Below are 72089 nucleotides of genomic sequence, written 5' to 3' on the forward strand. Positions count from 1 at the left end.
TTGCGCACGCGTGACATTCATGATGACGTGCGTTCATCCTGGGCGGAGAACGCACGCCATCATGAACAGCAGCGTCGTGACGTGGCACTGTTGGGAGGGGCCCTGGTTGGTGGGTTCCTACATGTGATGCGCACTCTGGTGGACCTCTCCTCCTCTGTGGAGACTATGCGCCAGTCGTTCTCCCTGCCGTCTTCCGGCCCAGATTCCACCAGGGCCCCCTGTGGACCTGGCCTGACCAAGACAGCCAGCTTGGTGGAGATCCCATCCCTGACACAGTCGGGAGTCAGCGGTCCAGCAGGGGGGGACACCACAACTGGAGACCAGCTGATGGAGGATGTGCAGGCATCATCGGACAGGGCACATGGACAGCAGCAGCAGCAGGAGCAGGCTCTAGGTGGGAGCAATGATGGCTCGGGGTCATCGACATCAGGGGGGCAGGCATCGGCCAGAGGGCAGGAGAACCCTGGAATGGATGTGTCTTCCGTGTGGCTGCGGTTGGGCCAGCGTATAGGTGCGGAGCGGCGGCGGGCAGAAGAGGCGCGGCTCACCATGGTCTGGGCGGAGTTCTCCATGCGTCGGGCGTTGAGGCGGGCAGAGTGGCTCGAGGCGACTCGCAGGGAGTTGGAACAGGCCATGAGTGCCTCCCTGCGAGACCTCGGGGCCAGGACAGACCCCCCCTCCAGCAAATAGACATGGAGTTCGATGATGCCCTGGCCAAAACAAAAAATCACTGAGTGAGCCGCAGGACTTGCCCATCGCCATTGTAAATAGTTTATGGTGTTAGGTTTCCTTTTTTTCTTTATTTTGGGGCTTTTGGACTATGCCCCACACTTTTGGAAATAGTTTTTTTGTTAGGTAGGTTATTAGATAGGTATTAGTTGTTTCGTTGGGCTCATGGACCCTTGGAAATTTGATTGTACATAGTTGGACGTTGGATTGATTTTGATTTTGTACATCGATTAATTGATTTTTCTTTTGGACAATGGATTGTACATAGTTGGACAATGGATTATTTTGAACTTTTTCTTTTGATTTCACCATGGATCAATGGTTTTTTTTTTACGTTTCCTTTGGATTTGCGTTGGTGGAGGGAGAGTTTGGACTATTTTTCTTTTGGATTTCTTTGTATTGATTATACTTTTCATTTACTCTTCTTTTGCACATGCTTTTCATTTCATGTTTGCTATTTTGTTATGCATTCATTTTATTGATTTATTTTTGTACATAATACATTTTCATATTTTAGTTCCATGTGTGGGATTTGCTCATTGGGTTAATGCATGTGAAAATGTGGGATTACACAATCAATGCCAATGTGTGTGTGTGTGTGTGTGTGTGTGTGACGGACATGTGTTGATGTACATAGTTGACTTTTGGTTTGTGTCTTGAGATGGGCATGTCAGTGTGGGTTTGATTGGGAAATCATTGCATCTCATGAATGGGGTGGCGTGCTGTGGTATTTTGGTGTAGAAGTGGGCCATGATTGTGCATCTTTATTACATGTGGGGGGGGCATGAATGGGGGCGTGCTGGCAAGTGCCCCTCACTGCTGGGGGGTGGGGGTGCTGGGGGACATGAGTGGGAGCCTGCTGGCAGGTGCCCCTCACTGCTGGGGGGTGGGGGTGCTGGGGGACATGAGTGGGACATGAGTCAGGCCTGTTGGCAGGTGACCCTCACTGCTGGGGGGTGGGGATGCTGGGGGATATGAGTGGGGGCTTGCTGGCAGGTGCCTCTCACTGCTGGTGGGTGTGTGTCCTGGGGGACATGAGTGGGGGCCTGCTGGCAGGTGCCCCTCAATGCTGGGGGGTGGGGGTGCTGGGGGACATGAGTGGGACATGAGGGGGGCCTGCTGGCAGGTGACCCTCACTGCTGGGGGGTGGGGGTGCTGGGGGACATGAGTGGGGGCCTGCTGGCAGGTGCCCCTCACTACTGGGGGGTGGAGGTGCTGGGGGACATGAGTGGGACATGAGTGGGGGCCTGCTGGCAGGTAACCCTCACTGCTGGGGGGTGGGGGTGCTGGGGGACATGAGTGGGGGCCTGCTGGCAGGTGCCCCTCACTGCTGGGGGTGGGGGTTCTGGGGGACATGAGTGGGGGCCTGCTGGCAGGTGACCCTCTCTGCTGGGGGGTGGGGGTACTGGGGGACTTGAGTGGGGGCCTGCTGGCAGGTGCCCCTCACTGCTGGTGGTGGGGGTTCTGGGGGACATGAGTGGGGGCCTGCTGGCAGGTGACCCTCTCTGCTGGGGGGTGGGGGTACTGGGGGACTTGAGTGGGGGCCTGCTGGCAGGTGACCCTCACTTCTGGGGGGACATGAGTGGGGGCCTGCTGGCAGGTTATCCTCACTGCTGGGGAGTGGGGGTGCTGGGGGACATGAGTTGGTGATCACTAGTGCAACGTGACACATGGCCTGGCTGGGGGGCATGGCCATGGTGGACGAGCTGCCTGCGGGACATGTCCAGGGGTGCAGGGTAGTCGCCAGTGGTGTGTGCTGCCTGCAGGGGCCGTGGAGGGGGTAGAGGGGACACCTAGGAGGACCCACACTGCCAATTCACATGTAGGACTCCCAGCGCACCACACTGGATACACGTAACCCGCTCTGACAGCAAATTTGCGTGTGAAAGTTCCTGCCCCACCCAGTAACAAACGTACCCCGCTCGCACAGGGCCAATTGCGTGTGAAAGTACCCGCGTACGCCAGTAGCACACGTACCGCGTTCGCACAGGGCCAATCACGTGTGAAAGTTCCCGCACACCCCAGTAACACACGTACCCAGCTTGCACAGGGCCAATCATGTGTGAAAGTTCCTGCGCACCCCAGTAACACACGTATCCCACTCGCACAGGGCCAATCGCATGTGAAAGTACCCATGCACCCCAGTAACACACGTACCCTGCTCGCACAGGGCCAATCGCGTGTGAAAGTTCCTGTGCACCCCAGTAACACACGTACCCGGCTCGCACAGGGCCAATCGTGTGTGAAAGTACCCGCGCACCCCAGTAACACACGTACCCTGCTCACACAGGGCCAATCGCGTGTGAAAGTTCCCATGCAACCCAGTAACACACGTACCCCGCTCGCACAGGGACAATCACGTGTGAAAGTTCGCGAGCATCCCAGTAGCACACGTACCCTACTCGCACAGGGACAATCGCGTGTGAAAGTTCCCGAGCACCCCAGTAACACACGTACCCCGCTCGCACAGGGACAATCGCATGTGACAGTTCCCGCGCACCCCAGTAACACAGGTACCCTGGTCGCACAGGGCCAATCGCATGTGAAAGTTCCTGCACACCCCAGTAACACACGTACCCCGCTCGCACAGGGCCAATCACGTGTGAAAGTACCTGCGCACCCCAGTAACACACGTACCCTGCTCGCACAAGGCCAATCGCGTGTGAAAGTTCCTGTGCACCCCATTAACACACGTACCCCACTCGCACAGGGCCAATCGCATGTGAAAGTACCCGTGCACCCCAGTAACACACGTACCCCGCTCGCACAGGGCCAATCATGTGTGAAAGTTCCCGCGCACCCCAGTAACACACGTACCCCGCTCGCACAGGGCCAATTGCGTGTGAAAGTACCCACGCACCTCAGTAACACACGTACCCTGCAAAAACAGGGCCAATTGTGTGTGAAAGTTCCCGCGCACCCCAGTAACACACGTACCCCACTCACATCGGGCCAATCGCGTGTGAAAGTACCTGCGCACTCCAGTAACACAGGTACCCAGCTCGCACAGAGCCAATCGCGTGTGAAAGTTCCCGTGCACCCCAGTAACACATGTACCCCACTCGCACAGGGACAATCACGTGTGAAAGTTTGCGAGCAGCCCAGTAACACACATACCCCGCTTGCACAGGAACAATCACGTGTGAAAGTTCCCACGCACCCCAGTAACACACGTACCCCGCTCGCAAAGGGACAATCACGTGTGAAAGTTCCCGCGCACCCCAGTAACACACGTACTCCGCTTGCACAGGGACAATCGCATGTGAAAGTTACCCCGCACCCCAGTAACACACGTACCACCCTCGCACAGGGTCAATAGCGTGTGAAAGTTCCCGCACACCGCAGTAACACATGTACCCCGCTCACACAGGGCCAATCACGTGTGAAAGTGCCCGCGCACCCCATTAACACACGTACCCTGCTCTCACAGGGCCAATCGCGTGTGAAAGTTCCTGCGCACCCCAGTAACACACGTACCCCACTCGCACAGTGCCAATCACGTGTGAAAGTACCCACGCACCCCAGTAACACACGTACCCCGCTCGCACAGGGGGAATCGCGTGTGAAAGTTCCTGCACACCCAAGTAACACATGTACCCCGCTCGCACAGGGCCAATCACGTGTGAAAGTGCCCGCGCACCCCATTAACACACGTACCCTGCTCTCACAGGGCCAATCGCGTGTGAAAGTTCCTGCGCACCCCAGTAACACACGTACCCCACTCGCACAGGGCCAATCACGTGTGAAAGTACCCCCGCATCCCAGTAACACACGTACCCCGCTCGCACAGGGCCAATCGGGTGTGAAAGTTCCTGGGCACCCCAGTAACACACGTACCCTGCGCGCACAGGGCCAATCGCGTGTGAAAGTACCCGCGCACCCCAGTAACACACGTACCCTGCTCACACAGGGCGAATCGCGTGTGAAAGTTTCCGTGCACCCCAGTAACACACGTACCCCGCTCGCACAGGGACAATCACGTGTGGAAGTTTGCGAGCACCCCAGTAACACACGTACCCCGCTCGCACAGGTACAATCACGTGTGAAAGTTCCCGCGTACCCCAGTAACACACGTACCCTGCTCGCACAGGGACAATCGCGTGTGAAAGTTCCCGAGCACCCAAGTAACACACGTACCCCGCTCGCACAGGGACAATCGCGTGTGACAGTTCCCATGCATCCCAGTAACACACGTACCCTGGTCGCACAGGGCCAATCGCATGTGAAAGTTCCTGCACACCCCAGTAACACACATACCCCGCTCGCACAGGGCCAATCACTTGTGAAAGTACCCGCGCACCCCAGTAACACACATACCCCGCTCGCACAGGGCAAACCGCGTGTGAAAGTTCCTGTGCACCCCAGTAACACACGTACCCCACTCGCACAGGGCCAATCGCATGTGAAAGTACCCGTGCACCGCAGTAAAACACGTACACCGCTCGTACAGGGCCATTCATGTGTGAAAGTTCCCGCGCACCCCAGTAACACACGCACCCCGCTCGCACAGGGCCAATTGCATGTGAAAGTACCCACGCACCTCAGTAACACACGTACCCCGCTCGCAAAAGGCCAATCGCGTGTGAAAGTTCCGCGCACCCCAGTAATACACATACCCCGCTCACACAGGGCCAATCGTGTGTGAAAGTACCCGCGCACCCCAGTAACACAGGTATCCCGCTCGCACAGGGCCAATCGCGTGTGAAAGTTCCCGAGCACCCCAGTAACACACGTACCCCGCTCGCTCAGGGACAATCGCATGTGACAGTTCCCGCGCACTCCAGTAACACACGTACCCTGGTCGCACAGGGCCAATCGCGTGTGAAAGTTCCTGCACACCCCAGTAACACACGTACCCCGCTCGCACAGGGCCAATCACGTGTGAAAGTACCTGCGCACCCCAGTAACACACGTACCCTGCTCGCCCAAGGCCAATCGCGTGTGAAAGTTCCTGTGCACCCCATTAACACACGTACCCCACTCGCACAGGGCCAATCGCATGTGAAAGTACCCGTGCACCCCAGTAACACACGTACCCCTCTCGCACAGGGCCAATCATGTGTGAAAGTTCCCGCGCACCCCAGTAACACACGTACCCCGCTCGCACAGGGCCAATTGCGTGTGAAAGTACCCACGCACCTCAGTAACACAGGTACCCCGCAAAAACAGGGCCAATTGTGTGTGAAAGTTCCCGCGCACCCCAGTAACACACGTACCCCACTCACATCGGGCCAATCGCGTGTGAAAGTACCTGCGCACTCCAGTAACACAGGTACCCAGCTCGCACAGAGCCAATCGCGTGTGAAAGTTCCTGTGCACCCCAGTAACACATGTACCCCACTCCCACAGGGACAATCACGTGTGAAAGTTCGCGAGCACCCCAGTAACACACATACCCCGCTTGCACAGGAACAATCACGTGTGAAAGTTCCCACGCACCCCAGTAACACACGCACCCCGCTCGCAAAGGGACAATCACGTGTGAAAGTTCCCGCGCACCCCAGTAACACACGTACTCCGCTCGCATAGGGACAATCGCATGTGAAAGTTCCCCCGCACCCCAGTAACACACGTACCACCCTCGCACAGGGCCAATAGCGTGTGAAAGTTCCCGCACACCGCAGTAACACATGTACCCCGCTCACACAGGGCCAATCACGTGTGAAAGTGCCCGCGCACCCCATTAACACACGTACCCTGCTCTCACAGGGCCAATCGCGTGTGAAAGTTCCTGCGCACCCCAGTAACACACGCACCCCACTCGCACAGGGCCAATCACGTGTGAAAGTACCCCCGCATCCCAGTAACACACGTACCCCGCTCGCACAGGGCCAATCGGGTGTGAAAGTTCCTGGGCACCCCAGTAACACACGTACCCTGCTCGCACAGGGCCAATCGAGTGTGAAAGTACCCGCGCACCCCAGTAACATACGTACCCTGCTCACACAGGGACAATCGCGTGTGAAAGTTTCCGTGCACCCCAGTAACACACGTACCCCGCTCGCACAGGGACAATCACGTGTGGAAGTTTGCGAGCACCCCAGTAACACACGTACCCCGCTCGCACAGGGACAATCACGTGTGAAAGTTCCCACGTACCCCAGTAACACACGTACCCTGCTCACACAGGGCCAATCGCGTGTGAAAGTACATGCACACCCCAGTAACACACGTACCCGCTCGCACAGGGACAATCGCGTGTGAAAGTTCCCGAGCACCCAAGTAACACACGTACCCCGGTCGCACAGGGACAATCGCGTGTGACAGTTCCCATGCATCCCAGTAACACACGTACCCTGGTCGCACAGGGCCAATCGCATGTGAAAGTTCCTGCACACCCCAGTAACACACATACCCCGCTCGCACAGGGCCAATCACGTGTGAAAGTACCCGCGCACCCCAGTAACACACATACCCCTCTCGCACAGGGCAAATCGCGCGTGAAAGTTCCTGTGCACCCCAGTAACACACGTACCCCACTCGCACAGGGCCAATCGCATGTGAAAGTACCCGTGCACCGCAGTAACACACGTACACCGCTCGTACAGGGCCATTCATGTGTGAAAGTTCCCGCGCACCCCAGTAACACACGTACCCAGCTCGCACAGGGCCAATTGCATGTGAAAGTACCCACGCACCTCAGTAACACACGTACCCCGCTCGCACAGGGCCAATCGCGTGTGAAAGTTCCGCGCACCCCAGTAATACACATACCCCGCTCACACAGGGCCAATCGTGTGTGAAAGTACCCGCGCACCCCAGTAACACAGGTATCCCGCTCGCACAGGGCCAATCGCGTGTGAAAGTTCCCGTGCACCCCAGTAACACACGTACCCCGCTCGCACAGGGCCAATCGCGTGTGAAAGTTCCTGCGTACCCCAGTAACACACGTACCCCACTCGCACAGGGCCAATCGCGTGTGAAAGTACCCGCGCACCCCAGTAACACACGTACCCCGCTCGCACAGGGCCAATCATGTGTGAAAGTTCCTGCGCACCCCAGTAACACACGTATCCCACTCGCACAGGGCCAATCGCGTGTGAAAGTACCCATGCACCCCAGTAACACACGTACCCCGCTCGCACAGGGCCAATCGCGTGTGAAAGTTCCTGCGCACCCCAGTAACACACGTACCCCGCTCGCACAGGGCCAATTGCGTGTGAAAGTACCCGCGCACCTCAGTAACACACGTACCCCGCTCGCACAGGGCCAATCGCGTGTGAAAGTTCCTGCGCACCCCAGTAACACACGTACCCCACTCGCACAGGGCCAATCGCATGTGAAAGTACCCGCGCACCCCAGTAACACACGTACCCCGCTCGCACAGGGCCAATCATGTGTGAAAGTTCCTGCGCACCCCAGTAACACACGTATCCCACTCGCACAGGGCCAATCGCATGTGAAAGTACCCATGCACCCCAGTAACACACGTACCCCGCTTGCACAGGGCCAATCGCATGTGAAAGTTCCTGCGCACCCCAGTAACACACGTACCCCGCTCGCACAGGGCCAATTGCGTGTGAAAGTACCCGCGCACCTCAGTAACACACGTACCCTGCTCACACAGGGCCAATCACGTGTGAAAGTACTCGCGCACCCCATTAACACAGGTACACCGCTCGCACAGGGCCAATCGCATGTGAAAGTTCCCGTGCACCCCAGTAACACACGTACCCCGCTTGCACAGGGACAATCATGTGTGAAAGTTTGCGAGCACCCCAGTAAGACACATACCCCGCTCGCACAGGGACAATCGCGTGTGAAAGTTCCAGCGCACCCCATTAACACACGTACCCCGCTCGCACAGGGACAATCATGTGTGCAAGTTCCTGCGCACCCCAGTAACACACTTACTCCGCTCGCACAGGGACAATCGCATGTGAAAGTTCCCGCGCACCCCAGTAACACACGTACCACGCTCGCACAGGGCCAATAGCGTGTGAAAGTTCCCGCGCACCGCAGAAACACACATACCCCACTTGCACAGGGCCAATCGCATGTGAAAGTACCCACGCACCCCAGTAACACACGTACCCCACTCGCACAGGGCCAATCGCGTGTGAAAGTTCCTGGGCACCCCAGTAACACACGTACCCTCCTCGCACAGGGCCAATCGCGTGTGAAAGTACCCGCGCACCCCAGTAACACACGTACCCTGCTCAGACAGGGCCAATCGCGTGTGAAAGTTCCCGTGCACCCCAGTAACACACGTACCCCGCTCGCACAGGGACAATCACGTGTGGAAGTTCGCGAGCATCCCAGTAACACACGTACCCCGCTCGCACAGGGACAATCACGTGTGAAAGTTCCCGCGTACCCCAGTAACACACGTACCCCGCTCGCACAGGGCCAATCGCGTGTGAAAGTACCTGCACACCCCAGTAACACACGTACCCGCTCGTACCGGGACAATCGCGTGTGACAGTTCCCATGCATCCCAGTAACACACGTACCCTGGTCGCACAGGGCCAATCGCATGTGAAAGTTCCTGCACACCCCAGTAACACACATACCCCGCTCGCACAGGGCCAATCGCATGTGAAAGTACCCGTGCACCCCAGTAACACATGTACCCCGCTCGCACAGGGCCATTCATGTGTGAAAGTTCCCGCGCACCCCAGTAACACACATACCCCGCTCACACAGGGCCAATCGTGTGTGAAAGTACCCGCGCACCCCAGTAACACAGGTATCCCGCTCGCACAGGGCCAATCGCGTGTGAAAGTTCCTGCGCACCCCAGTAACACACGTACCCCACTCGCACAGGGCCAATCGCGTGTGAAAGTACCCGCGCACCCCAGTAACACACGTACCCCGCTTGCACAGGGACAATCATGTGTGAAAGTTCCTGCGCACCCCAGTAACACACGTATCCCACTCGCACAGGGCCAATCACATGTGAAAGTACCCATGCACCCCAGTAACACACGTACCCCGCTCGCACAGGGCCAATCGCGTGTGAAAGTTCCTGCGCACCCCAGTAACACACGTACCCCGCTCGCACAGGGCCAATTGCGTGTAAAAGTACCCGCGCACCTCAGTAACACACGTACCCCGCTCGCACAGGGCCAATCGTGTGTGAAAGTTCCTGCGCACCCCAGTAACACACGTACCCTGCTCACACAGGGCCAATCACGTGTGAAAGTACCCGCGCACGCCATTAACACAGGTACCCTGCTCGCACAGGGCCAATCGCATGTGAAAGTTCCCGTGCACCCCAGTAACACACGTACCCCGCTCGCACAGGGACAATCATGTGTGAAAGTTTGCGAGCACCCCAGCAACACACATACCCCGCTCGCACAGGGACAATCACGTGTGAAAGTTCCAGCGCACCCCATTAACACACGTACCCCGCTCGCACAGGGACAATCATGTGTGCAAGTTCCTGCGCACCCCAGTAACACACTTACTCCGCTCGCACAGGGACAATCGCATGTGAAAGTTCCCGCGCACCCCAGTAACACACATACCACGCTCGCACAGAGCCAATAGCGTGTGAAAGTTCCCGTGCACCGCAGAAACACACATACCCCGCTCGCACAGGGCCAATCGCATGTGAAAGTACCTACGCACCCCAGTAACACACGTACCCCACTCTCACAGGGCCAATCGCGTGTGAAAGTTCCTGGGCACCCCAGTAACACACGTACCCTGCTCGCACAGGGCCAATCGCGTGTGAAAGTACCCGCGCACCCCAGTAACACACGTACCCTGCTCACACAGGGCCAATCGCGTGTGAAAGTTCCCGTGCACCCCAGTAACACACGTACCCCGCTCGCACAGGGACAATCACGTGTGGAAATTCGCGAGCACCCCAGTAACACACGTACCCCGCTTGCACAGGGACAATCACGTGTGAAAGTTCCCGCGTACCCCAGTAACACACGACCCCGCTAGGACAGGGCCAATCGCATGTGAAAGTACCTGCACACCACAGTAACACACGTACCCGCTCGCACAGGGACAATCACGTGTGAAAGTTCCCGAGCACCCCAGTAACACACGTACCCCGCTCGCACAGGGACAATCGCGTGTGACAGTTCCCATGCATCCCAGTAACACACGTACCCTGGTCGCACAGGGCCAATCGCATGTGAAAGTTCCTGCACACCCCAGTAACACACATACCCCGCTCGCACAGGGCCAATCACGTGTGAAAGTACCCGCGCACCCCAGTAACACACATACCCCGCTCGCACAGGGCCAATCGCGTGTGAAAGTTCCTGGGCACCCCAGTAACACACGTACCCCACTCGCACAGGGCCAATCGCATGTGAAAGTACCGTTGCACCCCAGTAACACACGTACCCCGCTCGCACAGGGCCATTCATGTGTGAAAGTTCCCGCGCACCCCAGTAACACACGTACCCCACTCGCACAGGGCCAATTGCATGTGAAAGTACCCACGCACCTCAGTAACACACGTACCCCGCTCGCACAGGGCCAATCGCGTGTGAAAGTTTCCGCGCATCCCAGTAATACACATACCCCGCTCACACAGGGCCAATCGTGTGTGAAAGTACCCGCGCACCCCAGTAACACAGGTAGCCCGCTCGCACAGGGCCAATCGTGTTTGAAAGTTTCCGTGCACCCCAGTAACACACGTACCCCGCTCGCACAGGGCCATTCATGTGTGAAAGTTCCCGCGCACCGCAGAAACACAATACCCCGCTCGCACAGGGCCAATCGCATGTGAAAGTACCCACGCACCCCAGTAACACACGTACCCCACTCGCATAGGGCCAATCGCGTGCGAAAGTTCCCGCGCACCCCAGTAACACACGTACCCCGCTCGCACAGGGACAATTGTGTTTGAAAGTTCCCGCGCACCCCAGTAACACACGTACCCCGCTCGCACAGGGGCAATCGCATGTGAAAGTTCCTGCACACCCCAGTAACACATGTACCCGGCTCGCACAGGGCCAATCACGTGTGAAAGTGCCCGCGCACCCCAGTAACACACGTACCCTGCTCGCACAGGGCCAATCGCGTGTGAAAGTTCCTGCGCACCCCAGTAACACACATACCCCACTCGCACAGGGCCAATCACGTGAGAAAGTACCCGCGCACCCCAGTAACACATGTACCCCGCTCGCACAGGGCCAATCGCGTGTGAAAGTTCCTGCGCACCCCAGTAACACACGTACCCCGCTCGCACAGGGCCAATCGCGTGTGAAAGTTCCCGCACACCCCAGTAACACACGTACCCTGCTCACACAGGGCCAATCGCGTGTGAAAGTTCCCGTGCACACCAGTAACACACGTACCCCGCTCGCACAGGGACAATCACGTGTGAAAGTTCGCGAGCACCCCAGTAACACACGTACCCTGCTCGCACAGGGAAAATCACGAGTGAAAGTTCCCGCGCACCCCAGTAGCACAAGTACCCCGCTCGCACAGGGCCAATCGTGTGTGAAAGTACCTGCACACCCCAGTTACACACGTACCCGCTCGCACAGGGCCAATCGTGTGTGAAAGTTCCCGAGCACCCCAGTAACACACGTACCCCGCTCACACAGGGAAAATCGCGTGTGACAGTTCCCGCACACCCCAGTAACACACGTACCCCGGTTGCACAGGGCCAATCACGTGTGAAAGTTCCTGCACACCCCAGTAACACACGTACCCCGCTCGCACAGGGCCAATCATGTGTGAAAGTACCCGCGCACCCCAGTAACACACGTACCCCGCTCGCACAGGGCCAATCGCGTGTGAAAGTTCCCGCACACCCCAGTAACACACGTACCCTACTCGTACAGGGCTAATTGCATGTGAAAGTACCCAGGCACCTCAGTAACACACGTACCCCGCTCGCACAGGGCCAATTGCATGTGAAGGTTCCCGCGCACCCCAGTAACACACGTACCCCGCTCTCACAGGGCCAATCGCGTGTGAAAGTACCTGCGCAACCCAGTAACACAGGTACCCCGCTCGCACAGGGCCAATCGAGTGTGAAAGTTCCCGTGCACCCCAGTAACACACGTACCCCGCTCGCACAGGGACAATCACGTGTGAAAGTTCGTGAGCACCCCAGTAACACATATACCCCGCTCGCACAGGGACAATCGCGTGTGAAAGTTCCTGCGCACCCCAGTAACACACGTACCCCGCTCGCACAGGGACAATCACGTGTGAAAGTTCCCGCACACCCCAGTAACACACGTACTCCGCTCGCACAGGGACAATCGCATGTGAAAGTTCCCGTGCACCCCAGTAACACACGTACCACATTTGCACAGGGACAATAGCATGTGAAAGTTCCCGCGCACCCCAGTAACACACGTACCCCACTCGCACAGGGCCAATCATGTGTGAAAGTTCCCGCGCACCCCAGTAACACACGTACCCCGCTCGCACAGGGCCAATCGCGTGTGAAAGTACCCGCCGCCCCAGTAACACACGTACCCCGCTCGGACAGGGATAATTGCGTTTGAAAGTTCCCGTGCACCCCAGTAACACACATACCCCACTCGCACAAGGGCAATCGCGTGTGAAAGTTCCTGCACACCCCAGTAACACACGTACCCCACTCGCACAGGGCCAATCATGTGTGAAAGTGCCCGCGCACCCCAGTAACACACGTACCCTCCTCGCACAGGGCCAATCGCGTGTGAAAGTTCCTGTGTACCCCAGTAACACACGTACCCCATTCGCACAGGGCCAATCACGTGTGAAAGGACCCGCGCACCCCAGTAACACATGTACCCCGCTCGCACAGGGCCAATCATGTGTGAAAGTTCCCGTGCACACCAGGAACACACGTACCCCGCTTGCACAGGGCCAATTGCATGTGAAAGTACCCACGCACCCCAGTAACACATGTACCCTGCCCGCACAGGGCCAATCACGTGTGAAAGTTCCCGCGTACCCCAGTAACACACGTACCCCACTCGCACAGGGCCAATCACGTTTGAAAGTACCCGCGGACCCCAGTAACACACGTACCCTGCTCGCACAGGGCCAATCGCGTGTGAAAGTTCCTGTGCACCCCAGTAACACATGTACCCCACTCGCACAGGGCCAATCGCGTGTGAAAGTACCCCCGCAATCCAGTAACACACGTACCCCACTTGCAAAAGGGCCAATCATGTGTGAAAGTCCCCGCGCACCCCAGTAACACACGTACTCCGCTCGCACAGGGCCAATTGCGTGTGAAAGTACCCACGCACCCCAGTAACACACGTACTCTGCTCGCACAGGGCTAATTGCATGTGAAGGTTCCCGCGCACCCCAGTAACACACGTACCCCGCTCTCACAGGGCCAATCGCGTGTGAAAGTACCTGCGCAACCCAGTAACACAGGTACCCCGCTCGCACAGGGCCAATCGAGTGTGAAAGTTCCCGTGTACCCCAGTAACACACGTACCCCACTCGCACAGGGACAATCACGTGTGAAAGTTCGCGAGCACCCCAGTAACACATATACCCCGCTCGCACAGGGACAATCGCATGTGAAAGTTCCTGCGCACCCCAGTAACACACGTACCCCGCTCGCACAGGGACAATCACGTGTGAAAGTTCCCGCACACCCCAGTAACACACGTACTCCGCTCGCACAGGGACAATCGCATGTGAAAGTTCCCGTGCACCCCAGTAACACACGTACCACATTTGCACAGGGACAATAGCATGTGAAAGTTCCCGCGCACCCCAGTAACACACGTACCCCACTCGCACAGGGCCAATCGTGTGTGAAAGTTCCCGCGCACCCCAGTAAAACACGTACCCCGCTCGCACAGGGCCAATCGCGTGTGAAAGTACCCGCCGCCCCAGTAACACACGTACCCCGCTCGGACAGGGACAATTGCGTTTGAAAGTTCCCGTGCACCCCAATAACACACATACCCCACTAGCACAAGGGCAATCGCGTGTGAAAGTTCCTGCACACCCCAGTAACACACGTACCCCACTCGCACAGGGCCAATCATGTGTGAAAGTGCCCGCGCACCCCAGTAACACACGTACCCTGCTCGCACAGGGCCAATCGCGTGTGAAAGTTCCTGCGTACCCCAGTAACACACGTACCCCATTCGCACAGGGCCAATCACGTGTGAAAGTACCCGCGCACCCCAGTAACACATGTACCCCGCTCGCACAGGGCCAATCATGTGTGAAAGTTCCCATGCACCCCAGGAACACACGTACCCCGCTTGCACAGGGCCAATTGCATGTGAAAGTACCCACGCACCCCAGTAACACATGTACCCTGCCCGCACAGGGCCAATCGCGTGTGAAAGTTCCCGCGTACCCCAGTAACACACGTACCCCACTCGCACAGGGCCAGTCACGTTTGAAAGTACCCGCGGACCCCAGTAACACACGTACCCTGCTCGCACAGGGCCAATCGCGTGTGAAAGTTCCTGTGCACCCCAGTAACACACGTACCCCACTCGTACAGGGCCAATCGCGTGTGAAAGTACCCCCGCAATCCAGTAACACACGTACCCCACTTGCAAAAGGGCCAATCATGTGTGAAAGTCCCAGCGCACCCCAGTAACACATGTACTCCGCTCGCACAGGGCCAATTGCGTGTGAAAGTACCCACGCACCCCAGTAACACACGTACCCCGCTCGCACAGGGCCAATCGCGTGTGAAAGTTCCCGCGCACCCCAGTAACACACGTACCCCACTCGCACAGGGCCAATCGCTTGTGAAAGTACCCGCGCACCTCAATAACACACGTACCCTGCTCGCACAGGGCCAATCGCGTGCGAAAGTTCCTGTGCACCCCAGTAACACACGTACCCCGCTCGCACTGGGACAATCACGTCTGAAAGTTCGCGAGCACCCCAGTAACACACGTACCCCACTCGCACAGGGACAATCACGTGTGAAAGTTACAGCACACCCCAGTAACACACGTACCCCGCTCGAACAGTGACAATCGCGTGTGAAAGTTCCCGCGCACCCCAGTAACACACCTACCCCGCTCGCACATGGACAATCGCATGTGAAAGTTCCCGCGCACCCCAGTAACACACATACCATGCTCGCATAGGGCCAATAGCGTGTGAACGTTCCCGCGCACCCCAGTAGCACACGTATCCTGCTCGCACAGGGCCAATCGCATGTGAAAGTACCCACGCACCCCAGTAACACACGTACCCCGCTCGCACAGGGACAATCGCGTGTGAAAGTTACAGCGCACCCCAGTAACACACGTACCCCGCTCAAACAGTGACAATCGCGTGTGAAAGTTCCCGCGCACCCTTGTAACACACCTACCCCACTCGCACAGGGCCAATCACGTGTGAAAGTTCCCGCGCACCCCAGTAACACACGTACCCCGCTCGCACAGGTCCAATCGCGTGTGAAAGTACCCGCGCACCCCAGTAACACACGTACCCTGCTTGCACAGGGCCAATCGCGTGTGAAAGTTCCCGTGCACCCCTGTAACACATGTACCCCGCTCGCACTGGGACAATCACGTGTGAAAGTTCGCGAGCACCCCAGTAACACACGTACCCCACTCGCACAAGGACAATCGCGTGTGAAAGTTACAGCGCACCCCAGTAACACACGTACCCCGCTCGAACATTGACAATCGCGTGTGAAAGTTCCCGCGCACCCCAGTAACACACCTACCCCGCTCGCACAGGGACAATCGCATGTGAAAGTTCCCGCGCACCCCAGTAACACACATACCATGCTCGCATAGGGCCAATAGCGTGTGAAAGTTCCCGTGCACCCCAGTAACACACGTACCCCGCTCGCACAGGGCCAATCGCGTGTGAAAGTTCCTGTGCACCCCAGTAACACACGTTCCCCACTCGCACAGGGCCAATCGCATGTGAAAGTACCCGTGCACCCCAGTAACACACGTACCCCACTCGCACAGGGCCAATCATTTGTGAAAGTTCCCGCACACCCCAGTAACACACGTACCCCACTCGCACAGGTCCAATTGCATGTGAAAGTACCCAGGCACCTCAGTAACACACGTACCCCGCTCGCACAGGGCCAATTGCATGTGAAGGTTCCCGCGCACCCCAGTAACACACGTACCACATTTGCACAGGGACAATAGCATGTGAAAGTTCCCGCGTACCCCAGTAACACATGACCCCGCTAGGACAGGGCCAATCGCATGTGAAAGTACCTGCACACCACAGTAACACACGTACCCGCTCGCACAGGGACAATCACGTGTGAAAGTTCCCGTGCACCCCAATAACACACATACCCCACTAGCACAAGGGCAATCGCGTGTGAAAGTTCCTGCACACCCCAGTAACACACGTACCCCACTCGCACAGGGCCAATCATGTGTGAAAGTGCCCGCGCACCCCAGTAACACACGTACCCTGCTCGCACAGGGCCAATCGCGTGTGAAAGTTCCTGCGTACCCCAGTAACACACGTACCCCATTCGCACAGGGCCAATCACGTGTGAAAGTACCCGCGCACCCCAGTAACACATGTACCCCGCTCGCACAGGGCCAATCATGTGTGAAAGTTCCCATGCACCCCAGGAACACACGTACCCCGCTTGCACAGGGCCAATTGCATGTGAAAGTACCCACGCACCCCAGTAACACATGTACCCTGCCCGCACAGGGCCAATCGCGTGTGAAAGTTCCCGCGTACCCCAGTAACACACGTACCCCACTCGCACAGGGCCAGTCACGTTTGAAAGTACCCGCGGACCCCAGTAACACACGTACCCTGCTCGCACAGGGCCAATCGCGTGTGAAAGTTCCTGTGCACCCCAGTAACACACGTACCCCACTCGTACAGGGCCAATCGCGTGTGAAAGTACCCCCGCAATCCAGTAACACACGTACCCCACTTGCAAAAGGGCCAATCATGTGTGAAAGTCCCAGCGCACCCCAGTAACACATGTACTCCGCTCGCACAGGGCCAATTGCGTGTGAAAGTACCCACGCACCCCAGTAACACACGTACCCCGCTCGCACAGGGCCAATCGCGTGTGAAAGTTCCCGCGCACCCCAGTAACACACGTACCCCACTCGCACAGGGCCAATCGCTTGTGAAAGTACCCGCGCACCTCAATAACACACGTACCCTGCTCGCACAGGGCCAATCGCGTGTGAAAGTTCCTGTGCACCCCAGTAACACACGTACCCCGCTCGCACTGGGACAATCACGTCTGAAAGTTCGCGAGCACCCCAGTAACACACGTACCCCACTCGCACAGGGACAATCACGTGTGAAAGTTACAGCACACCCCAGTAACACACGTACCCCGCTCGAACAGTGACAATCGCGTGTGAAAGTTCCCGCGCACCCCAGTAACACACCTACCCCGCTCGCACATGGACAATCGCATGTGAAAGTTCCCGCGCACCCCAGTAACACACATACCATGCTCGCATAGGGCCAATAGCGTGTGAACGTTCCCGCGCACCCCAGTAGCACACGTATCCTGCTCGCACAGGGCCAATCGCATGTGAAAGTACCCACGCACCCCAGTAACACACGTACCCCGCTCGCACAGGGACAATCGCGTGTGAAAGTTACAGCGCACCCCAGTAACACACGTACCCCGCTCAAACAGTGACAATCGCGTGTGAAAGTTCCCGCGCACCCTTGTAACACACCTACCCCACTCGCACAGGGCCAATCACGTGTGAAAGTTCCCGCGCACCCCAGTAACACACGTACCCCGCTCGCACAGGTCCAATCGCGTGTGAAAGTACCCGCGCACCCCAGTAACACACGTACCCTGCTTGCACAGGGCCAATCGCGTGTGAAAGTTCCCGTGCACCCCTGTAACACATGTACCCCGCTCGCACTGGGACAATCACGTGTGAAAGTTCGCGAGCACCCCAGTAACACACGTACCCCACTCGCACAAGGACAATCGCGTGTGAAAGTTACAGCGCACCCCAGTAACACACGTACCCCGCTCGAACATTGACAATCGCGTGTGAAAGTTCCCGCGCACCCCAGTAACACACCTACCCCGCTCGCACAGGGACAATCGCATGTGAAAGTTCCCGCGCACCCCAGTAACACACATACCATGCTCGCATAGGGCCAATAGCGTGTGAAAGTTCCCGTGCACCCCAGTAACACACGTACCCCGCTCGCACAGGGCCAATCGCGTGTGAAAGTTCCTGTGCACCCCAGTAACACACGTTCCCCACTCGCACAGGGCCAATCGCATGTGAAAGTACCCGTGCACCCCAGTAACACACGTACCCCACTCGCACAGGGCCAATCATTTGTGAAAGTTCCCGCACACCCCAGTAACACACGTACCCCACTCGCACAGGTCCAATTGCATGTGAAAGTACCCAGGCACCTCAGTAACACACGTACCCCGCTCGCACAGGGCCAATTGCATGTGAAGGTTCCCGCGCACCCCAGTAACACACGTACCACATTTGCACAGGGACAATAGCATGTGAAAGTTCCCGCGTACCCCAGTAACACATGACCCCGCTAGGACAGGGCCAATCGCATGTGAAAGTACCTGCACACCACAGTAACACACGTACCCGCTCGCACAGGGACAATCACGTGTGAAAGTTCCCGAGCACCCCAGTAACACACGTACCCCGCTCGCACAGGGACAATCGCGTGTGACAGTTCCCATGCATCCCAGTAACACACGTACCCTGGTCGCACAGGGCCAATCGCATGTGAAAGTTCCTGCACACCCCAGTAACACACATACCCCGCTCGCACAGGGCCAATCACGTGTGAAAGTACCCGCGCACCCCAGTAACACACATACCCCGCTCGCACAGGGCCAATCGCGTGTGAAAGTTCCTGGGCACCCCAGTAACACACGTACCCCACTCGCACAGGGCCAATCGCATGTGAAAGTACCGTTGCACCCCAGTAACACACGTACCCCGCTCGCACAGGGCCATTCATGTGTGAAAGTTCCCGCGCACCCCAGTAACACACGTACCCCGCTCGCACAGGGCCAATTGCATGTGAAAGTACCCACGCACCTCAGTAACACACGTACCCCGCTCGCACAGGGCCAATCGCGTGTGAAAGTTTCCGCGCATCCCAGTAATACACATACCCCGCTCACACAGGGCCAATCGTGTGTGAAAGTACCCGCGCACCCCAGTAACACAGGTAGCCCGCTCGCAAGGGCCAATCGTGTTTGAAAGTTTCCGTGCACCCCAGTAACACACGTACCCCGCTCGCACAGGGCCATTCATGTGTGAAAGTTCCCGCGCACCGCAGAAACACAATACCCCGCTCGCACAGGGCCAATCGCATGTGAAAGTACCCACGCACCCCAGTAACACACGTACCCCACTCGCATAGGGCCAATCGCGTGCGAAAGTTCCCGCGCACCCCAGTAACACACGTACCCCGCTCGCACAGGGACAATTGTGTTTGAAAGTTCCCGCGCACCCCAGTAACACTCGTACCCCGCTCGCACAGGGGCAATCGCGTGTGAAAGTTCCTGCACACCCCAGTAACACATGTACCCGGCTCGCACAGGGCCAATCACGTGTGAAAGTGCCCGCGCACCCCAGTAACACACGTACCCTGCTCGCACAGGGCCAATCGCGTGTGAAAGTTCCTGCGCACCCCAGTAACACACATACCCCACTCGCACAGGGCCAATCACGTGAGAAAGTACCCGCGCACCCCAGTAACACATGTACCCCGCTCGCACAGGGCCTATCGCGTGTGAAAGTTCCTGCGCACCCCAGTAACACACGTACCCCGCTCGCACAGGGCCAATCGCGTGTGAAAGTTCCCGCACACCCCAGTAACACACGTACCCTGCTCACACAGGGCCAATCGCGTGTGAAAGTTCCCGTGCACACCAGTAACACACGTACCCCGCTCGCACAGGGACAATCACGTGTGAAAGTTCGCGAGCACCCCAGTAACACACGTACCCTGCTCGCACAGGGAAAATCACGAGTGAAAGTTCCCGCGCACCCCAGTAGCACAAGTACCCCGCTCGCACAGGGCCAATCATGTGTGAAAGTACCTGCACACCCCAGTTACACACGTACCCGCTCGCACAGGGACAATCGTGTGTGAAAGTTCCCGAGCACCCCAGTAACACACGTACCCCGCTCACACAGGGAAAATCGCGTGTGACAGTTCCCGCACACCCCAGTAACACACGTACCCCGCTCGCACAGGGCCAATCGCGTGTGAAAGTTCCCGCACACCCCAGTAACACACGTACCCTACTCGCACAGGGCTAATTGCATGTGAAAGTACCCAGGCACCTCAGTAACACACGTACCCCGCTCGCACAGGGCCAATTGCATGTGAAGGTTCCCGCGCACCCCAGTAACACACGTACCCCGCTCTCACAGGGCCAATCGCGTGTGAAAGTACCTGCGCAACCCAGTAACACAGGTACCCCGCTCGCACAGGGCCAATCGAGTGTGAAAGTTCCCGTGCACCCCAGTAACACACGTACCCCGCTCTTACAGGGACAATCACGTGTGAAAGTTGGTGAGCACCCCAGTAACACATATACCCCGCTCGCACAGGGACAATCGCGTGTGAAAGTTCCTGCGCACCCCAGTAACACACGTACCCCGCTCGCACAGGGACAATCACGTGTGAAAGTTCCCGCACACCCCAGTAACACACGTACTCCGCTCGCACAGGGACAATCGCATGTGAAAGTTCCCGTGCACCCCAGTAACACACGTACCACATTTGCACAGGGACAATAGCATGTGAAAGTTCCCGCGCACCCCAGTAACACACGTACCCCACTCGCACAGGGCCAATCATGTGTGAAAGTTCCCGCGCACCCCAGTTACACACGTACCCCGCTCGCACAGGGCCAATCGCGTGTGAAAGTACCCGCCGCCCCAGTAACACACGTACCCCGCTCGGACAGGGATAATTGCGTTTGAAAGTTCCCGTGCACCCCAGTAACACACATACCCCACTCGCACAAGGGCAATCGCGTGTGAAAGTTCCTGCACACCCCAGTAACACACGTACCCCACTCGCACAGGGCCAATCATGTGTGAAAGTGCCTGCGCACCCCAGTAACACACGTACCCTCCTCGCACAGGGCCAATCGCGTGTGAAAGTTCCTGTGTACCCCAGTAACACACGTACCCCATTCGCACAGGGCCAATCACGTGTGAAAGTACCCGCGCACCCCAGTAACACATGTACCCCGCTCGCACAGGGCCAATCATGTGTGAAAGGTCCCGTGCACCCCAGGAACACACGTACCCCGCTTGCACAGGGCCAATTGCATGTGAAAGTACCCACGCACCCCAGTAACACATGTACCCTGCCCGCACAGGGCCAATCACGTGTGAAAGTTCCCGCGTACCCCAGTAACACACGTACCCCACTCGCACAGGGCCAATCACGTTTGAAAGTACCCGCGGACCCCAGTAACACACGTACCCTGCTCGCACAGGGCCAATCGCGTGTGAAAGTTCCTGTGCACCCCAGTAACACATGTAGCCCACTCGCACAGGGCCAATCGAGTGTGAAAGTACCCCCGCAATCCAGTAACACACGTACCCCACTTGCAAAAGGGCCAATCATGTGTGAAAGTCCCCGCGCACCCCAGTAACACACGTACTCCGCTCGCACAGGGCCAATTGCGTGTGAAAGTACCCACGCACCCCAGTAACACACGTACCCTGCTCGCACAGGGCCAATTGCATGTGAAGGTTCCCGCGCACCCCAGTAACACACGTACCCCGCTCTCACAGGGCCAATCGCGTGTGAAAGTACCTGCGCAACCCAGTAACACAGGTACCCCGCTCGCACAGGGCCAATCGAGTGTGAAAGTTCCCGTGTACCCCAGTAACACACGTACCCCACTCGCACAGGGACAATCACGTGTGAAAGTTCGCGAGCACCCCAGTAACACATATACCCCGCTCGCACAGGGACAATCGCATGTGAAAGTTCCTGCGCACCCCAGTAACACACGTACCCCGCTCGCACAGGGACAATCACGTGTGAAAGTTCCCGCACACCCCAGTAACACACGTACTCCGCTCGCACAGGGACAATCGCATGTGAAAGTTCCCATGCACCCCAGTAACACACGTACCACATTTGCACAGGGACAATAGCATGTGAAAGTTCCCGCGCACCCCAGTAACACACGTACCCCACTCGCACAGGGCCAATCGTGTGTGAAAGTTCCCGCGCACCCCAGTAAAACACGTACCCCGCTCGCACAGGGCCAATCGCGTGTGAAAGTACCCGCCGCCCCAGTAACACACGTACCCCGCTCGGACAGGGACAATTGCGTTTGAAAGTTCCCGTGCACCCCAATAACACACATACCCCACTAGCACAAGGGCAATCGCGTGTGAAAGTTCCTGCACACCCCAGTAACACACGTACCCCACTCGCACAGGGCCAATCATGTGTGAAAGTGCCCGCGCACCCCAGTAACACACGTACCCTGCTCGCACAGGGCCAATCGCGTGTGAAAGTTCCTGCGTACCCCAGTAACACACGTACCCCATTCGCACAGGGCCAATCACGTGTGAAAGTACCCGCGCACCCCAGTAACACATGTACCCCGCTCGCACAGGGCCAATCATGTGTGAAAGTTCCCGTGCACCCCAGGAACACACGTACCCCGCTTGCACAGGGCCAATTGCATGTGAAAGTACCCACGCACCCCAGTAACACATGTACCCTGCCCGCACAGGGCCAATCGCGTGTGAAAGTTCCCGCGTACCCCAGTAACACACGTACCCCACTCGCACAGGGCCAGTCACGTTTGAAAGTACCCGCGGACCCCAGTAACACACGTACCCTGCTCGCACAGGGCCAATCGCATGTGAAAGTTCCTGTGCACCCCAGTAACACACGTACCCCACTCGTACAGGGCCAATCGCGTGTGAAAGTACCCCCGCAATCCAGTAACACACGTACCCCACTTGCAAAAGGGCCAATCATGTGTGAAAGTCCCAGCGCACCCCAGTAACACATGTACTCCGCTCGCACAGGGCCAATTGCGTGTGAAAGTACCCACGCACCCCAGTAACACACGTACCCCGCTCGCACAGGGCCAATCGCGTGTGAAAGTTCCCGCGCACCCCAGTAACACACGTACCCCACTCGCACAGGGCCAATCGCTTGTGAAAGTACCCGCGCACCTCAATAACACACGTACCCTGCTCGCACAGGGCCAATCGCGTGTGAAAGTTCCTGTGCACCCCAGTAACACACGTACCCCGCTCGCACTGGGACAATCACGTCTGAAAGTTCGCGAGCACCCCAGTAACACACGTACCCCACTCGCACAGGGACAATCACGTGTGAAAGTTACAGCACACCCCAGTAACACACGTACCCCGCTCGAACAGTGACAATCGCGTGTGAAAGTTCCCGCGCACCCCAGTAACACACCTACCCCGCTCGCACAGGGACAATCGCATGTGAAAGTTCCCGCGCACCCCAGTAACACACATACCATGCTCGCATAGGGCCAATAGCGTGTGAACGTTCCCGCGCACCCCAGTAGCACACGTATCCTGCTCGCACAGGGCCAATCGCATGTGAAAGTACCCACGCACCCCAGTAACACACGTACCCCGCTCGCACAGGGACAATCGCGTGTGAAAGTTACAGCGCACCCCAGTAACACACGTACCCCGCTCAAACAGTGACAATCGCGTGTGAAAGTTCCCGCGCACCCTTGTAACACACCTACCCCACTCGCACAGGGCCAATCACGTGTGAAAGTTCCCGCGCACCCCAGTAACACACGTACCCCGCTCGCACAGGTCCAATCGCGTGTGAAAGTACCCGCGCACCCCAGTAACACACGTACCCTGCTTGCACAGGGCCAATCGCGTGTGAAAGTTCCCGTGCACCCCTGTAACACATGTACCCCGCTCGCACTGGGACAATCACGTGTGAAAGTTCGCGAGCACCCCAGTAACACACGTACCCCACTCGCAAAAGGACAATCGCGTGTGAAAGTTACAGCGCACCCCAGTAACACACGTACCCCGCTCGAACATTGACAATCGCGTGTGAAAGTTCCCGCGCACCCCAGTAACACACCTACCCCGCTCGCACAGGGACAATCGCATGTGAAAGTTCCCGCGCACCCCAGTAACACACATACCATGCTCGCATAGGGCCAATAGCGTGTGAAAGTTCCCGTGCACCCCAGTAACACACGTACCCCGCTCGCACAGGGCCAATCGCGTGTGAAAGGTCCTGTGCACCCCAGTAACACACGTTCCCCACTCGCACAGGGCCAATCGCATGTGAAAGTACCCGTGCACCCCAGTAACACACGTACCCCACTCGCACAGGGCCAATCATTTGTGAAAGTTCCCGCACACCCCAGTAACACACGTACCCCACTCGCACAGGTCCAATTGCATGTGAAAGTACCCAGGCACCTCAGTAACACACGTACCCCGCTCGCACAGGGCCAATTGCATGTGAAGGTTCCCGCGCACCCCAGTAACACACGTACCCTGCTCACACAGGGCCAATCGCGTGTGAAAGTACCCCCGCAATCCAGTAACACACGTACCCCACTTGCAAAAGGGCCAATCATGTGTGAAAGTCCCCGCGCACCCCAGTAACACACGTACTCCGCTCGCACAGGGCCAATTGCGTGTGAAAGTACCCACGCACCCCAGTAACACACGTACCCCGCTCGCACAGGGACAATCGCGTGTGGAAGTTACAGCGCACCCCAGTAACACACGTACCCCGCTCGAACAGTGACAATCGCGTGTGAAAGTTCCCACGCACCCCTGTAACACACCTACCCCACTCGCACAGGGCCAATCACGTGTGAAAGTTCCCGCGCACCCCAGTAACACACGTATCCCGCTCGCACAGGTCCAATCGCGTGTGAAAGTACCCGCGCACCCCAGTAACAAACGTACCCTGCTTGCACAGGGCCAATCGCGTGTGAAAGTTCCCGTGCACCCCTGTAACACATGTACCCCGCTCGCACTGGGACAATCACGTGTGAAAGTTCGCGAGCACCCCAGTAACACACGTACCCCACTCGCACAAGGACAATCGCGTGTGAAAGTTACAGCGCACCCCAGTAACACACGTACCCCGCTCGAACATTGACAATCGCGTGTGAAAGTTCCTGCGCACCCCAGTAACACACCTACCCCGCTCGCACAGGGACAATCGCATGTGAAAGTTCCCGCGCACCCCAGTAACACACATACCATGCTCGCATAGGGCCAATAGCGTGTGAAAGTTCCCGCGCACCCCAGTAACACACGTACCCCGCTCGCACAGGGCCAATCACGTGTGAAAGTTCCTGTGCACCCCAGTAACACACGTTCCCCACTCGCACAGGGCCAATCGCATGTGAAAGTACCCGTGCACCCCAGTAACACACGTACCCCACTCGCACAGGGCCAATCATTTGTGAAAGTTCCCGCACACCCCAGTAACACACGTACCCCACTCGCACAGGTCCAATTGCATGTGAAAGTACCCAGGCACCTCAGTAACACACGTACCCCGCTCGCACAGGGCCAATTGCATGTGAAGGTTCCCGCGCACCCCAGTAACACACGTACCCTGCTCACACAGGGCCAATCGCGTGTGAAAGTACCCCCGCAATCCAGTAACACACGTACCCCACTTGCAAAAGGGCCAATCATGTGTGAAAGTCCCCGCGCACCCCAGTAACACACGTACTCCGCTCGCACAGGGCCAATTGCGTGTGAAAGTACCCACGCACCCCAGTAACACACGTACCCCGCTCGCACAGGGCCAATCGCGTGTGAAAGTTCCCGCGCACCCCAGTAACACACGTACCCCACTCGCACAGGGCCAATCGCTTGTGAAAGTACCCGCGCACCTCAATAACACACGTACCCTGCTCGCACAGGGCCAATCGCGTGTGAAAGTTCCTGTGCACCCCAGTAACACACGTACCCCGCTCGCACTGGGACAATCACGTCTGAAAGTTCGCGAGCACCCCAGTAACACACGTACCCCACTCGCACAGGGACAATCACGTGTGAAAGTTACAGCGCACCCCAGTAACACACGTACCCCGCTCGAACAGTGACAATCGCGTGTGAAAGTTCCCGCGCACCCCAGTAACACACCTACCCCGCTCGCACAGGGACAATCGCATGTGAAAGTTCCCGCGCACCCCAGTAACACACATACCATGCTCGCATAGGGCCAATAGCGTGTGAACGTTCCCGCGCACCCCAGTAGCACACGTATCCTGCTCGCACAGGGCCAATCGCATGTGAAAGTACCCACGCACCCCAGTAACACACGTACCCCGCTCGCACAGGGACAATCGCGTGTGAAAGTTACAGCGCACCCCAGTAACACACGTACCCCGCTCGAACAGTGACAATCGCGTGTGAAAGTTCCCGCGCACCCCTGTAACACACCTACCCCACTCGCACAGGGCCAATCACGTGTGAAAGTTCCCGCGCACCCCAGTAACACACGTACCCCGCTCGCACAGGTCCAATCGCGTGTGAAAGTACCCGCGCACCCCAGTAACACACGTACCCTGCTTGCACAGGGCCAATCGCGTGTGAAAGTTCCCGTGCACCCCAGTAACACATGTACCCCGCTCGCACTGGGACAATCACGTGTGAAAGTTCGCGAGCACCCCAGTAACACACGTACCCCACTCGCACAAGGACAATCGCGTGTGAAAGTTACAGCGCACCCCAGTAACACACGTACCCCGCTCGAACATTGACAATCGCGTGTGAAAGTTCCCGCGCACCCCAGTAACACACCTACCCCGCTCGCACAGGGACAATCGCATGTGAAAGTTCCCGCGCACGCCAGTAACACACATACCATGCTCGCATAGGGCCAATAGCGTGTGAAAGTTCCCGCGCACCCCAGTAACACATGTACCCCGCTCGCACAGGGCCAATCGCGTGTGAAAGTTCCTGTGCACCCCAGTAACACACGTTCCCCACTCGCACAGGGCCAATCGCATGTGAAAGTACCCCTGCACCCCAGTAACACACGTACCCCACTCGCACAGGGCCAATCATTTGTGAAAGTTCCCGCACACCCCAGTAACACACGTACCCCACTCGCACAGGTCCAATTGCATGTGAAAGTACCCAGGCACCTCAGTAACACACGTACCCCGCTCGCACAGGGCCAATTGCATGTGAAGGTTCCCGCGCACCCCAGTAACACACGTACCCTGCTCACACAGGGCCAATCGCGTGTGAAAGTACCCGCGCACCCCAGTAACACAGGTACCCCGCTCACACAGGGCCAATCGTGTGTGAAAGTTCCCGTGCACCCCAGTAACACACGTACCCCACTCGCACAGGGATAATCACGTGTGAAAGTTTGCGAGCACCCCAGTAACACATATACCCCACTCGCACAGGGACAATCGCGTGTGAAAGTTCCTGCGCACCCCAGTAACACACGTACCCCGCTCGCACAGGGACAATCACGTGTGAAAGTTCCCGCACACCCCAGTAACACACGTACTCCGCTCGCACAGGGACAATCGCATGTGAAAGTTCCCGTGCACCCCAGTAACACACGTACCCCACTCGCACAGGGCCAATCGCATGTGAAAGTACCCGTGCACCCCAGTAACACACGTACCCCACTCGCACAGGGCCAATCATTTGTGAAAGTTCCCGCACACCCCAGTAACACACGTACCCCACTCGCACAGGTCCAATTGCATGTGAAAGTACCCAGGCACCTCAGTAACACACGTACCCCGCTCGCACAGGGCCAATTGCATGTGAAGGTTCCCGCGCACCCCAGTAACACACGTACCCTGCTCACACAGGGCCAATCGCGTGTGAAAGTACCCGCGCACCCCAGTAACACAGGTACCCCGCTCACACAGGGCCAATCGTGTGTGAAAGTTCCCGTGCACCCCAGTAACACACGTACCCCACTCGCACAGGGACAATCACGTGTGAAAGTTTGCGAGCACCCCAGTAACACATATACCCCACTCGCACAGGGACAATCGCGTGTGAAAGTTCCTGCGCACCCCAGTAACACACGTACCCCGCTCGCACAGGGACAATCACGTGTGAAAGTTCCCGCACACCCCAGTAACACACGTACTCCGCTCGCACAGGGACAATCGCATGTGAAAGTTCCCGTGCACCCCAGTAACACACGTACCACATTTGCACAGGGACAATAGCATGTGAAAGTTCCCGCGCACCCCAGTAACACACGTACCCCACTCGCACAGGGCCAATCGTGTGTGAAAGTTCCCGCGCACCCCAGTAACACACGTACCCCGCTCGCACAGGGCCAATCGCGTGTGAAAGTACCCACCGCCCCATTAACACACGTACCCCGCTCGGACAGGGACAATTGCGTTTGAAAGTTCCAGCGCACCCCAGTAACACACATACCCCACTCGCACAGGGGCAATCGCGTGTGACAGTTCCTGCACACCCCAGTAACACAGGTACCCCACTCGCACAGGGCCAATCATGTGTGAAAGTGCCCGCACACCCCAGTAACACACGTACCCTGCTCGCACAGGGCCAATCGCGTGTGAAAGTTCCTGCGTACCCCAGTAACACACGTACCCCATTCGCACAGGGCCAATCACGTGTGAAAGTACCCGCACACCCCAGTAACACATGTACCCCGCTCGCACAGGGCCAATCATGTGTGAAATTTCCCGTGCACCCCAGGAACACACGTACCCCGCTTGCACAGGGCCAATTGCATGTGAAAGTACCCACGCACCCCAGTAACACACGTACCCCGCCCGCACAGGGCCAATCACGTGTGAAAGATCCCGCGTACCCCAGTAACACACGTACCCCACTCGCACAGGGCCAATCACGTGTGAAAGTACCCGCGCACCCCAGTAACACACGTACCCTGCTCGCACAGGGCCAATCGCGTGTGAAAGTTCCTGTGTACCCCAGTAACACACGTACCCCACTCGCACAGGGCCAATCGCGTGTGAAAGTACCCGCGCAATCCAGTAACACACGTACCCCACTTGCAAAAGGGCCAATCATGTGTGAAAGTTCCCGCGCACCCCAGTAACACACGTACCCCACTCGCACAGGGCCAATCGCGTGTGAAAGTTCCCGCGCACCCCAGTAACACACGTACCCCACTCGCACAGGGCCAATCGCGTGTGAAAGTACCCGCGAACCCCAATAACACACGTACCCTGCTCGCACAGGGCCAATCGCATGTGAAAGTTCCTGTGCACCCCAGTAACACACGTACCCCGCTCGCACTGGGACAATCACGTGAGAAAGTTCGCGAGCACCCCAGTAACACACGTACCCCACTCGCACAGGGACAATCACGTGTGAAAGTTACAGCGCACCCCAGTAACTCACGTACCCCGCTCGAACAGTGACAATCGTGTGTGAAAGTTCCCGCGCACCCCAGTAACACACCTATCCTGCTCGCACAAGGTCAATCGCATGTGAAAGTTCCCGCGCACCCCAGTAACACACATACCATGCTCGCATAGGGCCAATAGCGTGTGAAAGTTCCCGCACACCCCAGTAACACACGTATCCTGCTCGCACAGGGCCAATCGCATGTGAAAGTACTCACGCACCCCAGTAACAGACGTACCCCACTCGCACAGGGCCAATCATGTGTGAAAGTTCGCGCGCACCCAAGTAACACACGTACCCCGCTCGCACAGGTCCAATCGCGTGTGAAAGTACCCGCACACCCCAGTAACACATGTACCCTGCTTGCACAGGGGCAATCGCGTGTGAAAGTTCCCGTGCACCCCAGTAACACACGTACCCCGCTCGCACTGGGACAATCACGTGTGAAAGTTGGCGAGCACCCCAGTAACACACGTACCCCACTCGCACAAGGACAATCGCGTGTGAAAGTTACAGCGCACCCCAGTAACACACGTACCCCGCTCGAACAGTGACAATCGCGTGTGAAAGTTCCCGCGCACCCCAGTAACACACCTACCCCGCTCGCACAGGGACAATCTCATGTGAAAGTTCCCGCGCACCCCAGTAACACACATACCATGCTCGCATAGGGCCAATCGCGTGTGAAAGTTCCCGCGCACCCCAGTAACACACCTACCCCGCTCGCACAGGGACAATCGCATGTGAAAGTTCCCGCGCACCCCAGTAACACATGTACCCTGCTTGCACAGGGGCAATCGCGTGTGAAAGTTCCCGTGCACCCCAGTAACACACGTACCCCGCTCGCACTGGGACAATCACGTGAGAAAGTTCGCGAGCACCCCAGTAACACACGTACCCCACTCGCACAGGGACAATCACGTGTGAAAGTTACAGCGCACCCCAGTAACTCACGTACCCCGCTCGAACAGTGACAATCGTGTGTGAAAGTTCCCGCGCACCCCAGTAACACACCTACCCCGCTCGCACAAGGTCAATCGCATGTGAAAGTTCCCGCGCACCCCAGTAACACACATACCATGCTCACATAGGGCCAATAGCGTGTGAAAGTTCCCGCACACCCCAGTAACACACGTATCCTGCTCGCACAGGGCCAATTGCATGTGAAAGTACTCACGCACCCCAGTAACACACGTACCCCACTCGCACAGGGCCAATCATGTGTGAAAGTTCGCGCGCACCCAAGTAACACACGTACCCCGCTCGCACAGGTCCAATCGCGTGTGAAAGTACCCGCACACCCCAGTAACACATGTACCCTGCTTGCACAGGGGCAATCGCGTGTGAAAGTTCCCGTGCACCCCAGTAACACACGTACCCCGCTCGCACTGGGACAATCACGTGTGAAAGTTGGCGAGCACCCCAGTAACACACGTACCCCACTCGCACAAGGACAATCGCGTGTGAAAGTTACAGCGCACCCCAGTAACACACGTACCCCGCTCGAACAGTGACAATCGCGTGTGAAAGTTCCCGCGCACCCCAGTAACACACCTACCCCGCTCGCACAGGGACAATCTCATGTGAAAGTTCCCGCGCACCCCAGTAACACACATACCATGCTCGCATAGGGCCAATCGCGTGTGAAAGTTCCCGCGCACCCCAGTAACACACCTACCCCGCTCGCACAGGGACAATCGCATGTGAAAGTTCCCGCGCACCCCAGTAACACACATACCATGCTCGCATAGGGCCAATAGCGTGTGAACGTTCCCGCGCACCCCAGTAGCACACGTATCCTGCTCGCACAGGGCCAATCGCATGCGAAAGTACCCACGCACCCCAGTAACACACGTACCCCGCTCGCACAGGGACAATCGCGTGTGAAAGTTACAGCGCACCCCAGTAACACACGTACCCCGCTCGAACAGTGACAATCGCGTGTGAAAGTTCCCGCGCACCCCTGTAACACACCTACCCCACTCGCACAGGGCCAATCACGTGTGAAAGTTCCCGCGCACCCCAGTAACACACGTACCCCGCTCGCAGAGGTCCAATCGCGTGTGAAAGTACCCGCGCACCCCAGTAACACACGTACCCTGCTTGCACAGGGCCAATCGCGTGTGAAAGTTCCCGTGCACCCCAGTAACACATGTACCCCGCTCGCACTGGGACAATCACGTGTGAAAGTTCGCGAGCACCCCAGTAACACACGTACCCCACTCGCACAAGGACAATCGCGTGTGAAAGTTACAGCGCACCCCAGTAACACACGTACCCCGCTCGAACATTGACAATCGCGTGTGAAAGTTCCCGCGCACCCCAGTAACACACCTACCCCGCTCGCACAGGGACAATCGCATGTGAAAGTTCCCGCGCACCCCAGTAACACACATACCATGCTCGCATAGGGCCAATAGCGTGTGAAAGTTCCCGCGCACCCCAGTAACACACGTACCCCGCTCGCACAGGGCCAATCGCGTGTGAAAGTTCCTGTGCACCCCAGTAACACACGTTCCCCACTCGCACAGGGCCAATCGCATGTGAAAGTACCCGTGCACCCCAGTAACACACGTACCCCACTCGCACAGGGCCAATCATTTGTGAAAGTTCCCGCACACCCCAGTAACACACGTACCCCACTCGCACAGGTCCAATTGCATGTGAAAGTACCCAGGCACCTCAGTAACACACGTACCCCGCTCGCACAGGGCCAATTGCATGTGAAGGTTCCCGCGCACCCCAGTAACACACGTACCCTGCTCACACAGGGCCAATCGCGTGTGAAAGTACCCGCGCACCCCAGTAACACAGGTACCCCGCTCACACAGGGCCAATCGTGTGTGAAAGTTCCCGTGCACCCCAGTAACACACGTACCCCACTCGCACAGGGATAATCACGTGTGAAAGTTTGCGAGCACCCCAGTAACACATATACCCCACTCGCACAGGGACAATCGCGTGTGAAAGTTCCTGCGCACCCCAGTAACACACGTACCCCGCTCGCACAGGGACAATCACGTGTGAAAGTTCCCGCACACCCCAGTAACACACGTACTCCGCTCGCACAGGGACAATCGCATGTGAAAGTTCCCGTGCACCCCAGTAACACACGTACCCCACTCGCACAGGGCCAATCGCATGTGAAAGTACCCGTGCACCCCAGTAACACACGTACCCCACTCGCACAGGGCCAATCATTTGTGAAAGTTCCCGCACACCCCAGTAACACACGTACCCCGCTCGCACAGGGCCAATCGCGTGTGAAAGTTCCTGTGCACCCCAGTAACACACGTTCCCCACTCGCACAGGGCCAATCGCATGTGAAAGTACCCGTGCACCCCAGTAACACACGTACCCCACTCGCACAGGGCCAATCATTTGTGAAAGTTCCCGCACACCCCAGTAACACACGTACCCCACTCGCACAGGTCCAATTGCATGTGAAAGTACCCAGGCACCTCAGTAACACACGTACCCCGCTCGCACAGGGCCAATTGCATGTGAAGGTTCCCGCGCACCCCAGTAACACACGTACCCTGCTCACACAGGGCCAATCGCGTGTGAAAGTACCCGCGCACCCCAGTAACACAGGTACCCCGCTCACACAGGGCCAATCGTGTGTGAAAGTTCCCGTGCACCCCAGTAACACACGTACCCCACTCGCACAGGGACAATCACGTGTGAAAGTTTGCGAGCACCCCAGTAACACATATACCCCACTCGCACAGGGACAATCGCGTGTGAAAGTTCCTGCGCACCCCAGTAACACACGTACCCCGCTCGCACAGGGACAATCACGTGTGAAAGTTCCCGCACACCCCAGTAACACACGTACTCCGCTCGCACAGGGACAATCGCATGTGAAAGTTCCCGTGCACCCCAGTAACACACGTACCACATTTGCACAGGGACAATAGCATGTGAAAGTTCCCGCGCACCCCAGTAACACACGTACCCCACTCGCACAGGGCCAATCGTGTGTGAAAGTTCCTGCGCACCCCAGTAACACACGTACCCCGCTCGCACAGGGCCAATCGCGTGTGAAAGTACCCACCGCCCCATTAACACACGTACCCCGCTCGGACAGGGACAATTGCGTTTGAAAGTTCCAGCGCACCCCAGTAACACACATACCCCACTCGCACAGGGGCAATCGCGTGTGACAGTTCCTGCACACCCCAGTAACACAGGTACCCCACTCGCACAGGGCCAATCATGTGTGAAAGTGCCCGCACACCCCAGTAACACACGTACCCTGCTCGCACAGGGCCAATCGCGTGTGAAAGTTCCTGCGTACCCCAGTAACACACGTACCCCATTCGCACAGGGCCAATCACGTGTGAAAGTACCCGCACACCCCAGTAACACATGTACCCCGCTCGCACAGGGCCAATCATGTGTGAAATTTCCCGTGCACCCCAGGAACACACGTACCCCGCTTGCACAGGGCCAATTGCATGTGAAAGTACCCACGCACCCCAGTAACACACGTACCCCGCCCGCACAGGGCCAATCGCGTGTGAAAGATCCCACGTACCCCAGTAACACACGTACCCCACTCGCACAGGGCCAATCACGTGTGAAAGTACCCGCGCACCCCAGTAACACACGTACCCTGCTCGCACAGGGCCAATCGCGTGTGAAAGTTCCTGTGTACCCCAGTAACACACGTACCCCACGCGCACAGGGCCAATCGCGTGTGAAAGTACCCGCGCAATCCAGTAACACACGTACCCCACTTGCAAAAGGGCCAATCATGTGTGAAAGTTCCCGCGCACCCCAGTAACACACGTACCCCACTCGCACAGGGCCAATCGCGTGTGAAAGTTCCCGCGCACCCCAGTAACACACGTACCCCACTCGCACAGGGCCAATCGCGTGTGAAAGTACCCGCGAACCCCAATAACACACGTACCCTGCTCGCACAGGGCCAATCGCATGTGAAAGTTCCTGTGCACCCGAGTAACACACGTACCCCGCTCGCACTGGGACAATCACGTGAGAAAGTTCGCGAGCACCCCAGTAACACACGTACCCCACTCGCACAGGGACAATCACGTGTGAAAGTTACAGCGCACCCCAGTAACTGACGTACCCCGCTCGAACAGTGACAATCGCGTGTGAAAGTTCCCGCGCACCCCTGTAACAAACCTACCCCAATCGCACAGGGCCAATCGTGTGTGAAAGTTCCCGCGCACCCCAGTAACACACGTACCCCGCTCGCACAGGGCCAATCGCGTGTGAAAGTACCCACCGCCCCATTAACACACGTACCCCGCTCGGACAGGGACAATTGCGTTTGAAAGTTCCAGCGCACCCCAGTAACACACATACCCCACTCGCACAGGGGCAATCGCGTGTGACAGTTCCTGCACACCCCAGTAACACAGGTACCCCACTCGCACAGGGCCAATCATGTGTGAAAGTGCCCGCACACCCCAGTAACACACGTACCCTGCTCGCACAGGGCCAATCGCGTGTGAAAGTTCCTGCGTACCCCAGTAACACACATACCCCATTCGCACAGGGCCAATCACGTGTGAAAGTACCCGCACACCCCAGTAACACATGTACCCCGCTCGCACAGGGCCAATCATGTGTGAAATTTCCCGTGCACCCCAGGAACACACGTACCCCGCTTGCACAGGGCCAATTGCATGTGAAAGTACCCACGCACCCCAGTAACACACGTACCCCGCCCGCACAGGGCCAATCGCGTGTGAAAGATCCCGCGTACCCCAGTAACACACGTACCCCACTCGCACAGGGCCAATCACGTGTGAAAGTACCCGCGCACCCCAGTAACACACGTACCCTGCTCGCACAGGGCCAATCGCGTGTGAAAGTTCCTGTGTACCCCAGTAACACACGTACCCCACGCGCACTGGGCCAATCGCGTGTGAAAGTACCCGCGCAATCCAGTAACACACGTACCCCACTTGCAAAAGGGCCAATCATGTGTGAAAGTTCCCGCGCACCCCAGTAACACACGTACCCCACTCGCACAGGGCCAATCGCGTGTGAAAGTTCCCGCGCACCCCAGTAACACACGTACCCCACTCGCACAGGGCCAATCGCGTGTGAAAGTACCCGCGAACCCCAATAACACACGTACCCTGCTCGCACAGGGCCAATCGCATGTGAAAGTTCCTGTGCACCCGAGTAACACACGTACCCCGCTCGCACTGGGACAATCACGTGAGAAAGTTCGCGAGCACCCCAGTAACACACGTACCCCACTCGCACAGGGACAATCACGTGTGAAAGTTACAGCGCACCCCAGTAACTGACGTACCCCGCTCGAACAGTGACAATCGTGTGTGAAAGTTCCCGCGCACCCCAGTAACACACCTACCCCGCTCGCACAAGGTCAATCGCATGTGAAAGTTCCCGCGCACCCCAGTAACACACATACCATGCTCGCATAGGGCCAATAGCGTGTGAAAGTTCCCGCACACCCCAGTAACACACGTATCCTGCTCGCACAGGGCCAATCGCATGTGAAAGTACTCACGCACCCCAGTAACACACGTACCCCACTCGCACAGGGCCAATCATGTGTGAAAGTTCGCGCGCACCAAAGTAACACACGTACCCCGCTCGCACAGGTCCAATCGCGTGTGAAAGAACCCGCACACCCCAGTAACACATGTACCCTGCTTGCACAGGGGCAATCGCGTGTGAAAGTTCCCGTGCACCCCAGTAACACACGTACCCCGCTCGCACTGGGACAATCACGTGTGAAAGTTGGCGAGCACCCCAGTAACACACGTACCCCACTCGCACAAGGACAATCGCGTGTGAAAGTTACAGCGCACCCCAGTAACACACGTACCCCGCTCGAACAGTGACAATCGCGTGTGAAAGTTCCTGCGCACCCCAGTAACACACCTACCCCGCTCGCACAGGGACAATCTCACGTGAAAGTTCCCGCGCACCCCAGTAACACACATACCATGCTCGCATAGGGCCAATAGCGTGTGAAAGTTCCCGCGCACCCCAGTAACACACGTATCCTGCTCGCACAGGGCCAATCGCATGTGAAAGTACCCACGCACACCAGTAACACACCTACCCCACTCGCACAGGGCCAATCACGTGTGAAAGTACCCGCGCACCCCAGTAACACACGTCCCCCACTCGCACAGGGCCAATGGCGTGGGAAACTCCCCGCGCCGGGGTGTACATGTATTCAGAGGGGCACGCGGGGAGTTTTACTGGTGTTTTCGTGGTTGGGGGCCTGTGCGCCATGTATGGGATTTGTGCGCTGTGCATGGCGCACGGGGAGGGGTTGGGAGCGTAACTGGCGCTGCAGGAGGGTCGCTGCGCCACTCTACACCACAGCTGGTTTTGGAGGCTAAAATCCATGAATACGCTGTGCGCGGAAATGGATTTTAGCGCACGCGGCTGGCCCAGAAAGTCGCACGCGCGCACTGTGCGCCAGCCATGTGTGCCTCTTGTTCGGTGAATTCTATGAATTACCCTGCAAATCTTTCTCTAAAACATAAATGCACCCAGAAAGTTCCTGTAAAAATGATGTAGAGTGCATGTGAAAAGATTTCTAAGTAGTTGTAGGGAAACAAACTAAAAAGCCCCCCAAAAAAGTCAAAACAAAAAAAAACAAAAAAAAGGTTCTTTTAAGGGCCGCCATTGTACACTAATTTATTTAAGTAAGTGTAAACCTCACCACCCCCTTCAATTGGGTGTTCTGCCCACAGGTGGCATGTACCACATCCAGGTCAGGTTTCCTGGGTGTGGTATACAAGGAGAAAGTCTGGCAGAAGCTTTGTTTGCTGAGAGGACTGTAGATGGGTATTGATATGGCAATGTCTTTCAGGAGGCAGTGTGTAAGGATTTTGGGGGACTCATGGATCCATTGTCTTAAGGTGTATGCTGAGCACTCTGGAGTAGCTGAAAATCTTGCATTTGATGATTTTCATGTAGAATGAGATGGTGTGCGCGGCATGAAGTGGGTGGACTTGCTCCCATTTTGTGTAAATATGGTCACACTGAAACATCCAGACGTTATCATTGTTCATTGTGGAGGGAACGGTTAGGGTATGTGACTAGAATTTCATTGCAGTTTGCAATGAAGGAGACTTTTGGAAAATTGAAAGAAATGTTCCCCAATTCAAGACTGATTTTTTTCTCGCATTGCCCAGAGACATGCGCTCAAGTTCATTATTGGTCCACAAATGGAGAAAGCAAGGTGCAATGTCAACAAGGCTGTATGTGCATTTTTGGGAGATGTTGGCATGACGTCTTTCCATAATGAAAATATTAAATTTGACAGTGCTAACATTTTCCACAGAGATGGAGTACATCTTACTGATGTGGGTAATCAGATTTTTCGGCAAAACATTCTGAATGCTTTGAAGATGTTTTTGAAAATATGCAAAGCATTTTTCAATAATTGCAAAAGAAATACATGGAAACACCAGTAAGACAAAATGCCTACTTTTTTGCAAGTTTAAAGAAATATTTCAGTTTAGTAGAATGTTATTTAGTTTACTTTAATAATTGATAAAAATATTATTTTCAGAGCCACCACTTTCCCACACAAAAGAGTTAAATGTTTTTGATGCCACCACCATACATATTTTTCTGATGTCTGCGGACTACCAGGCTGTCCGTAGACTCGACAGGCTGCGTAGGGGCCTGTAACTTTTTTGTTAGTTCTATTTTTCAACTGTGAAAGGTGGCTCCTAAAGGAACCGTTTCTTTGTGTTTTTTGGGTTTTCTATAATTTTTGGGATTTTTTTGTTGTTGCAGGAGAGGCAAGGAAGGGAAGAGAAGGGAGGGAAGGGCCACCAACCACAGGGACGAAGGAGCAGGTGGAGAGAGGAAGATGTTGGGTGGGCCTTAATCAGCTAGGGGAAAGTGTTTCTCGTGCTCCTTGACCACGCCCTCGAAAAGCACTCTGAAACTGCTCCCGCCTACAGAGCGCTGTGTCACAGTACTGTGACCCTCGAAAAGTAAGGGTTGACAGTGCTATGCATGGCCTGCATGGTTTCTGCTGGAATCCTCTGACCCACAGGAGTGTCCCTTGTGGTGACAGGAGGAGATGATGAAGATGAGGTAGTGGGTGTCAGCCTACTCGTCCCTTTGAAAGGTACTACCTTTTGCATGCTCGCTTGTGATTTGACTTGAGGTGGCGCCACATGGAGGTGGTCCTGTAAGAACACAGACATGGGTTTTCCATGACTAAGTACAACCTTGCACTCAATGCATCAAACCTTGTCTGCTCGAGCCTTTGGTACACTGGTACCCCCCCTCCCCCCAATGGTCGTAAACAGCTGCCACATCCAGGACTCACACGGGAGCTGGAGAGAGGGACTTTCATTACCTCATCTTCATCATCCTATAGATCCTCCTCTGTATCACCACGCATATTTTCCTCTCCAGGCCCTCCAGATGATGGTGGTGGTGAGGGAGCTGCAGTGCCCATAGCAAATGCCATTCTGGTCTCCAATAAGCACAGAAAAAACAACAGGTGCTCTCTGATGGACAGCCAGATTGAGAATGAGGAACAGTAATGGGTGGGTCTGAGGGGCTGTTGGCGGACCGCCCGATTGTCCACGGACTATCTAGCCACAAATGGGTCTTTAAAAGTTATAAAAGGTTGACAGATCAACTAGGACATGGTCTAGGAGCTCTGCAAGAGTAAAGTTTCAGCTTGAAACACCCTAGATTGACAAAAAGTGCAGTTTTAAACTGTCCGGGGGTACAGACACTGTTTGTGAACATCTCCATTGTGCTGTGTGGATGCAGTCACATGATGATGTCCTGCAGACTCCTATTAGGCAGGAGACGAGGTACGCATGCGTGCCAGTGTCCGCAGGACAGGGGCAGAGCCCCCGAACTGATTAAAAGTGCAACCCATGCGAGCGGACATGTCCAGACCGGTTGCAGTGTCGGGTGCACAGTGAGATGAGGTGTGTATGCGTGCCAGTGTCTGCAGGACAGGGGTGGAGTCCCCGAACTAATTGACAGTGCAACACATGCGAGCGGACAAGTACGGACAGGTGCAGTGTCTGGGGGCACAGTGAGATGACGTGCGCATGCGTGCGAGTGTCCACAGGACAGGGGTGGAGTTCCCAAAATAATTAAAAGTGCACCACATGAGAGCCGACATGTCCAGACAGGCACAGTGTCTGAGGGCACCTCCATTTTGGTTACGGACATCCTGAACAGTCTGCAGACTCGAAATTGTGGTTTAAATATAAACTGGCATAAAGACTAAACAAACATTTTTATTGAAAAAAACACACATTCAATTAGCAAAGAGATGGGAAATGGGAATGGGAAACGTAGATGGGAGAATTTGAATTTTGTGTACAATGTTCATCAGGGGAGGAAGGGATTGAGGCTTTATCATAGCATCTTTCATTTAGGGAAGTTGATAGGGATGATTGGTTGGGACAAGGTGAACGGGTACAGGTACAAGTCGGGCAGTGATATTGAACATTTTCCTTGAAATTATTTTTCACAAATGTCATCAACTGCATTAAATGATTATTTAGTTCATCCATTTTTGACATCCATGTTCATTGTATACATTTGGGGTTAGGAGCTGTCTGTGCACATATTCACGTTCACTCAAATGCAATTGGGTCCTGGTTTCCTCATCCCCACTATGTACTATTAAAAATAAAAGCATGTTATAGGGATATTTAAAGGAATGACATCACTCGTTTGTTTAAAAAAATGTATTGTATACCATTACAGCTGTTTTCTTCATTCATTTCGTCTTTAGGGAAATATTCCTCCAACCATTCCAGTGTGCTTGCCATTTCAGTTAAAAGAAAACAATAGTGCTATTTCTTATAAGTTATGTATACATAACAAATGGTAATAATAGAGAAAGAAATACAGTGTACTTACTATTTTGTAACAGCTTCTTCCGAAATACATGCCAGGTGCGTGTCAGTCTGTAAGCAAGGTTGCACTAAGGTGATACTGCGAGGTATACAGTTAAGCTTTGGGCTTGGTGCATTCCATTATATCGTGCACCACATGAAAACATACTTGTGGTTTTTGAAGTACAAATTTCCTATAAATATGTTGTTTCATGTATATGTCTTTGTCTGTTGCAGGATACAACATTGTAAACTAACCCCTATGCTTTTGGGCAGTGTGAATGCTGCCCGTAGTCCGTGGACATTTGCGCAGTTCGCAGTGTCTGCGGCTATAACGATGGGGCAGGGGGGCAGTATGATGTAGATACCAGGACCATGTAGAAGAATTAAGGGTATCCTTGTAAAAACCCATGAAATTCAGTGAAAAAACATTGTTAAAGGGACATTATTGTTACAATTGATATAAAAAAACAGAAATTCGCCAGTTATGGTAAGGTAAGCAACCATAACTCGTGCCACCACCGTGTACTGCTAAGCCTAACACCCAGGACATCAAAGATGACATCACAAATGTCATTGATGACATCACTGAATTTCATAGGTTTTTAGTAGCGCAACTTAACCATAACGTCCCTTTAACAAAGTTTTTTCACTGAATGTAACCCATATATGTAACACACTACCATTCATTTAAATACAATATGTTCTAAAATGGAATATACCAAAAGAAGATAAATTGGCTACCAACAAACTTACCTCACAGACACTCCACAACTAAGAGCAAGACCAGACCTACATAGTACTCAGAACATATATTACCTGAAATAGTAAGTGTACTTCATTTTACTCATATATTTATAAACTTTCTGTATTAGATGAAAAAAAATATATGATCTTTTTTTTTCTCACAGAAATGTCTAGTACTCTGGAATGACTAGAGGAGCATTTCCCACATGAGGAAATGTCAGAACATAGTGAAACTAATGATACACACTTTACAATATAAACCATTTAATTATTATTATGTTATATACATTTAACATATATATTTTTTTTTTACAGAGCATACCAAAATAGAAAATACCTCTGAAGAAACTGTTACGGATAACACTTGTGACAGCATAAAAGAAAAAATTGATATATTGTTGACCAATTTTAATAATTTGAAAACTTTTGTTGAGCATTTTAAAACAAAAACCTCATACCATTGTCCCACATGTACTTGTCCCCCCTCACCATATCCCAGTCAATTATCCCCAAACCCTCTCCATAACCCAAAACGTTTTGATGAGACTTCCATCCCTTCTTCACCTGATACCAATCATGTTGAAACCCCTAATTCCCCTGTTTTTGTTTCCGTTTCTGCCTCACCTTCTCTGTCAGAAATTGTTAATATATGTTAAATAAAGTTACATTGTTATATTGTGTTGTAATTAGTTTCAGTTTTAAAAAAAAAAAACAATTTAGGTGTCCGCGGACAGCGCGGTTGTTCTGAAATGTTCGTAAATAATGAAAATGGAGGTGTCCTGAAGAACACTATACCTGTCCGTACTGTTCGCTAGCAAGTTGAAACTGTTCTAGAACACACGCGGTGTCCTGAAATGTTTGTAAATAAATGAAAATGGAGGTGTCCTGAAGAACACTATACCTGTCCATAGTGTTCGCTAGCAAGTTAAAACTGTTCTAAGAACACGCGTTGTTCTGAAATGTTCGTAAATAAATGAAAATGGAGGTGTCCTGAAGAACACTATAGCTGTCCGTACTGTTCGCTAGCAAGTTGAAACTGTTCTAGAACACACGCGATGTCCTGAAATGTTCGTAAATAAATAAAATGGGGGTGTCCTGAAGAACACAATACCTGTCCGTATTGTTCGCTAGCAAGTTGAAACTGTTCTAAGAACACAAGTGGTGTCCTGAAATGTTCGTAAATAAACGAAAATGGAGGTGTCCTGAAGAACACTATACCTGTCCATAATGTTCGCTACCAAGTTGAAACTGTCCTAAGAACACAAACGGTGTCCTGAAATGTTCATAAATAAAAGAAAATAGAGGTGTCCTGAAGAACAGTATACCTGTCCGTACTGTTCGCTAGCAAGTTGAAACTGTTCTAAGAACACATGCGGTGTTCTGAAATGTTCGTAAATAAATGAAAATGGAGGTGTCCTGAGGACGTTATGTCTGTCCGTATTGTTTGCAAGGAAGTTAAACTGTTCTAAAAACAAACGGTTGTCCGTAACTGTTCGTTTGACGTGTGACTCACTTTTAATTAATTCGGGACCCGAACAGTGTCCGTAGAACATCAACGCGCATGCGCAAACCAATGTCCGTGCATTTGGTGTCCTGCAGACAGCCGCTTCCTTCGCGAACGTGTTCTGAATGTGGACACTGTTCGTGTCCCTGAACAATTTAAAAGTACATTTTCAAGTAATCCACAATATTTCTCAATAAAAACTCACCATAGCACAAGTCCCACATACTAATGCTGAGTTTCTACATACTTTTTGAATGTTTTTGAACCTTTTTTTGTGTTTGATATGTCTGCGGACAGCGTGCATGTCCGCGAACCGTGTACAAGCACCCCTATAAAAGACCACGTCCTAGAGCTTATTCTCATTGGGCCTCATTACGACCCTGGCGCTAAGTGAAAAACGATGGCGGTAAATGGTTACCGACATCGTTTTCCGCCAGGTCCGATCATGACCCGTGACCGTTAACTACGATGCCATTAGCGGCATCGTAGTTAACGCTGCCGCTAACTGCGCTAAGGGTGCGCGCACGCGACCGGCCACACCGTACTTAGCGCCATGGCGGAAAGGTACGCAAATGCCGACCCAAGCGGACATGCACCTAACGCCATCACCCAGCCCGTTAAGTACCTTACCGCCATGGTGCTAATTACGCCATCGCGAACCAACCGTAAAGGGCCATGTAAAGTGAATGCAGCTGCCACAGGTGCACAGAAACAGCACAGGTGAAGGCAATACAGACTCAGGAAGTACAAAAAGAGCACACCCCACCCCTTCCCACACCCAGTCACACTCCACAATGATACCAATACGACTAGCAATGTTGGGGCTGGAGGACCTGATAGCAATGCATGTGCTACAACAGCAACAACAACAACAGGCAGCACAGAGGAGACGCATGAGGAGAAGGAGGGCAAGGCAGGCCCAGCAAGCCCCACCAGCACAGCCAGTGCCACCACGCAGGCAGCCCCCAATCCCACGCATCAGAGCCAATCCATTCAACCTCACTGCTGAGTAGATCCACCCTGTACCGTTTGGACCGGGACACCATCAACGCCATCGTAGACATGATACACAACGACATCGTCAGCATGATAGAAACTCCAACCGCCACCCCCCCCTACTGAAGGTAGTGTCTGTACTCCACTTCCTGGCCACAGGCACCTACCAGCACACAGTGGGGGACTTGCATGGCATTTCACAACCATTATTCTCACGAACACTCATCCAAGTGCTCGATGCCCTCCTCAAGCACACAGACGACCACATCTCATACCACGGACTGCCCAGGACATTGCAAACACAAAAGTGGGTTTCCATGCACTAGCCGGCATACCCGGTTGCATTGGTGCCATCGACTTCACCCATGTGGAATTGGTGGTTCCACGTGCCATGGAGGTACCGTACCGCAACCGGAAACAGTTCCACTCAATCAACGTGCAAATGGTCTGTGACTCCAACAAGATAATCACACATTGTTGTGCCCGATTCCCCGGATCAACCCATGATTCTATGGTCCTGAGGAACTCCACAATACCACGCTACATGGAGCGACATGCAGGCCCAAGATCCTGGCTACTCGGTGAGTACAATGTCATGGAAGTGGGCAGGTGAATGACGTACCGATGCATACTCCACCTGGCTGAAAGGGGGGGATGATGCATACTCCACCTGGCTGATAGGGGGGGGGAATGATGCATACTCCACCTGGCTGAAAGGGGGGGGAATGATGCATACTCCACCTGGCTGAAAGGGGGGGGAATGATGCATACGCCACCTGGCTGTGAGTAACACAGAGAACGGAGACAGAGGATGGGCACTCACAATGCACTCAACCCCTCTGCATACATTGGGTGATGGCATGCAAAACAGGCCATGGGAGCCATGAGCATATACTGGTTGCATTGTGTGAATCAATTAGTGCATGTAGAAGTGAGCCAAAGTAACAGTTGGATGCAAGCCATGTTGGCACATCATGTTCTTGATCAGACGACATGACTGACACATACATTCTCCTGCAGGCTATCCCCTGAAGAGGTGGCTCCTTACACCAGTCCGTAACCCGCAGAACCAGCACGAGGAGGACTTCAACCGTGCACATACACATACTCGTGTGGTCATAGAGCAGACATTCGGCCTATTGAAGGCACGGTTCCGAAGCCTCAGCAGGTCTGGTGGGGCACACCTGTACCACCATGAGAAGGTGGCAAAGATCGTCATGGCATGTGTCATGCTACACAATATGTGCGTCAGACGGAATGTGCCCCTGCCCCCTGACGCAGAACTGCAACCACCTGACGATGAGGATGAGGAGGGTGCAGATGGGGCGGCACCCCATGGAGGAGGCGACGCACAGGAGGGGCGTGCAATGCGCCAAAGTATCATCGACCACTGCTTCTAGCACACACGGCTGGTGTGAATCACATGGAGACTGCACTTGGGGCACTGTGTGTCTCTGGGACATGCACACTGTGGACTGTACACCAATAAAGCACACATAAGCAACGAAAATGTCCACACATTTCATTTTGGGAAAGAAAAAAGTGTATTTAAACTATGAAACGTCGTGACACACCCCCTCCCCCCTCCCCCCTGCACACCCCAACACCCCCTCCCCCCTGCACACCCCAACACACCCCCTCCCCCCTCCCCCCTGCACACCCCAACACACCAACTCCCCCTGCACACCCCAACACACCCCTCCCCCCTGCACACCCCAACACACCCCATGTAGGTGTCAACAGATGCCTGTGACAGTGGGCACAGGCTGTTACAAGCCCCCTCTCCCGGCCCCCGGGGCACCCCTGGCTGTGGAGCGCAGGTTACGTCCGGAACATCGGACGGGGCTGCTCTGTGCAGAACTGGCAATGGAGGATGTCCCTGCCTGCCCCCGTGCATGCACGTCCTGTAGGGTGTGGGTGAGCTCAGTGAGCACACGACACAAGCCGGCAAGTTCAGCACAGATGTCCCTGGACATGGCCTGCATGGCATCCCTCAGGGTGGCAGTGCTCTGCGCAACTTCGGCCCTTAGGGTCTCCGTGGCCTTTTCAATGGTTGCCCTAGCCCCCACACATTCCGCGGCATGCTCAGCCAGCATCGTGGACAGTTGTTGCTGCCGTTCTGTGATGTCCTCGAGGGACTGCTGCCCCTGCTAGCCCATGGCCAGTGCTGGTGGTGTGATGGAGGGGCTGCTCCCCTCCTGTGGACTGAGGACTGGGCATGGGGTAGAAGGCCACTCCTCTACCTCTGTGTACCCCTGTGTGTGATCCTCATGGGAGCTGGCGTGTGACAAACAGGGGGAATGTAGTAGGTCAGTGGGGCTTCTGACTTCGTGCTCCTCAATGTCTGAGTCTGAACATGCAGCTATTGCAGCTGTCTCACCCATGTTGCTGCTGGCCGCTGACCCGGTGCCTTCTGTGGCAGGCAATTTTGGTAGAGGTGGAGCAGCTGCTGCTGGCCTGCTGACTACAGGGGTGCTTGCCGGTGGGACGTCCGGTATGCTTGCAGTGGGTCCTGCTTGTTGTGGGGTCTGCCTCACTGCAGCTGAGGTCGAGGGTGCGGGGACGGTATAATTGGCCTTCTTGGCTCTCTTCGTCGCAGGGGTGTCCTGGTCCTCGGGGTGTGAATCTGTGCCTGTGGTGGAGCAAAGGAGGGAGGGAGTTATTGATGGGTCTGCGGACTTTGGAATGACAATGATGGACATTATTCTGGTCAGTAGATGAGGCAGATTTCAGGCAGGGCCATGCAGGTTGTCTCCTTTTAGTGTGGAATGTGGATGCAGGTATGCGGGTGCCAGCAGTGTATACAGGGTGGTGCTCGCATGTGGCTATGGGCAGTGTGGAAATGTGTTGCATTTACACTCTAGGGAAACCTTGTGCTACACATGAATGGACTGCAGTGACTATGGCATGTCTTGTTTGAGGCACCTACCTTCATCGCCTGATGTCGGAGCTCCCCTTTCCATCCCTCCGACGCCTTCAATGGCTTCCATGCCAATCGTGGTTGCACAAATCTCCTCCCACGGTTGGAGTTTTAGTGGGGATTCCGACCCTCCACCGGTACCCATTGCAAGGTTGCGGTTCGCAGAGATGACCGCTCTGACCCATATGCGGAGGTCGTCCCATCGCTTCCTGCACTGCTGTGGGGTGCGGGGTACGGTCCCCACCGCGCTGACGCGCTCGGCCACCAGGGCCCAGATGGCCTTCTTTTTTCCCATCGCTGTCCTGGTCATTTCAGGGGAGAAAACGACAGCTGCGTTGTCTTGCAGGGTCTCCGCAAGCATGCAGAGTTCCTCCCGGCTGAATCTTTCCTGGCGCTGGTGGTCACATGCCTTCTTAACAGCTTTAGGCATTTTTGGGTAGTTGGATGGGTGGGTGATTGGTTGGGACAGGTGTCAGGGTTGGATCTGGTGTTGTTCGGTAGGATGGCAATGGATTGTGTTTTTAAAAATGGCCGACGTGCTGTTTCCTGTTCCGGCGCGATGACGCTATTTCCGGTCCTGCTTTTTACGGCCACCGCAAATTACGGTGGCTGCTAATTACGGTGGCCGCTAATTACGGTGGCCGCTACTTACGGTGGCGGAAGTGCACCTTGCTCACTTTACGATGCCGGTAGGGGCCTTTTCCGCCATGGCGTTAATTGCATTACCGCCATGGCGTAATGCTCGTGCGCGATGGGTCGTAATGTGGCGCTCTTTACGCCATCGGCCCAAAGCGTAAACGCTCATTACGCCATGGCGGTAATGACGGAAGATTACCGCCTGGGTCGTAATGAGGCCCATTGTGTTTCTGGCTATTCTTCAGAGCACAGCTATTTTTCCTGCAACTTGCAGATTACACCATCATCGAGATGGCATCCATGGCTGCACTACTGCCACCTGGTGCTGCACCTGCTTCAGCACCACCCCCAGCCCCTCCACCACCACCACCTCCCCAAGGGCCTGAAGAGGGGAACAGGAGTGAGGATGCAGAGGAGGAAGAAGAGGATGACAAGAATGAGATAGTGGAAATCCCTACTACCCGCAATCAGCGTGAGTCTTGGGTGTGGCGGTTATTTACCATTCATGGGGATGGTCATAAGGCTCGTGCGAACCGAGTCACCTGCAATGAGTGCAAAATAGTACTCAGTCATGGGAGGCATGGTTCGTACAGCTTTGGGACCACTACCATGAAGCGAAACCTAAGGTCATTTCACTCTGGGGCCAGTCGCAAGGTTGTACATTGAGAGGAGCGTAGTAGGTTGAATTCCTCTACTTTATCCTCCGTTTCTGATCCTGTCACCACAAGGAACACCTCTGTGGGACAGCGTCTTCCTCAAGCTGCCTCACAGGCCATACATAATGCTGATGACCCTTACCTTTCGAGGGTCACAATTGTGTATATGTACTGCGACACAGTACTCTGCAGGGGGGAGCGACTTTGTAGTGCTTTTGAGACTATCGTCTCAGAGCACGAGAAGACCTGCTCACTACCCAAATAAAACCCACTCTACATCTTCCTCTCTTAGCTCGCTCTTTCTTATCCCTGTGGTTGGTTTCCCCCTCTTACCCTCCTTTCCCCTCCTGTTCTAGTGTGTCATGTATAAAAACCCCCAAAAAATATAAAATAACAAAAAATCAAAAAGAAATAAGGCTCTTTTCAGAGCTGCCTTTCACAGTTAAAAAATAGAAGTGAAAATAAATGAAGCAGGGCCCTTTGTATTTTTTAGAAGTCCACAGAGAGTCTGCAGACATCTAAAATTTTGGGGTGCTACCCTATCAAAACCATTGCAATTTTCTCTGGGAGTAAGTGGTGGCTCTGAAAAGAGCCTTTGGGAGGTGTTTGTGTTTCAAAAATTATAAATACTCAACACCTACTTCAAAATGGATGCCTTCATTCTAAAAAAGGTCGCAATGCATTTTGTATGTTTCTTAGACAAATCTGATTGCCAGCATAAGTTAGATGTACTCCATCTCTGCGAAAAATGTATGTACTACGAAAAATAATATTTTCATTGTGAAAAGAGGACATGCCAAAATCTCAAAATCAATGTGCTCTTCCAGAAAAAGAAGGGTAGTGAAAAGAATTATTTGAATTCTGTAATTTATTAGTTCACATACAATAAAAGAATATTTAAAACAATGACATATGCCGTCCTGGGCACAAAAAGATATTGTATATAGATCACAATACTTTGTACATATTTCAGTGGGTTAGTACAATTCAAGTTACTGTGATTTTATGTATTGCTAATAATAAGGCAGTACACAAGCACGGTCGACACACAAACAATTTAGGTGTTTCTGGTGCGGTGGATAGGTGAAAGGAACCAGCGGTTGGAGTGGTTGTGACCTGCTGGTAATGGCACCGCACTGTCGTCAGGACTTAGGGGTAATGGAGCACAAAGGTGCCGTAAGGAGAGTGTCATGCACCTAAGGTAGTTCAAGCGTCATGACTGATTGTTTTTAAAGGTGCCAGCGGTTGAGTGCGTGGCGTGTTGATTGTAGTCCGCAAAGTGGATAGGCGATCTCTGTGGTTGCTTGCAGGATCGATCTTGAATTCAAGTCGAGAAAAGTGGCGGGAACCATTGTTTTATGGTTACACCTGGTTACTGTAAGAGTCCTCTCAACGAGCTGTATCAGTGGCTTGCAGTGTATGATCAGAAACCTTGGCCCACCCACTTGGTTTGTTACATTAAGTTGTGCAGAATATGCATGGGAAGATTTACATGATTTCCTACGCAAAAACAAAACAAACATAGATATACTAACACCTGGAGAACTTTGTTCTCTGGATCCTGTTAATGTTTCAAGATATTTTCACCATTGCTTCATTGCTATGCTACATTTTATTTGTAATAAAACTGTTCCTCCCCTTGGAGATGTGCAACACTTCTTTTGGAGAAAAGAATACCAAGCCAGAGGAGCACCACATATCCACATGCTTTTATGGATTAAAGATGCTCCTAAATTTGGTCAAGACAGTGATGCCACTGTTTTACAGTTTATTGAAAAATATGTCACTTGTGAAATTCCATCGGAATCCAAAAATAGTGATCTTCATGCACAAATTTTACAATTTCAAAGACACAAATGTGGCAAATATTGTCGTCGCAAATACAAAAACAAAGGGAACTACTACTCCAAATTCCGATTTGGTTTCCCTAGACCACTTACAAATACAGGTCAAGTGAACAACCTCATCTCTTCAGTGAGACATAGGCCCTCATTACGACCCTTGCGGAAATCGTAAAACGATGGCGGAAATGCAATACCGCCATCGAATAGCGCTCGGTGCGACTATGACCCGTCACCGCAAAGTACGAAGCCATTAGCGACACCGTAGTGAACGCCAACGCTAACTGCACCAAGCACGCGCGCGCGCGCCATGCGAAACCGCAAACACCACCATGGCGCAACGGTACGCCAATTCCGACCCTAGCGGACATGTACCTAACGCCATCAGGCATGGCGTAATGTACCATTCCGCCATGGTGAGAAGTACGGCATCGCGAATCAACCGTAAACGGCCCCACTGAGTGCCTGTACACCGCTCCCTGCCCACAAAGTACAACTCCCCGTAGGTGCAATGAAGTCACAATGCAACCATTGAAATGTACAAGTCACCCATGCATGGCAACGAACAAAAGAAACACAAGAGGGGCCAATGGGAGCTGCAGGGCACAGATGGCACGAATACAGAAGCCATCCCAATGGACATGACCACAGTCCCCCACCAAGAAACGCACGCAAACACAGGCACCTGTGACCAGCAATATTCCGAGAATCACATCATTCCACCAGTCCACCTGGCTGACCGGCATCTGTTACACAAAACCCAATCCCCCGCCCCTGAGCATGACAACATTCAAACTGTCATATTGGCAGCCCCCATCCCTGACCTCACGGGCTTAGTAGGCAAACGCGCCCAGTACAGTACCACGCAACTAAACTCCGAAGCTGGAACCCAATGCAGATCTCCTCACAATACATCGCCCCCCAAATAGGCATATGCCACATCACTTGCAAAGAAAAACGCTACACAGGCCAAATCAGAATAGAAATTTAATGCACATCAAAGTCACCAAGCCCATACAGCCATCAGGCCATGAACTCCTAAACACTAATCACCATTGTGGGCTGCATCCGCAAGAAATGACCAGCCACTACTTGTGTGTCGCCCTGTTCCCTCATGGTACACAGAGCCACATTCACGTACGAAAAGGCAACATGGAAGCGCACAGAACCGCAGGGCCGTCCCAATGGGGAGGCACTAGTCCAGCTGAAAGGCCGAAATGTTGCTCCGAGCCACCAGTACTGCGTAAGGGCATGTGGGCCATTGGCGATCGTCCCATAAGATCGTAATGCTGCTCCACTGATTAACACGAAGCAGCAGGTGTCGGGAGTAAAACCCATCTGCAGGAGTGGCATACAGATGGCAGTGGCAAAAGGGGAGGAGATACCTGTCAACCAAAAGAAAAGAAAAAGAACAGAATGGCCATCAGAACTACATTCCAACAACTCACTTCAATGATCACACGAAATCCACAGCCATATGCATGCTAGCCCACTCCAAAGGATCATCACCACCCCAAAACCACTTGCGACTCCTAACCATCTATATCGAGGTGCAAACACCATCACAAACGAGTGTACCTGTGCATGCGTCTGTCAAAACAGAATCCATCAGATGGGAATGTTAACGTGCATGGACACAAGTGTCTGAGGGCGCGTCGAGACAGGGAGGGCTCAACAAGGCCAGATAGACGATGGTCCCACCATGGCAGCCCTGCATCACATAGCGTAGGGGAGGCGGATAGATCCCAAGAAGCCCTGTACATGGCAAACTCTGTATCAAATCACCTGCCCATGCATCCATTCATCATTCCCTCATCCCGGAATCAAAACGCCTGAATAATTACTCACATAACATTAGAAACATCCATTGAGTCTGTGCGTTATGCAGCCTGCAAAATCCACAGTGCCCCAGCCCGTAATTCCAGTGTTGTGAAGTAACATGTATTTGGGAACGGCCGGCCTCATCGCCCACGTAGCAATTGCGCATCCCAAACTATTCATATCAATCATTGCTTCCTCGCCATGGGCCCTGTCTCAAGGACATTGAACAATAGAACGTTATATTTGCAGTCAGACCTGTGGGCATCTCCTCGCCGCTAGCTGGAAACCGAAAGCGCCGCCCTTCGAATTCCACATTTGCAACATCACGCCGAAAAGGCATCTGTGGCTGTTTGAAATCACTAATTATTTCATCGAGTGCGGCTGTGTGTGAAAATGGCAACTGCCTTCACCCACAAATGGGACGCCCCGCCCGTCGTTGCAACTCGGTACAGTGATGCATGAGGGCCCACCGTTACTCGAGTACTACGTTCCACTGACCCTTCACAAGTCTGTTCGCGACTGCACAGATAGTATGTGCAACAATGGGACCACAGCAGAATGAACATGTCAACCAATGTTACACGGCCATCGGGTACAAATACATGATTGCAATAGCAAGATGCCATTCCCCGATTTGCAGCGTTGTGCGCGGGACGTGCTCGGCCAAAGGGGAGAGCAGTTTGCACAGGTGGAATTAATCACCACAGGTGGAGGCCATACAGCCTGAAAACACATAAATTGCACAGCCAGTCTCCTCCCACAACCACACCGAAATGCTACCGGCAGGACTCGCGATGTTGGCCCTGGGGGACCTGATAGCACTGCAACTACTCCAACTCCAAGAAGAAGACGAACACCAACTGCAACCGGCCGCACGAAGGAGACGCAGGAGGAGGAGGAGGCCAAGGCAGGGCCAGCAAGGGCCGCCAGCACAGCCACTACCACCACGCAGGCAGCCCGCAATCCCACACCTCCGAGCACATCCGTTCAACCTCACTGATGAGCAGATCCACACCCTCTACCGTCTGGACCGGGACACCATAGCCGCCATTGTTAACATGACACAGGCTGACCTTGTCAGCATGATAGATAGCCCAACCGCCATCCCACCCCTACTGAAGGTGGTGTCTGTACTCCACTTCCTGGCCACAGGCACCTACCAGCACACAGTCGGATAGTTGCATGGCATTTCTCAGCCACTGTTCTCACGGACACTATTTCAAGTGCTCAATGCCCTCCTGCAGCACGCAGACGACTACATCTCTCTACCACGCTCGGAGCAGGAAATTACCAACACAAAAGTGGGATTCCATGCACTTGCCGGCATACCGGGTTGCATTGGTGCCATCGACTGCACCCATGTGGAATTGGTCGTCCCACATGCCATGGAGGCCCAGTACCGCAACCGAAAACAATTTCATTCCCTGAATGTACAAATGGTGTGTGACTCCAACAGGATCATTACACATTGTTGTGCCCGATTCCCTGGATCAACCCATGATTCTATGGTCTTGAGGAACTCTACAATACCACGCTACATGGAGCGACACGCAGGGAACAGATCCTGGCTACTCGGTGAGTCTCATTACATGCATGATTATGTGGGGTATGTGATTTGGCAATGACCTGGCAGGAAGGGGGGGGGTGGGCGTACGTAGCAATGGCATTCCACATCATACGTTTCTCGTCCACATACAGGTGATGCTGGATATCCACTGAAGAGATGGCTCCTCACACCAGTCCGGAACCCACGGGACCAGCATGAGGAGGACTACAACCATGCCCACTCACGTACCCGTGTAGTCATTGAACAGGCATTCGGCCTACTGAAGACTCGTTTCCGCTGCCTCAGCAGGTCTGGCGGGGCACTCCTGTACCGCCATGAGAAGGTTGCAAAGATGGTCATGGCATGTGTCATGCTCCACAACATGTGCGTACGTAGAAATGTGCCCATGCCCCCTGACGCAGAACTGCAAGCACCTGATGATGGTCATGATGAGGGTGGGGATGTGGCAGCACCTCATGGAGTCTGCGAGGCACCGGAGGCCCGTGACATTCGTCAGCATCTCATTGATGTATGCTTCTAGCACTCACGCCTGGTGGCTGATACATGGACACGGGACTCGTGGCACTGCGTGTGTCTGGGACATGCACAATATGGACTGTACGCCTATGATGGCCTAGTACACAAAGATCAATGTCCACACATCTCATTGGTTGATCGTGCACTTTTTATGGCATATGTGATGTCATGTTGAACACCCTATCGACCCGCCACCCAAGTGAGCCCAACACACCCCCTCCACCCTCCTACCTCCCCCCCGAACACCAGTGTCCAAAGATGCTCATTGTCAGTGGGCTGTCGCTATTGCAAGCCCCCTCTGCGGGTATCAGGGGCACCCCTGCCTGTGGAGCGCAGTTTCCTTCCAGATCTACGTTGGGGGCTGCCCTGGACGGAACTTGCAACGGATGATGTGTCTGCCTGCTCACGTCCATGCATGTCCCTAAGGGTTTGCGAGAGCTCAGTGAGCACACGGCGCACTGCGGCAAGTTCGGCACATACGTCTTTGGACGTCGCATGCAGTTCCCCCCTCAGGCTCTCGGTGCTTCTCTCCATTTGGACTCTCAGGCTCTCGGTGCTACTCTCCATTTGGACTCTCAGGCTCTCGGTGCTACTCTCCATTTGGACTCTCAGGCTCTCGGTGCTACTCTCCATTTGTGCCCTTAGCGTCTCTGTACCTCTCTCCATTTCTGCCCTAAGTGTCTCAGTTGATGTTTCTATGTCTGCCTTAGTGCCCCCACATTCATCGGCATGGTCCTTGAGGAGTGTGGCCAGTTGCTGCTGTTGTACGATTAACTGGTCGAGGGACTGTTGCCTCTGCTGGGCCATGGCCATTTGCGGGGGTGTCACAGAGGGGCTGTTGTCCTCATGTTGCCTTGCCACAGGGCTTGTGGGGGATGGCCAGTCGTCGTCTTGTGGGTGCCCCTGCGTGGTATCCTCATGTTGTACGGGATGGGACAGACAGGGGGATTGGGACAGGTCATGGATGGATCTGACTTCGACATCCCCGTTTTCTGTGTCCGAGCATGCTGCCATCAATGGGGTGTCACCTATGGTGCTGCTGCCACCAGAGGCAGTGCCTTCTGTGGCATCCATTGGGGGGACCTGTGGTGGTGGTGTTGTGGGCATGCTGGCTGCTGGGGTGCCTGTTGATGTTCCCTCCTCTGTGCTGCCACCTGATTTGTGCTGCTGCCGTGTCTTGATGCGTGCAGCTGAGGTGGAGGGTCTCTGGCCGTTGGTCTTGGCCCTCTTTGCAGGTGTGCTGGTAGGGGTGTCCTGTAGCTCGTCGTTTGGATCGGACCCTGTGGTGGAGTAAAGGAGGGCGAGGGTTAATGATGGGTCTGTGGGAATTGGAATGGCATTGTATCACATGCTTTGGGGTGGTACCTGAGGGTGATTTGGGTCGGGTCCTTGGAGGTGCTTTGATTTGTGTGTGGAGTGAGGGTGCAGTTGTTTGGCAGCCTGCAGTTAGGGTGTGCCTGCTGCACGTGTAGTGCGTGTATTAGGGGTTTTTAATTATTTATGTATTTATTGTGGGTTTTAACGTGCGCTATCAGGCCGATGTGTGTGGCCGTTCTCCTGGACATGTGTTTCTGTTGCACTATGTGGACGCATGGTACTTCACATGGATGGACTGTGTGGATTTGGCATTGTTTTATCTGGCACACCTACCTGAATCTTCGGATGTCTGCACTCCTTTCTCCATCCCTCCGACTCCCTCTATGCTCTCCATTCCGATGGTGGAGGCACAGATTTCTTCCCAGGGGGTCAACTTGATGGGTGATTCAGGACCTCCCCCGGTGGCTGTGGCAATGTTGCGGTTGGCAGAGAGTATGCTGCGGACGCGTATCCGCAGGTCGTCCCATCGCTTGCGGCATTGCTGTGTGGTGCGGGGTGTGGTCCCCACCGCACTTACCCGCTGTGCCACCAGAGCCCATATGGTCTTCTTGTTTGCAAGTGCCGTTCTGGTCATTTGCGTGGAGAAGACGACGGCAGCATTCTCCTGGAGGGTCTCTGTTAGCACGGTGAGTTCCTCGCGGGAGAAGTGGACCTGCCGCTTGCGGTCGCACGCTTTCTTCGCTACTTTTCCCATTTGTCTTGGTTTCGCTAGGGTGGGTGACGGGTTGGGGTGTGTTTCAGGGTAGTGATTTTAGTGGTTGTGTGGTTTTAGTGGTTTTATAGGTGTACGCCGGGATGTTTCCCGTTCCGGGCCCATGTTTTTACTTCCGTTTCCGTATATTTCCGGTCACCGTACTTTCCGGTAGGCGCACACTGCGGTGACCGCTAAGAGGGGTGGCGGTATTGCACCTAGGGCGCCGTACGGCGGCGGTGTGAGCCGTTTTGGGGTCATTTCCGCCATCGCGGACTTTGCACTTCCGCCGTGGCGTGGTGCTCGTGCCCGATGGGTCGGAATGGGCCGCACTTTGCTCCTTCGTGCAATGGCGGAAACGCTATTTACGCTGTGGCGCTCCGGTCAGTCACTTTCCGCCAGGGTCGTAATGAGGGCCATAGTGTTAAAGGTAAGTCACCTAAAAATACATATTACATAAAAATAAAAGAAGAAGAAAAATATATCAATGATTACAATGCAATCATTGCCCACTTATGGAATGCAAACATAGATGTGCAGTACATTGCAGACAATTCTACTGCAGTTGCTCGATATGTCACAGCATACTTAACCAAAGCAGAAAAGACAGAGCTGCAAGACGGGTGGAATGACCTGTCATCAGATAAAACAGTGTCTCAAAAAATATACAGCGTGGGCATAAAAATGCTGTCCCATAGAGAATGTGGATCCTATGAAGCAGATGATCGTTTAACTGGTACTGCACTGTATGGTAAATCTGAAAATATATTATGGCTAAGTCTTGGTCCAGCTAAATCTAGAAAAAGAGGTTCTAAAATCATACGAAGATATAGAAACAATAGCCAAACATGATCCCAACAGTCAAGACATTTTAAAAAACAAATTATTGGACACATACTACCCAAACAGGAGTACCACTTTAAACCATGGTTCTATACCACATAGCCCAAAATTACACATACACAAATAATATAAAACCTGATGAAAAAAACGGTAAATACAGAGTGACAAACTGTAAAGGCAGCTTAGTAAAACTCACCAAACCAAATTTAATTAATCATATCAAATTATCATTAAAGACTCCTCAACATAAAGAAGAATATTAGATGTCCCTGTTACAACTCTTTACACCATGGAAAAAAGAAAAAGAAATACTAGATAACTATGACTCATATGAAAACGCTTTCAAAGCAAATGAAAGCACTATAACTGATGTAAACTTTACACAGTACAAAACAATGTTGCACAATGAACAGCAACACGAAGAAGAACTCCAGGCCCAACTAGATAAGGACACTCCTGTCAGTAGTCAACCTTCTGTAACAGGAAGCCAAGAACCACTGGGAGAGCTACTAATAACAAATAAAGTCAGAATTAGCTATGATAGAAGTAGAAAACACCATGTGTCAGTATGAAGATAAAGAAGACTTAACTATACTACAATCAAAACTAAACAATGAGCAACGTAGCAGTTTTCAAGAAGTAACAAAAGAAATTGCACATGGTGTACAACATGAAAACAAAGAATGCACCTGCCAAAATTACAAACCTATACTATTGTATGTCAGTGGTGAAGCTGGTTCTGGCAAAACATTCATAATCAAAATCAACAGTAAGTTCCTTCAACAATTGACAAACAAACTGTCAGCTGTTGTCACTGCCCCCACAGGTTTAGCTGCCTACAACATAGGTGGTGTCACTTTACACCGATTACTATTCCTGCCAGTAGAACACCAAAACAAATTAGACTATTACAAACTTTCTACAGAAGCTGCAATGGAACTACGCAGAGTATTGAAACAAATGAAAATGTTTCTAATAGATGAAGTGAGCATGGTGTCCAACCTAATGTTGGCTTTGATTCACCTCAGATTACAAGAAGTACTGAAAACAAACTATGAAGAGCTCTTTGCAGGAAAACACATTATTGTTTTTGGAGATCTTCTTCAATTGACACCAGTAAAAGGTGAGCCTATTTTTAAAACATTAAGACACAAACTCTGCCGTAAAAATGTTCGCAGCATTGGAAATGTCAACCTTTGGCAACATTTCCAATACAGCGAGTTAACAGAAAACATGAGGCAAAGTGCAGATCTCACTTATGCCAACATCTTAAAAAGTATCAGAGTTGGTATACTTTCTAAAGAAGCAGAAGCAATATTGAAAACCCGGCATATTCATGCACTTTATGGTGATAATGCATTTGCTACAGATGTTATGGAACAATTAGCCCACAAAAATGTCAATTGTATGGCCTTAATGCCAACTATTGCAGGTTGTTTCAAATTCAATGAAATAATGTTAAGTAAAGAAATGCAGCCAATAATGGAAATTAGCGCCACAGACAAACTAGATGTTCATGGTATGACACTACCCATGTGTGACCAAGCCACAACAAGACTAAATAGTTTAGAAAAATCAATCTCAAACACAGCAGGATTGGAAAAGATATTAAAATTATCCTTAAATTGCAGAGTAATGCTTAAACGTAACCTTGACGTGGACCAAGGACTAGTTAATGGAGCACTGGGTACAGTTGTTGGCTCTCAAACATACCCATGTGACAACAAAATTCAGTTTGTCAATATTCTCTTTGACAAACTTTCAGAAGTAAAAAGGATAGGATGCTCAAAAGCTCGATTCCTTCTCTTCAAAGACATGTATATACGCAGAGAACAATTTTCTCTAACTCTTGCATACGCAGTCACCATTCATAAATCACAAGGTCTTACCCTAGACAAAGCAATGATAGACATTGGTAACACAGTCTTTAAAGAAGGCATGAGCTACGTAGCACTATCACGCTTATGTACACTTGACAGTCTATTTCTAATCAACTTTGATGCAAGTAAAGTAAACGCTGATATTCTTTGCATTTTAGAATACAATAGACTTCGCTCACTATACACCCCCCATCTAAACACATATTCTGTACCACAAAAAGTAAAACGTGGTAAAAGAAAACTAAATCAAACAGAAATGCAACAGGACGTCACTGCAAATCCTCCAAAGAGAGTAAAAGAAACTAAAACTTCATCAAGTACCACAAACATAAAAGAACCCATTAGGGAAAGTAAACCAGGTACTTCATCAAAGAAGGAAGACAAACTAAAAAAAAATCAATCAGATACAGAACTACCTGGTCCATTTAAACTCTCAAATATAGTTGGAGTAAGTTGCTACGCAAATGTAGCAATTAATATTCTATTTCAATTGCCACCAATTGTTGACAACATTTACTTACACAGTACAGACCAATTGTGTTTGCAAATGTTAGAACTTCACAGAAATGCAACAAACATCCCGATAACACGTATAGTGTTTATGGAATTAGACAACAAGTGGACTACTGTGCTGGAATGGTTAAATTCACTATAAACTCACAGGAAGATCCACAAGAATTTCTAATGTACTTACTACAAGTACTGGAAAATAAAAACATGCCTATAAATGAAATCTTCCAGATTTCATATATGTGGAAACATACATGCACTCTCTGCAACAATGTGACACAAGAAGAAATCCCCAATGAACGCTTCATATATATATCAATACCTAATTGTGAATCCATTCCATTTCAGCAAATTGTGCAAAATGCAAACCATGGTAGATTATGTACTACCTGCAATTCGGATAATCGCTCCACGTTAGTAATACAAACACATAGTAAATACGTAATACTAATGCTTCTACGTTACAATTCAGATGGTACCAAAAACAACTGAAAGCTGACTGGATTCACACATGGTCAAATATCACTTGGTAAGAAAACCTTCACAACAATAGGTATAATCTACCATGCAGGAGCCACAACCAATTCAGGGAACTACACTGGATATATAAAAAAGAAATGTGGATGGTTTGAATGTAATTATAGTACCATTACTCTAAAGCAGATATTACCAGCAAATCTTACAAATGCTTATTTAATGTTCTTAAAACCAAAAGTTTGATAACTAAACTGTACTTAAACTTTCAGTAAACTTATAGTAAAAAAATATTAACTGTTAGAATATTCCAAAAGCTATCTAACTGCCCAAAGATTCTACAACAACTAATCAGATAAAGGAATACCACTAAATTAGAGCAAAAAATAAACAGTTAGAATACGCCAATTGGTATCTAACGGTCCCAGAATTTAACAATATCCAAACAGATAAATCAATATCACTAAAATATATTAAAAAAAATTGACAGTTAGAATGCGCCTACTGGTATCTAACTGCTCCAAAATTTTACAATATCCAAACAAATAAATAATATATTACTGCTCCAAAAAACTGCAACAAGCCAATGTATAAAGCATTAGCCAGAAACAACAAGTGAACACTGAAAACAAACAAACAAATAAACTGTAGCATAACAGAAAAAGTTTTTTTTTTAATCCAACATGGATTTTCTTTTCTCCCACAGACCCAATGATTTTAGCAACAAACACAGAAACTGTGCAAATTGCACAGTACTCTCGTTTGTAATCTACTAAATATGAGGGTCCAAAAAAAAAAATTGTTGATTATACAATGTAATAAGTCATTACAAAATACCAATACTAACATGCTATTTACTTTTATCACAGAAATGAACAAGAAATACATGTACTCCAGTTACTAAACCAAACAGTAAGCATATTATAATAAGTACAACCATCGCAGCATATCACACCCATAGTGGCTTATAACTTTGTTCCTTATAAATTTGTTTTTGACTCAAAGTTATAAGCAACTATGAGTGTGATATCCTGCGGTGGTTGTGGCCAGGCCATAGAGTCTTGGGTGCATGGCCAAATGGCCATGCACCCAAGACTCTATGCCCTGGCCACAACCACCGCAGCATATCACACCCATAGATTCAAACATTTCAACTATGGCCTATGGAAACTTTTAATGTCCGCGGACATTATGAGTGTTCTTAGAACACTTTCAACTTGCCAGCGAACAATACGGACAGCGTCCTCAGAACACCCCCATTTCTTATTTGCGAACATTTCAGGACACTGCAAGTGTTCTTAGAACACATTTAACTTGCCAGCGAACAATACGGACAGCTTCTTCAGGACACCGCGACAGTTCTTAGAACACTTTCAACTTGACAACGAACAATATGGACAGCGTCCTCAGAACACCCCCATTTCGTTTATTTGCGAACATTTCAGGACACCGCAAGTGTTCTTAGAACACATTCAAATTGCCAGCGAACAATACGGACAGCGTCTTCAGGACAACCCCTACGAACATTTCCAGGACACTGCGAGTGTTCTTAGAACACTTTCAACTTGACTACGGACAGCGTCCTCAGAACACCCCCATTTAGTTTATTTGCGAACATTTCAGGACACCGCAAGTGTTCTTAGAACACATTCAACTTGCAAGAGAGCAAATGGCCATGCACCCAAAACTCTATGCCCTGGCCACTACCACCGCAGCATATCACACCCGTAGAGTCAAACATTTCAACTATGGCCTATGGAAACTTTTAATGTCCGCGGACATTATGAGTGTTCTTTGAACACTTTCAACTTGCCAGCGAACAATACGGACAGCGTCCTCAGAACACCCCCATTTTTTATTTGCAAACATTTCAGGACACCGCAAGTGTTCTTAGAACACATTCAACTTGCCAGCGAACAATACGGACAGCGTCTTCAGGACAACCCCTACGAACATTTCAGGACACCGCGAGTGTTCTTAGAACACTTTCAACTTGACAACGAACAATACGGACAGCGTCCTCAGGACACCCCCATTTTGTTTATTTGCAAACATTTCAGGACACCACGAGAGTTCTTAGAACACATTCAACTTGCCATCGAACAATACGGACAGCGTCCTCAGGACACCCCCATTTTGTTTAGTTACAAACATTTCAGGACACCACGAGTGTTCTTAGAACACATTCAAATTGCCAGAGAACAATACGGACAGCGTCCTCAGGACACCAACATTTAGTTTATTTGCGAACATTTCAGGACACCGCAAGTGTTCTTAGAACACATTCAACTTACCATCGAACAATAAGGACAGCGTCCTCAGGACACCCCCATTTTGTTTATTTACAAACATTTCAGGACACCACGAGTGTTCTTAGAACTCATTCAACTTGCCAGAGAACAATAAGGACAGCGTCCTCAGGACACCCCCATTTTGTTTATTTACGAACATTTCAGAACACCGCGAGTGTTCTTAGAACACATTCAACTTGCCAGAGAACAATACGGACAGCGTCTTCAGGACACCCCCTACGAAGATTTCAGGACACTGCAAGTGTTCTTAGAACACTTTAAACTTGACAACGAACAAAACGGACAGCGTCCTTAGAACACCCCCATTTTGTTTATTTACAAACATTTCAGGACACCACAAGTGTTCTTAGAACACATTCAACTTGCCATCGAACAATACGGACAGCGTCTTCAGGACACCCCCTAAGAACATTTCAGGACACCGCAAGTGTTCTTAGAACACTTTCAACTTGACAACGAACAATACGGACAGCGTCCTCAGAACACCCCCATTTTTTTATTTGCGAACATTTCAGGACACCGCAAGTGTTCTTAGAACACATTCAACTTGCCATCGAACAATACGGACAGCGTCTTCAGGACACCCCCTACGAACATTTCAGGACACCGCAAGTGTTCTTAGAACACTTTCAACTTGACAACGAACAATACGGACAGCGTCCTCAGGACACGCCCATTTTGTTTATTTGTGAACATTTCAGGACACCGCAAGTGTTCTTAGAACACATTCAACTTGCCATCGAACAATACAGACAGCGTCCTCAAGACACCCCCATTTTGTTTATTTACGAACATTTCAGGACACCACGAGTGTTCTTAGAACACATTCAAATTGCCAGAGAACAATACAGACAGCGTCCTCAGGACACCCCCATTTTGTTTATTTGCGAACATTTCAGGACACCGCGAGTGTTCTTAGAACACATTCAACTTGCCATTGAACAATACGGACAGCGTCCTCAGGACACCCCCATTTTGTTTCTTTACGAACATTTCAGGACACCACGAGTGTTCTTAGAACACATTCAACTTGCCAGAGAACAATACGGACAGCGTCCTCAGGACACCCCAATTTTGTTTATTTACGAACATTTCAGAACACCGCGAGTGTTCTTAGAACACATTCAACTTCCCATCGAACAATACGGACAGCGTCATCAGGACACCCCCTACGAACATTTCAGGACACCGCGAGTGTTCTTAAAACACTTTAAACTTCACAACGAACAATACGGGCAGCGTCTTCAGGACAACCCCTACGAACATTTCAGGACACCGCGAGTGTTCTTATAACACTTTCAACTTGACAACGAACAACACGGACAGCGTCCTCAGGACACCCCCATTTTGTTTATTTGCGAACATTTCAGGACACCTCAAGTGTTCTTAGAACACATTCAACTTGCCATCGAACAATACGGACGGCGTCTTCAGGACACCCCCTACGAACATTTCAGGACACCGCAAGTGTTCTTAGAACACTTTCAACTTGACAACGAACAATACGGACAGCGTCCTCAGGACACGCCCATTTTGTTTATTTGTGAACATTTCAGGACACCGCGAGTGTTCTTAGAACACATTCAACTTGCCATCAAACAATACAGACAGCGTCCTCAGGACACCCCCATTTTGTTTATTTACGAACATTTCAGGACACCACGAGTGTTCTTAGAACACATTCAAATTGCCAGAGAACAATACAGACAGCGTCCTCAGGACACCCCCATTTTGTTTATTTGCGAACATTTCAGGACACCGCGAGTGTTCTTAGAACACATTCAACTTGCCATTGAACAATACGGACAGCGTCCTCAGGACACCCCCATTTTGTTTATTTACGAACATTTCAGGACACCACGAGTGTTCTTAGAACACATTCAACTTGCCAGAGAACAATACGGACAGCGTCCTCAGGACACCCCAATTTTGTTTATTTACGAACATTTCAGAACACCGCGAGTGTTCTTAGAACACATTCAACTTCCCATCGAACAATACGGACAGCGTCATCAGGACACCCCCTACGAACATTTCAGGACACCGCGAGTGTTCTTAAAACACTTTAAACTTCACAACGAACAATACGGACAGCGTCTTCAGGACAACCCCTACGAACATTTCAGGACACCGCGAGTGTTCTTATAACACTTTCAACTTGACAACGAACAACACGGACAGCGTCCTCAGGACACCCCCATTTTGTTTATTTGCAAACATTTCAGGACACCACGAGAGTTCTTAGAACACATTCAACTTGCCATCGAACAATACGGACAGCGTCCTCAGGACACCCCCATTTTGTTTATTTACAAACATTCCGGGACACCACGAGTGTTCTTAGAACACATTCAAATTGCCAGAGAACAATACGGACAGCGTCCTCAGGACACCAACATTTTGTTTATTTGCAAACATTTCAGGACACCGCGAGTGTTCTTAGAACACATTCAACTTGCCATCGAACAATACGGACAGCGTCCTCAGGACACCCCCATTTTGTTTATTTACGAACATTTCAGGACAACACGAGTGTTCTTAGAACACGTTCAACTTGCCAGAGAACAATAAGGACAGCGTCCTCAGGACACCCCCATTTTGTTTATTTACGAACATTTCAGAACACCGCGAGTGTTCTTAGAACACATTCAACTTGCCAGAGAACAATACGGACAGCGTCTTCAGGACACCCCCTCCGAAGATTTCAGGACACTGCAAGTGTTCTTAGAACACTTTAAACTTGACAACGAACAAAATGGACAGCGTCCTTAGAACACCCCCATTTTGTTTATTTACGAACATTTCAGGACACCACAAGTGTTCTTAGAACACATTCAACTTGCAAGAGAACAATACGGACAGCGTCCTCAGAACACCCCCATTTTTTTATTTGCGAACATTTCAGGACACTGCGAGTGTTCATAGAACGCATTCAACTTGCCATCAAACAATATGGACAGTGTCTTCCGGACACCCCCTACGAACATTTCAGGACACCACGAGTGTTCTTAGAACACTTTCAACTTGACAACGAACAATACGGACAGCGTCCTCAGGACACCCCCATTTTGTTTATTTGCGAACATTTCAGGACACCACGAGTGTTCTTAGAACACATTCAACTTGCCATTGAACAATACGGACAGCGTCCTCAGGACACCCCCATTTTGTTTATTTACGAACATTTCAGGACACCACGAGTGTTCTTAGAACACATTCAACTTGCCAGATAACAATACGGACAGCGTCCTCAGGACACCCCCATTTTGTTTATTTACGAACATTTCAGAACACCGCGAGTGTTCTTAGAACACATTCAATTTCCCATCGAACAAAACGGACAGCGTCCTCAGGACACCCCCTACGAACATTTCAGGACACCGCGAGTGTTCTTAAAACACTTTAAACTTCACAACGAACAATACGGACAGCGTCCTGAGAACACCCCCATTTTGTTTTTTTACAAACATTTCAGGACACCACAAGTGTTCTTAAAACACATTCAACTTACCAGAGAACAATAAGGACACCCCCATTTTGTTTATTTACGAACATTTCAGGACACTGCGAGTGTTCTTAGAACAGTTTCAGCTTGCTTGCGAACAAACAGGACACATATTGCGTCCTCAGAACACCCCCATTTAGTTTATTTAGAACATTTCAGAACAGCCGTGTTGTCCGCAGACAAATCGAACACAACAAGAGCATCCACCACATTAAAAAACACAACATTTAACCTATCTCATACTCTCCCACCCTCCCCAAACACCCTTACACACCAACACACTCTACTAAATACAAATTTTAAACCAAGTTTCACTGCGCTGTCCGCGGACGTCCGCGAGTCCAAGATGGCGGGCGCTACCTAAAATCTGACGTGCTTCCCGCTCCACGCCATCCAATCAGCAAACACGTTGCATGTCTGCGGACATCACGCAAGCCGATTGGCCAATCAGGACACTGTCCGCGGAGCAAACAGGGAAGTGTGTCCGCGGACCGAACACAGATATCACAAATTTTTTATGACCTACTTTTTGGTCATTTTAAAAAAAACTACTGGATGGATTTTCACCAAATCTGCAAAAGCACGCTTTTGGGACCAAGCCTCTACTCCTGGTTCAAATTTGTCGAAAATCCGTCCAGCGGTTTGGGCTGTAGGTGCCAGCAAATTTTTTTCCCCATTCAGTCTATGGGGAAAAAAAAGTTTTGGGACCCCCCTATAACTTTGCCCCCCATGGACGAATCCTCACCAAACTTTGCAAAAATAAAATAGAGTGGGCCATATACTTTTTTTGCAAAGTTTGGTGAGGATTCGTCCAGGGGGAGCGAAGTTATAAGCCGCCCAAAAAGTGCTCTTCCTATGGAAACAGCAACTTAACCATAACTACCGTGGCCATGTAATATATATATATACTCAACCCATAGGAAGAGCCCTTCATGGGCAGCTTAGAACGTCGCCACCTCTAGACGAATACTCACGAAACTTTGCAGAAAGAGTATATATCCCTGTCAGATTGATTCTTCAAAGATTGGTGTGGTTTTGTACAGGGGTGTCATAGTTATAGGGGGATCCCAAAATATGCATTTTTTCTGATACACATGAAGCCAAAACCGCTGGATGGATTTTCACCATATTTGCCCCAGGAGCGGCGGCTTGGTCCCAAAAGTGTACTTTTGTAAATTTGGTGTAAATCCGTTCAGTAGTTTTTTTAAAATGACCAAAAAGTAGGTAAAAAATAATTAGTGGTATCTGGTTTCGGTCTGCGGACTCACTTCGTAGTTCGGTCTGCGAACAGGACTCCAATTGGCCCAGGGGATGGCGTATTGTGCGCGGACATCGGGCGAGCCTGCTTATTGTTGAAAAGCGTGAGGGGCGTCATATTTTCTGGAAATGCCCACCATGTTGGATTCTCAGACAGTGCCTGTTGTCTTCGAAGTTCACAAACTGTTTGTGGCATTCCTGTGTTGTTTGCGAGCATCTCAGATGTTCCCGGAGCATCAATACATATATTTGCATTAGAGGGTTGGTGAAACGCATTTTTCGGATGGCGTATAACTTTGGCACAACTTGCGGGAACCGCCACCAAAAATTGAACTAAATTACAACTAATCCAGAACAACACCCTTAAAAGATCTGACCATATTTCTCTAGTGAGACACGCAGCTTACTAGCTGCCCATTAAGGCATGCATTGAGCTTAAAGTCCTATCTATCACTCACCACTGCATTTACAACACCGCTCCCATTTACCTCACCAAACGCACCTCCAAAAAAACCTTCCCCTGCAGCCTGCGCTTTTCCATGTGCACTGCCCTCGCTACACCCTGGTTCACCAGACAAAGAGAAGGAGGAGCTAGCTTCACCTATATTGCCCCTCATCACTAGAATGCTCTCCCACATTTCACCCAAGAAGAACCATCCAACATGATCTTTCGCAAAAAACTAAAAATGATTCTATTCAACAGGTAAACTGTTGTCCTACCACTCTTACTGTATTATATGTACTACTACCTGTTGCCAACTCTAACCACTCTTGCGGTAGTACATGGTCCACAATCAAATGAAACCCAGCAACTGTCTTCACCTTCTGTTTTTTCCTACCAATGTAATTTAGCACCATGATACTTCAGGGTTTGGGCATTATCAGGAAAAGAAATAAATATATAAAGAGTTTACCTTCTTGTTCTTGTCAGCTTTCGACTTACCTCTACTCTTGCTTCTTGTTCTTCTGGGCTTTCGGCTTCCCTCTTTCTGTCCGCTATCTGTGATTTTTGCAAGCTTTTGGTCTTGCCTCTTGGCACCAAACACAGACACACCTTCCTGGCAGAGATTTCAAACTGGGTTCAGCAACTCCCCACAAGTTTAGTGTCAGCCATTGTTCTCTATGTGCTTCAGCTGAAAGTTCGCTGCACCAACTCAGCGTCTGCCATTGTGGTCAGCTTACTTCAGCGCAAACTTCTTCACACCAGAAGATCATCTCCTCTTCATGTCACCTCGCTTCTGCTCAATGTTCACCAACCCTGGCAGCATCTACCGTGTCTGTAAACTCACTTCTGCTCAGGCCCACCCCTTCTTGTTGACAGAGCCAGTAAAAGGACCATAGAGAGGGGCAATAGACTCCTGTACCGGCCATGTTAACTTCCTTGACAGGGCCTTTTTCTCACTCAATTGAGAAACAGGGGACACCACAAAAGTTAAATATGTGTATTCTGGCTAACCTACGGATCTTGTTTGGCAATGTTGTCTATGCGTACAAAAGACGCGAGAAGGATTGGCTCTTTCTGGATTTATTCGGAATCTTCAATTAGATCGCCCCAGATAATTTTGGGGAATTTGCTTGTTGTAATTTGTACTTATTCTACTGTTAGTTGCTTTTATCTTAACCTATGTTTAAGCTTTAAGGATGTAAATTTGTTGGTAATATTTTAGGATTTTACTTATTCTGTGAGTGTTTCTTGATGTCTTTTTGCTATGCTTATTATCCTATTTATTTTTAATTTCTGTAAAGATGTTTTCTCTCTGTAAAGGTTTTGTAAAGGTTTAATAAAACCATATACAATAAAAAATAATATGTGTTATTGAGGAAAATGTATTGCTTCAGAAGACATTGTGGTGTAGAAATTACATTGGAACCTGATCTGCAGATTCCAGCCAATCAAAGATCATTCACTATAACCTCTGAAGAAAGCCTGCATTGGAAGCAGGCTGATCACCACATGCTCAGCTGCCCTCGGCTCCTAATCTCCCTTCTTTCCTACTACTTCCTGCACTCTATATAAATTATCATTTCTAATTTCCAGTTACCTACCGGCTTGCCTCATTCTCCTCTTTGCTGTGTCTTACATCCACCTTCCTTGAATGAAAGCCACCATGGAAACTGAAAAGGGACATAGTGAATGCTCCCTTTGCTCTTTGCATGCTGCCAATCTTCTTTTGTTGTATTTATTTTTTATATCCAGGTTTGCGCTCTTTGCACAAACCTGATTACCCAAGAGAAAAACCCCACAAATACCTCCGAATTTGTGCTGCAATGTTAATGACAATAGCTGAGCTGCAGTCCTAGGCACTAGCTATTGCTTCAGTCAAACCTTTACCCCAGTCTAACAGGCCTTTAACAGTCGCTGCTGGCCCACCCTTGGTGTGTTTATCGACAAAATAAAATATTGAAAGAGTGTGATGTATTACTTTTATCGAGCTTCAACATCGGACCCACAAGTGTTCTAAATTCCTCAACACAAAAAGGAGATGTGTTACATTAACATAATTTATTTTCTCTGAGAATAGGTTTTGAAGGTAGCCTTGGAAGGGAATCCAACCATGAACTCATATTGGACCCTCTAACCCAGGTAAGGTCAGTGTTTCAAAATTCCATTGGCTGATGCAATCACCTGGAGTCTTCAGAAGACATGGGGAAAGTGGTTCCAGTTAACCTGCAAAAGATTCAAGTTGTTCACCTCACTGTAGAAACGTAGGGTACACCACAAATACCACATATTTGCATCAAGCCATGAGTCTAGCCATTGTACAGTGAAGACAGAGAGCCTCAGCAGAAAAAAGAAGAGCTAGGAGAAGGCAAGGCCCATGAAAAGAGTCCTTCTTTAACAAGAAAAAGGTGTATTCAAAGGTTCTTGAAATAAGCTAAAGAAGAAAAAGAAATCCAAGAAACTAAAAAAACTAAAATGAGGGTCTGCATGATCCTCTCTGACGGGAATTAAAGAAGGCACAACTAGGCAGACAGCCCAACTCTCGCTGACAAGGATTTGATTTAAAGATTAGATTTGGGAAATTTTAGCAAAATGACCTGAAATGTGTATCAAGCACTATCTGTTCACAGGGATCTTTTAGAATGAATGCCTAGTAAGGAAAAGCCTAACAGAAAATACTGTTAGATGAATGGTTTTCAATCTTGTGCATCCCATCTGGGAGAGTATTGTACAATGTTGTGGCCTGAAGTTGGAAGTAGCATCCATGTTTTGTTTATAGAGAGGAACCTTGATCTGCCCTAGATCACATGAGTGCAAGAGCCTCTTTGGCTGGTACCATTTGATTCTCCCTGCAAAGTAGTCCGGCTATGGGCCATATAGTGTTTCATGTACTACTGTACCGCAATTGAAACCCTGCGCTACCTCTCCTCGAAATACACAGAGGGAATACAGCTGAGAGATAATGGTTTCAACTATACCACCTGCAAAAAATGCATTCCTGTCCTAATGAACATTGGCTTCAGACGTAGTGTACAAGCCTTTTATTTATCTTACATGGAAGAGTGAAATACCTTGCTCATTGGCATAACCACCTCCACCTTAGAACCTATGAGAAACAACTTCCACACCCTTGCCCACTTCATCAAATAGCTTTACAAATCTGACCACATAACACCCACCCTCACATATTTCACAGGCTACTGCTAAAAGCTCACATCACCTCCACAGACCATTTACGTCATTTACGCACATGAAAAAACCCAATGGATGTAAGACACCATCAGAACACAGGAGCATTTTCCAATACATTTTCATGATGTCTTCATCCACAATCTATGCCAGTATAAAAATTGTTTTCATCTAGGAAACTTGCTTCCAATTTGCTGAGTCAGCATATTTGGTGTTCAGCTCACCCTCGGAAGACAGGTTGTATCCAAATTAGAGCAGGAGAAATGCAAAATGGACAGACAGGTTGTGTTACCACACTATGCAGGCACTGTTTAGGGCTATAGTGCTTCTCCCCTTCTCCCCCCATGCTAGCATGGGTAAGGTAGTGCCAGGGGATGCAGTGATAAAATCGCAGCAAAATGTCGCCTGTACAAAAAGTTGTGGCAAAAATGCTGTGGTTGACCCGTTAAAGGTGTACCCATTACACCATTTAAGGAGAGCGCAGTTTGCAGGGGTGTCCCCCGCATCCTTTACATGAATTGTGGCGGCAAAACCACAGCCTTTTTGCCGCGATATTTTGTGTCCACAGCCATTTTTAACACATGGTACTAGTGCCAGGACACTGTTCCCACACTACTACGCCTATCTCACAGCCTCTTCTGGGCATTCAAGGGGCCATCGAGGAGCCGAACAAGGCAGGTAAGAGGTAAAGATTCAGTACTCCTCAACCAGGATATGATGGATAAGAGGACCGTGAAGCCAAAAATGCAGGTGCTCCATGCCTCACTTTCTGTTGCAACATCTCGAGAGGGCCTTTTTCTCCTGCTGCCCCAGGGCATGGTGTGACGCGCAAAGCCAGAGAAGCAATTCACATACAGTTCCTTCTATAGAGAGGGGATTGTTGTCAGTCCTCTCTTTCCATAACGTTCTGAAACGAGAATGCAAGCCTGTCTGTACAATGAAAGCAGCATTGTGAGTGATGTGCAGTGTAGTGCTTCTGCGGGAGTGCCGAAGATTGTGGGATGCATTGGGGAGACACTAAAAAGAACAAATGGTGCATTGTCATTTGCATCTCGCAACCATTTCCCCCTATTGAATTTGCTTTAGACCTTTTTGTCTTGCTCGTCACCTGGAAGCTAAAACTATGAAGTCTTGAAACACAAATGTGTGGATACCCATGAGGGAATAATGCAAAAATGTTGCCCTGAAAATTGTGACACGTTAATTACAGCGCCTTTCCTCTGTAATAACATGCCGACCCCCACTGCACTGACTAATGGGAGCAGGGGTTACAGGGGTATCCCCGTTCCCCTTTGTCGGTGTAGTGGGTTTCAGGGTTGCAGGGGTGTCCCCCGTTTCCATTAGATGGTAGCAACAAAGAAAAGAAAAAAGGGCCATGAAACGCCAGTTCAGACCCACGTTAGTGGCCGAGAACTGACGCCACAGGGTCGGAGGAGAGATGGCGGCGGCGGCACACTTCACTGTGTGCTGCCGAAAAGGTAAGTAGGTAGATGGATGGGGGGAGGCGGTTATGGGGATGTAGAGCACAGTGATCTATGTGATCACTG

Source organism: Ambystoma mexicanum, chromosome 2p (assembly GCF_040938575.1).
Source record: "Ambystoma mexicanum isolate Mex_15411 chromosome 2p, UKY_AmexF1_1, whole genome shotgun sequence".
NCBI classification, from domain to species: domain Eukaryota; kingdom Metazoa; phylum Chordata; class Amphibia; order Caudata; family Ambystomatidae; genus Ambystoma; species Ambystoma mexicanum.